General features: G+C 40.1%; 1 protein-coding gene across 1 annotated transcript; it reads right to left on the reverse strand.

The window, feature by feature from the left end:
* Positions 1 to 15,999: 15,999 nt before the first annotated feature.
* prdm5 (PR domain containing 5) lies at positions 16,000 to 58,397 on the reverse strand. Its single transcript, XM_063467277.1, has 16 exons — positions 58,212 to 58,397; positions 57,416 to 57,499; positions 54,820 to 54,942; positions 53,316 to 53,481; positions 53,011 to 53,188; positions 52,390 to 52,482; positions 52,146 to 52,267; positions 51,371 to 51,450; positions 47,840 to 47,924; positions 47,586 to 47,743; positions 47,001 to 47,094; positions 44,315 to 44,475; positions 39,647 to 39,740; positions 29,373 to 29,458; positions 20,909 to 21,013; positions 16,000 to 16,308 (listed from the first exon to the last, which is right to left on the reverse strand). The coding sequence occupies exons 1-16, from the start codon at positions 58,308 to 58,310 to the stop codon at positions 16,144 to 16,146; spliced, it is 1,893 nt and encodes a 630-aa protein (XP_063323347.1). The 5' UTR covers positions 58,311 to 58,397; the 3' UTR covers positions 16,000 to 16,143.
* Positions 58,398 to 65,779: the final 7,382 nt, after the last annotated feature.

Raw genomic sequence — 65,779 nt, forward strand, 5'->3', positions numbered from 1 at the left:
GAGGAGTAAACACATAAATTATCCACGGATATATTTAAGCGCTTGCATGGGGAGTAGGTTTCAATTTAGCTGAGATTTTTCTTGTCGCACACTTCTACATACAGTTTTTAAAGCTTAGATATAAAGATAGATATATATTTTTTAAACACACACACACATCTCATGTCCCGTGACTTTTTTAACCTTGGTGATATTCCGTGTGTGAGAGAGAGACAGTAACATGTCACTTACCTACTGGGACTACTGGGACTTGAAAGCCTGACAAGTACATATATAGCAGCTTCCTTCATCACACTCTTCATCTGGGAGTCAAAATGCATCATCTTCACATCTCCACCATGTGCTGCATGCGCGTGTCTCTTTAAGATCGACCGCACTGTGATTTTTCAGCAGACCTTGATGATGTCGTGCAGAGGAGGCAGAGAGAAATGACTTTAAAGGTCTTCATCTTTCACCTCGGCTTACGCGCCATTTTTTTCTGTCGCTCCATGCATTGCCCTCCAGGATGCTATAAACATCCCAATGACAGCTCACACTCGCAGACAGTTTGAGTTTGATCTGAGTTTCCAGTTGTGGTCTGACAAACACTTGACATCAGAATCTCATTGTATCCTCAGTCCCTCTTCGTGTTCTCAACCTTTCAAACCTGATTATTCGTGATTGTTCTCTTATCCTCGGAACATGCTGGAGCCACCTGTCATCCTTTTTACCACTTAACTAAATGTGGTTTTCATCTTTCTAACATGGTTTGGATTTCTCCTCCGAGGTGAGCTGCTTTCTCCTCTTTCCACCGCTGTGAACTGGATTATCATGTTCAGATGCCCGCTCGGTTGCAGGGGGGACTGTTTATTTGTAGAACTCGCTCTCTCACACTGTCTCAACAACCTCCCAGTCAAGTGCACTACGAGCTTTAATGACAGGAGTTTGAAATGAGGCTCCATTAAAATGAATGACCTTCATTACAGCGGTATTAAGGGACAGATGCCTTTGTTCGTAGGCTAAACATGCAGTGAGAAGGAGGGAGCGAGAGCACTTGTCCAGACGTTCAAGTGCCTGAATAAACAGAGCGGCAGGTTTTTCTTTCTTTCACCCTCTGCGGGTGAAGCCCACTGCAACTACCATTGAGATTACAACCACCTGGCTGTGCGTCCTTCTCGCCCCTTACCCCAAACATTTTAATCATGGATGAAATTCATTTATATGTTGCGATAATTGTGTCTAATTGTTTCTTTGAAGGGGAGTGAGGCCAAAAGCATCTGGCTGACATATGGCTCGATGCTTGTGAGAGCAACATTGTGCCCAGCAGGAAACTGCGGCCCTGATCAGCGCTCCACTGCCCATTTGGCCAAATCGCTGTGGTCTAAGTCATGCTTCTTAGGTAATGAAGCGGACCTGGTGGCTGAATTAGATTAGGTCCCTTCCTGCACATGTTTGGGCCTAACTGAATCTCTGCTCTTTTCAGCTGCACCGGCTTCTTGAGCTGGCCTTTCACTTTCTTGTTGTACAGTATGTTGCATATGGCCTACAGGCCCAGTAATGGTAAGCACAAACAGACCTACAACACTTAAGTATTTGTGTAGTGTGCAGTAATGAACAAACCAAGATGAATACTTCCACCAGACAAACCTATCAGATCTTATGGACGATTCCGCACCTCACCATTTATTTCCAGTGCCAACTAAAAGTGCCATTCCAAGAAGCAAAGAGCTTTTTATGTAGGCCAAGCAGCAACCTCCAGGGCTGAAAAAGTCACCAAAGTCATGTGCCAAATAGTGTATTTCACTTGAGGCTGGCTCCAAAAGTGACTCAGTCCCCGTAGATTCTCGTCACCATGACAATAACATGTTTTCATCCTGATACGGGAGGAACAGGTTTGACTGATCAGGGCTACACTTTCTTATTATTCACACAGTTGGGTTTTACTGGGGCTTAAAATTACAGGTGTAGTAGCTGTGATTGACAGATAAGTCAGCATAGGAAGCTGTAGCCAATAGATGCTGTCTGAGCATTTTAATGTGATAAAGTCAAAAAATAGCCATAAGGTACACCCCATAAAAGAATTGTGTGCTCCCATTTTCAATTTCAATTCAATTAAATTTATACAGCACCAAGTCACAACAACAGTCACCTCAAGGTGCTTTATATTGTAAGGTAGACCCTACAATAATACATACAGAGAAAAACCCAACAATCATATGACCCTCTATGAGCAAGCACTTTGGCGACAGTGGAAAGGAAAAACTCCCTTTGAACAGGAAGAAACCTATGGCAGAACCAGGCTCATGGAGAGGCAGCCATCTGCTGCGACCGGTTGGGGTGAGAGAAGGAAAACAGGATAAAAGACATGCTGTAGAAAAGAACCAGAGATGAGTTCTCCTGAGTTCAATTCCACCATCAGGCCGGGGTCTTTCTGTGTGGAGTTTCCATGTTCCGTGTTTGCATGGATTCTCCGGCTTCCTCCCACTCTCCAAAGACGTGCACTTAGTGGGCATAGGTTAGTTGATCAGTCTAAATTGCCCATAGCTGTGAATGTGAGTGCGAATTGTTGTCTGTCTCTGTGTGTTAGCCCTGCGACAGACTGGTGAACTGTCCAGGGTGTACCCCGCCTCTTGCCCTATGACAGCTCCAGCGCCCCTGCGACCCTGAAAAGGATAAGGGGAAGCGGATGGATGGACTGGACTTGTACAGTTTATGCAGCTCACTGATAACTTCACCCTCTGTTCTATAAAAACAATTCCAATATCATCGCTTCAAAAATGCTAAGACCAGAAACTAATGGCTGGGGTTCAGGGGTTATATGCATCTTTTATATGATGTAGAGACTAATGGTTTACTTGCTACAGTCCTTGAGTTTTCAGCATCATTTCCCAGAAATATAACAGAACAGCCGTTTTTGTTTACAGGGCAGCCAAACACGCTTTTGTTTTGACATTAACAATCAGATTTTATGCTGAACACAGTTTCAGTAGATTTCCACACATTAGCAGAACAAAGTAAAGTTATTTAGCTCCAATTCATCAGTAAACAATCCACTGTGGCTTTTAATTATTTTATTCATTACACCATTTGCAAAAATGAGCCTGTGTTTACTTCTAACAATAACATACATTTGCAACCTGCTAAATACTGAAATACATGCACACATCATTTGAAGGTAATTTACGAATGGAAATGAAAGTGAGATACAATAAGTCAGAGCCACAAGGTTTTGGTTAACTGATGTTATATTGCTTTTCTGATATTCATGTTTGGCATTTTATCCATCTTCAGTTGTAGAAAAGTAAAGGTCTCTAGAGAGATTATGATTTCTACATAAAAGACTTTGGCACCTTTATTTCATTTTCTTATAACTCGGTAAACCAACAGAGGATATTACATTGCCAATGAGATTTAACAGCTTCATCTATTTTGAACTCTCAAGATTCAGTTCTTTGGAACATAAATACAGATTTAAGTTGCCTGCTCCAGCGTCAACACTATCAAAAAGATACGTGATTGAGAAGTGATTTTGATACTAAACTGTATCTATATATTGAATATACTATGTAATGCATTCCCTCGACCTAACCATTTATATTGTGTATACATAGGATATAAAAAACCGTGTGATGGTGATTCTGTTGCTGTGTCATGTTTTCACTCACATGTTCTGATGTCATTTTCACATCACATGATGTCCACAAAACATGGATATAATCTCAAATGTAATCATTCAAATGTTAGCAGACATAAACACAGTTTCTCTCTTCTGGAGGGATATTTTCGATCGCGCCAAGAGCCCGTCAGTCACTCAACCCCCTACCCCCTCAACATCCTCACCTCGTCATTGAGTGTCGTTAATGCTGACATGTTACATCTGGAAGCTCTTCCCTACATGTGATGCATAGACATTTCTCTGCTCACTTTCCCCTTCCCAGGAGGCCTGATTGTGAAGCTTCTGTAATGATGTAGAAAAATGAGACTTGAGATTTGTACTTAACAGTTCTGGGCTAATGAATGCATTCAGGACACATTCCTCCCTCGATCTTACGGGATCAGTTTCCTCAGTAGGTGAAAAGCATCCACTGTAAGCAAAGCATGAAATGTTCTGGACACTTGCAGCAAGAGAGCCTCTTCAAGTCTCTGTTTCCTGTGGAAAATGTTTGCATGGGCTGTACTGTTACAGAAAAGGGAGTTTCCTTGGCAAGAGGAGAGAATGAAATAATCATTAATATGTCTTAAGGGTAAATGATGTCATGCACAGTGAATATACAACTTGTTGTGGTAAAGCTGTGGGAGACATTTGTAGAGAGACTGATACTTTGGAATATAGTTTTTCACAGGCACGCTGAAATATATAAGTTCAAAATATACGCACACAGACAACATAGGTGCAAACCCACACGCCACACACACTCAAAGATATTTAACATGTGCAGCCTGGTCCGCTGATGAAGGTTAGGATGATCTGCTTCCAGTTAGGTTGCACACTGTTCCTGTTCGCTGGGTGTACAAAGAAACGGATCCAATTTCAGGACATGCTTTTAATGAAACTCAAACTGAAGCGCGTTTCTGATTGGAGAACAAAGAGGGGGGAATCGAAAACTGTTGCAGAGGTGACCCGGGCCGAGGCATGCTCGCAGCTTTAAACACCAGCTCTTCACAAAAGGCCAACTCCAAACAAGGCCCCACTGAAGAATCCTGTTCCCAAACTGCAAAGCAGCAAATGTAGCCAGACTTTGTGCCTTTGCTATCTAGAATTACAGTTTGTTTTGAAAAGTCTCTGACATATGGATAAACTACAGTTTAGTTTGCTTATTGCCTCCAGAGATGTAAGAACCAAAAACTGAGGCTACTGAAACCTTGAAACACTTTGAAGACAAGAAACAGCTTAAATATCAGTTGAATGGACTGCATCTTACTTTTGAATCAAAAGCTCTTTTTCTCATAAGAACAAGTTAACCAGATGTACAAAAAAACCCATTTTAACTTGTAGAATTTTTCTTTTAAAAATGGCTGTAAGAGAGGAAGTTAATATCACGATCAGACACGTAGCTCAGAATTTCTTGTTTGCTTAGTTTGTACAAAAACTGTTTAAAAAATGTGGGCATATAATCCTCAAAATGTCCAAATATTTCACCGTCATATTTGTTTTCACTCCTCATTGCCAGTACTTGAAACACCCTATGTAGTAAAAACATCTGAAACAACAGATATTTAAAGCAAGATCAAAATTAGATAGCAAACACACACCCAACTTTTGACACTGGATTTTAAGTATCATTCAAGCCAGAGTTTTCAATCACTGTTTAAACTTATGGATCAGGGTCGGAGGAAGGATAAGGCTTTGTCCAAAGGTCTATTTTAACCGAAACAAAAACTATATTTTCTAGTTTAAACCTAGAGCAGATTCTACATGCTTCTATTCACACAGTACAGGAAGCAGCTTCAGTTTAAAACAACTATGGATCATTAAAACTGCTTCAGCAAATTACTTCTGGGGGCTCTTTTGTGCTTGGGGTACTCACAAAGTGTCTTAACCCTATAATGCCCTTTGTATCATATTTGATACAGGAGTTTCTGAGACATCAACGTGATCAATATGTGCCATAATTTCAAAATGTTATGGACAAAACTCTTCTTTTTTGTCTAAAATTAACATTGTTGTTAACAAAAAGTTGCCAGAAATTCCCAATGTTTCAAATGTGATATAAAAAATGAATAAATACATAATAGAAATATATCATACAAAACGTGATATAGCAAAAAAAAATGTGTATTTTGTTATAAGGGTTAATAAACATCGCAGTTCCAAAAAATCTGGCTATTTTGTGATGGGTTGGGTCTCACAGGGTTAAAATCTTCTGCTTTATGTACAAGACTTGGCAGACTAATTAGTGTCGATATGATACGATATGATATGACATTAAAGATAAGGTTTTTCACACATCTAACATGATTTAAAAATAGTTATGTTTCTAATTCTCAAAATGGTTCATTTTAGTTAAACATATCTGTATATTTTAAACTACATCAAGTTGTGTCGTACCACTGGAAGTGTTCAAGAAACCCACCAAACTAGGTCTCATCAAACAGAATCCTTCGGTTCTTACACTTAAAATGAGACAAAATAAGACATTATGATGAGTGTGATGAAGACTTGTTAGGAGACACATCTGGTTACCCTTTAAAAATCCTTATGCCCATGCACTTTATGCTAAGGGAAGTCAACCTGCTGGTTTCTATATACCAGTTTCTTCTTCTTCTTATCAAAGTTTTGACATGAAAGCCTATAAGTATTTTTTTTCCCTTAAAATAATTGGTTAATCCCAAGGTACCATTCCTTTGGACATTAAAGCTCTTTCAGGTGAAAAGGGCATCATCCTTTCTACGTCAACATGGCACACAATTCTTTAGAGAGCAAAAATCAAGTTCAAATGATCCGTATCTCAGCCGCGTCCTCCCAGTCAGACAAACAGGAAGGTTTATTACTTTCCCCTCAGAGACTACTGTGTTTGGTGGTCCACTGCCTCGAGGTCTCAGAGCTCAGCCTGCACCTGTGGCCGGTCCCGTACACAGCTCTGGAAAAGAAAACAAATACAGTAAATAACTCCTCCTCTGCTTAATGGAGCTTAAGATGGCCTCGCTCATTTGCCACAAGCAGAGGTTTTGAAAGGACTTGGAGCACAATGACTCCCAGATAGCCCTTCATAGTGTGGGCAGCTCTCCGCTTCTGGTGTGCGTACATAGCCTTGTGATAGTATCAGCTTAACGGGTAAGGGGGATGTGAGACCAGTGGCTGTAAAGATTTGATGCAGAGGTTAAATATACGGGTTGCCCACATTTGCCAGGAGAAACAAGCGGAAAGTCCTACACAAACATCATTGTGTGCTACTGAGCCACAAAGACTAGAGGTTATATCATCAAAGGCTCATTCAAGGACATGGAGGTAAACTGTCTCAGACCTAACACAAACTCTGAAACTTGAGAAAGAAAGTGAGGTCTTTCTTGAGTCACTATCTCGATATTTTTATTTCAGAGAAAGAAAAGCTTTTTGTCCCTTTGGTGCAGGTATTGTCTCAAAAAGTCAATACTACCATGGTGTATCTGTAGACAAAAGCACTATTCTCTGTCTTGTGTTATGCCTTGCTTTTCATTGTAGATGCCAGATTTCACTGCTTCTCCCAGTTTCGCTGTGCACGGGGGATTTTATTTATAACAAGGATGTAATTTATGAGAATCTGAAGGCCCTGACTACTTCATAACCCAGGTCAGACTCACTCATTCTTCAGCTTGACAGGGCTGGGCTCCTGGAGTTATGGGATCAAGGCTGATGTCTTACAGAGCACCGCTCGGGGGAACAGGTATCTGCACTTCCTTATTTTATCAGCTCTCCAACAAGTGAACATGAACAAGGGCCACTATAAATCATTTGCTCCTGATGACAGCCGAGAGGCAGGAAGGCACAGCATCGTCTGATGTTCTACATGTGTGCCGTCATTTTTTTGCCTTTAAGAAATGAAGCATGACAGGCTGAGCCTCTCTTAGGCCTCTGTGTGGGTGTACACCTGCATAGAGTGGGCAATAATTGACTTCTTAATTGGTTGATAGTTGCTTTATTATTTCAGCAATCGTCTTCTGGTAAGTTATACTAGTGGAAATGTTTAAAGTTCAAGTCTGGTACCTCTGGTCTGTGAACTGAAGTCAAGTTAGCAAGTTCATCAAAGTCAGTTCCTTTGGGATCTCTTGAGCTGCACTTTTTTGGTGACAGTCTTTTTATTTTTGTTGTTTTTATTAAAGTTTGGGGGGGGGGGGGGGATCAGTTGTTTCTCTTGTTTAGATTTCTGTCAGTGTAGCAATAAAAAGATACTTAAATATTCCACATTGTCTTTAAGGCTGCCATTATAGTAGGTGTGAAAGAAATAGTGGTGTTCTGTCAGGGCAAGCAAGGCAAGAAAGGCAGACAACAGACATCAATCAACACATATTACAGTTAAAAAGAAAAATCTCTTTCCTTTTACCTCAAACAGTTTTCTTTCATAAAGAGTCTTACCTGTCTGCATTCATCCTTTAGATTACTGCCTTCTGTGACCACAGTTGGCAGTTGTCTCTGGAAGCAAGCATTAACTCTGCTTGACTGGGAGCCATAGGAATCTTGTAGCATCTGCCATTTATCATGTGCCTGTCCTGTTAATAAAGGTTTGAGCTGGTCTAGCTGTGAGGCCTGCAGCTTTTTCTGTTTGTTTGCAGATGCACGTTGTGGATAAACCTCTAGTCTTTCACAGGAAATTGATAGGAGACTAGTGTACTAGACAAGCTGCCACTTTCACTGTACTAAAATCTATATATAATATATAGATACATAAAATATATAATTGATTCTTTTTTTTAAGTCTAAAATCTTGACTTTTACACATTTTTACACCTTACAACATTGTAATCCCAGTGACATCCGACATGACCTTACTTACTTTTTCATTACACTAAAACCAAGACTTCATTCTCTCTTAATAATACTTTGTTCTTACTTTATATATATGATTTATTATTATTATTTATATATGACAAAGTGTTACATTAAAAAGATCAATTTTTATTGCCTTCACATCATAAAAGTTCCAGAACCGTGTTTTAATTGAACAACTTAATAAGTATTTGTTAAGGCTGTAATTCTGTACTCTAAAAACAGAAATTACTAATGTTGATCAATAATTCAGATTTTAAGTAAAACTGCTACACCTTAAAAGTTCAAATCCATCTTGACCTTGTTGGATTTTTATGTAAAGTTCAGTAGTTGTACTTGAACTCTTATACTTCTGCGACAGAAAAGGGAGCAACACATGTGCAGCCTACTTTCTTCCTACTGGACCACTGACTAGGTGACACCATATGTATATTAGGACCTGTTACAACTAATAAACCATCTTATAACACTGTCTATATGTGCATATTGCATGTTTATACAAACTACTGATACAGCGTTTGTTGACTCGGTGCTGAAACTGAATGAGTTTGGAAGTGAGCCAGCCATCTTTTATTCAAGAGACCCTGACGATCTGTCCACACCACTATGTCTTTTAAAGTGGCGAGAGAAAGAGGAAGAGAGAGTGAAAATACAAACATGCACTTTTTTTTTTTTGTTTGTTCTGTTTTGTTTTTTTGTTTTTTTGAGCGCACATATATTGTACGATTGGGCCATGTGTGTGAGGGGGAGACAGACACGGTCACGGTCAACAAGACAAGATCAACAGATTCATTACGTTTGTTTGATCAATAACTTCCTGTGGGAGATAGATGGTCTTTTGGCTTGAGCAGCTGTTGGCTCTGACAATAGTTATTCCCCTCACATGATATTCCTGTGTGGTGAGGGAATTGTCATTCAGTGCATGTTTGTGCGTCATTCAGTGTTTGTGTGTGTGGTCTGGGTGGGTAATTCACAGGGCCCAGACAGAAACCCCCAATTCCACCTCACACTTTTCAGAAGGGTCACCCACACTAGATGCCCTCGCTCCATAAAGCAGGAACACAGTGCACGTTTGCCTGTGTATGCATGTGTGTGTGCGCACGTGTGATTGTGCAATGGACTGAAACTTAAATCAGCACATGAAAGGTGTGTATCTCAGTGTTGCTTCTCCTGCTGCTCTGACAGGAAACAGACCCTGGCTGCGGTGTATGGTTTCTCCAAGCTCCCACACAGGACTCGGTTTCAAACATGGTGCAAAATTTAAAACAGAAATGCAGCATGAGTGGGAACAATAAGGCCAATGTTATGTCACTAGTTAAATTTAATGCCACAGATGTTCCAAATGTTTCAATTTTGCATTATGAAAAAAAAAACTGAGATAGTTTGCATATATCAGAGCGTCAAAGGTTTTAAGAGTTGTTTAATTGTTTATTTTCCCTGTGTTTTGTACAAATTCAAACTAAATCCTCTTTACAGTCTATACACCAGATTATTCACCTCAGCAGGAGATTGGTATTATTTGTGTGTGTAACGCAGGTCTCCCTAAACATCAAGGATCATGAGGGCTGAGACAACAACAGCACAGGGGAGGATGAGCAGCAATCAGAACAAAGAGAAAGAGAGGAATTACGGCATATCTCTCAACACATTTGCACAAATGTTTTGGCTAGACTAGTTGAGTCTTCTCTGTCATCACTAATCAGCTAACAATAAATCCCCGAGCAGCTCTTGGTAGTGAAGTAAAGATCTGGAGAGATGACTCTGTCTGCAAGAGAAGGGTGCTTTTCACACAGCATTTTCAAATATCCACTGAATAATGAAAAGAATGGGTTGAATTTGGTTTTCTGGCAGTCCATCATAGAGTTTTTCTCCTCTGCGGTTCACAATGAACCATAGAACAGGTCAACATCTTATTGGATTTTCTGTTTTGTTGAACATTTTCTGCCAAGTTGAATTTCTACTTCGACAGCCGAGCTAGCGTGCAGAATTTGTGCCGGAGAGTTTTCTGAGCTTTTGCATTTACTCTGTTGCTACAGTGCAATGCATGGCCACGTAATGGACACAAGACGCTGCTCAGCATGTCTGAAGTGAAGACAGCGCTGTAGTTCCTAATGAGGCCGAGGAGTGATCGCTCACAGCAACAATGTGCTGACAGAACTGACCAACGCTGAAGCTCCAGAGGTGGACCAGCACGCTGACTGATCTCTTTAACTCTCAAGCTTTTCAAAATGAGCCTCTATGCTCAGCAACATACTGCAGGGCTTTCTTCACAATGAGGAAAAGTCAGCAAATTCCAATAAACATTCTTGTTTACTGGAATCATCAGCTTGGTTTAGGCTGAGCCATTCTTACAGGGTTTTCCTTCCCAAAGAGGACAAAAAAAATGTGAAAATGAGTTAATTCTCTATCATTCTTATGGAGCATTTCCTGGCCAGCTTTTTGCTTTAGTATTCGGTTAAGTTCTCGTCTTTCTCACGACTCGGTGTCCAAGGCACCATTGTGCTCCAGAGCTTTAAATGTGGTTACATTTCCTGAAGGCTGTTAAAACATAAACAACCAGGGCATGCCGCTTCCCATACTTCTGGTTTTTGAATAAGATTTTCATGCATGGGAAACACAATCAGATGCAAAATGACAGAACAATAGATCAATATTCAAGCCAGTATGGAGTGATGTGTTTGGCCACTTTGGTGCAGTAGAAATAGGCTGTAAACCAAAACTGACCTATTAACACATTTACTAACAGAGTATTTCTAGTCGGGAAGAAAGGACTCTCTCTGAGGATGCCGATGTTCACGTTTTGTACAGAGAAGACAGATAGTGTTAGAGAGGAGTAAAGGAGGCCATCTATATCCACTGAGAATGACCATCGTTGAACTGAGGTGGTGGCTTACGACACCAGCCGACTTCAGTGCAATCCTGAGATCCCTTCCCAGGTGTCTCAATCTCCTTTCACACCTTGCTTCAATTGACCTCAATAGCTCACCTGATGGCGGGCTGAGCAATGTCTCAGAGGTTTCACCTGTCGGCCCCAGTGATGGTAATGACCCATGCCTTTTTGATCAATAGTGGGTTAATGACCCTGAGGACTACCTGTTACGGGACAGCCCCCATTAGGGGTTAATTACCTGCGTCTCTCCACCAGTTGTTCTAGAACTGAAGAATCTTCTTGGATGAGAAGTGATTGTCTTCAAAAACCTAAAGAAGTCCAGATGTCTTCTTTTCAAGCTCTCAAGGTTGTTTTGTATTCTAGCATGTGACAGACTGCTGCATCCTAGATGCATGAAGGAGCGTTTCTGCAGGTCCTTCCTCCTTGCGGCTGTCAGACTGTACAATCAAAACTGCTCCCAACAAACATAGAACAAACATCAGCGCTGTAATTTGCACTAATCAACCAAACAACTATTACTGTTATAATTTGCACATTATTTTTCTCAGTTCATTTAAAAAAAACTCTGTAACTATTCTCCATGATGTAAATATTTTTTCTGTAAAAATTGTGTGTTTCTGTTCTGTATCCTGTTCTGTTTGTATATGTACTTTTCTTCTGCTGCTGTTACAACCAAATTTGTCATTTGTGGGACAATTAAAGGATTATTCTATTCTATTCTATGTTCTTAGTCTGTTCCTTGGCATTAGGTAAATGTGTCTTTGCTTTACACCTATAAGTTTATTAATGAAGCTTGCTAACCAAGCTTAACACTCCATCTTTTTGCTGATAAAAGGCAACTTCTGGCTTCAACCATGGTGGCAGCCAAAACACTGACATCAAAACTTTAAAAAGTTGAGTCCTTGATCTCATAGTATCTACTTCCATGTTTTTTACTGTCTTTTTACCTATCGAACATTTTAATGTTTACAGTTGGCTAGTTGTCCATTCAAGACATTTAGAGTTGATTGAAAAAAGTAATTTCATGATGAAAGCTTTACCAGCCCTCATGACATTACATGCCCTCTTCTCACTGTTATACTTGGACTTTCTGTTAAGCGGAAGTTTGTCTACAACATTTTTTAAAGTCACCTTTATGGCAATGTTTGGTGGGTAGTCTTGTTGGCTGGTTTATAAAACCAAGCAATAGTTTTAGTGTTATAAAGTAAACAATTCACAGGAAAAAAAGAAGGAAGAACTCATGTTTAAGTGCTGGGTTATCTTGAGTATGGTGGCGGTGGAGGGTATGCTGTTTAATGATGGTCCCCTTCCTAATTTCGTCCTAATGAAATATCTACCTGTAGTGATACACCACTTTTTTTGCCTGGAGTGGTGTCTGGAGATTAAATTAGAACCATCTTGTAAATCCCAGAGCGAGACAGAATATTATGAGAATGGTGAATGTGGGTTGTTTTTGTTTTTTTTCCTCAGACAGGCAGGTTTTCATCTGAAGCTCTTGTGTCAAGCATTTGACCTCTTTGCTGGTTTTTTAGTGTCAAGGATTTTTAGGTACTCAAGAGCCACAGTCTGCTTCCATGGAAATATGGCTTGAGGGCATGTCCATCACTGCCGAAAGGGTGACCCAGAATACCCAAACACACCCTGCCCAATCGTATTAAAATTCCTCTGCATGGCACACACATTCCACTTTATTCTAGTCTATAGACGGGAAGGGTACCTGTTGCTATGAAACACCAGCCAAACACAGGGGTCAGACAAGCGTGTCCGTGTCATTCCTAACATGACAGTGGTTTGCCATAAATCTGTACCGGCGCGGTAATAATACTCCTGCGCAGTGGGCGTGGCTGGTGTTTGGCTATGTGATCGCTGGTTGGAGCCCAGTCTGGCCCACACTCACAAATGGGGAGGCAACACAGGAAACTGGGGCTTCCAGTAAAAACATGTAATTAGAAACACATTGACTGGGAGCTCTGGCATGATACACCCATCAGGAAGGGAGAGACACATGCAGGCAGGGATGCACGTAGGTTTTTTTTTTTTTTTTAAGTGATTGAAGTGGAGGACAAGATCACTGGGTCACTGGGAAAGTCCCATGAGAAAATCCAGTGTTGTAAGACTAAAATGGAAAAGCAGAGACATGGACTGTGACATGTTGTTACAGACACAAGCTTAAGAGAGCAGAGCGATAATCAAAAGCAGGGACATCTCAACACCCAGTCTGACCTGTCAGCCACTTTAGTTTGATATGTGGCAGACAATAATATTCCACTGCTGCAAATCCCTACTATTACTACTGTTTACAAGATGCAATATAAATGCCACCGTATTTAAGATTGCGTCAGTATGGCCTGGAGGCCTCACCACTAAAGAGCAGACGGTGCACAGCACGAGCTTCGCGGAGAGCGTGGGCCTCAGCGTGGCCGGGCGGCTCAGGCCATGCCCTGCATGCCCATGTGGTGAACCAAACTCCAGAGGGAAAGCCAGTTAACCCGGCCACATGTGATCTGAGAATCCTCACTAACCATGCTCCCCTTGAAGCATGTCAGGAGCTCAGAGACATCCTGCAAGTTTATATTTATGTGCAGTGGAGCTAAAAAGTAACTCAACACGAATACCAGGAATTAGTTAATAGTTAAAAACAAAAAAACGCACATGATCTAAAATGTGAAGTTTACTGCAGCATACTGCAACATTTGTATGATTTCAGGAAGCCAAAGGCACATGTGGCAAGATTTACCAAGTTTGAATAACACACACAGCTCTCCCACTTCAGTACGATTCTCACAGTCATATCCTGGGATACCAGATAGCCTCTGCACAGGGACAGATGTGAGAAAGAGTCCCTACATCCACAGAGAGAAACCATCAGAGGCACTCTTTAGTGTGTGGTTTTACAGATCAGGCAAGTGGTGACTGTGGCTTCAGAAAGGGAAAAAAAAGCCTTAATTAGCCTTCACTCCCAGCAGACTGCCAACCTAAGAATAGGGGATAGATTAACAACGAGAACTGAACACTTTTAATCAACTCTCAGCCTCTTTTTCCTTGTACCCGCCCCCACCTTAATGTCAACAATCTACAAACACATAATTACAAAGAGTAGAGGAAATGGATGTTTCATAGGTGATGAGGTTTTATACATTTTAAAATACAAAGGTGTGAAGTGACAATTCACAGTCTCAGAATAAACTGCTGGAAAATGGGCATTAATCAAACGGAGAGTAATTGAAGGAGCAAATGGAAGTAGATGGAAAAAACAGAAAAGAAGTGCACTTTTATTGAAATGCATGAAGTTCTGGTTTGAACAATGATTTAAAAAGGAACAATGTAAACACATATTTTAAGGCACAAGACCCTTGGGACATTTATATGAAACCATACTCAACAAATCATTACCAGAATCAACAGAAACAGTACTTTGCATTTTCTATTTGCCCCAGATTTGAGAAACATTTGTCCAGAAATCTGTGACACAGGTATGCTAACAGGCTTTAAGCACCACTGCTTTTCATACAACAAGGTGTGGGAAAAGAAGGAACTGCTCAACCCATTCCTTAAGGTAAAGATGAAGGTCACACCCAACAAATCCATCCAAAAACAGATTTCAAGAAAGATGCAATAGCAATATGTTTACACTCTTCAGCTATCGTGTAAAAACTATTTAGGACCTATTTCAGATTTTCTAGGTATTTTCAGAACTCATAATGCTATAGCATGCTTCTAAAAAAGTACAGTACATCTGAACATGTTTGGACCTGTGCCTTGTATTTTCATCTTTACATATAATCTTCCATTTAAATCAGTAAAACATGAAGTGGGTTTTTTGTATTTATTACTTTAAATAAGACTTCTGGCCTGTGCTCTGTGTTGCTATAGGAACCATAAAGCTCAATAGAAAGACTGCATAAAAAACAACTGACATGGACATCTTGATGCCAATCATTGTCCTGTTTTAAGGCCTGTAATTCACCATTATGGCTACTAGAGTTTGTTATTTTTTGGAGCCAAAAATGACAATATTTGGGTGAAAGACTAGAGTGTTAAGTTGACATTCAAATCCATAGATTATGGATATCGATAAATTAATAAACTACTAGATTTTACTCAGCAAAAGTGAAATACACTTCTCTGCCACAGACCAGGCTGTGAAATTTGTCAGATAAATGCATTCAAATACTCAAAACAGCACCAACACCACAAATATGGTCAGAATCTAGTTTAGTGGCTCCATTTAGCTAAACAATTTTAGCTGAGGCCTGCAGTTTTTGTCACTTCGCTGGCTTTATTTTTCTGCCCTTGAGACTCATGCTTTGTTTTGCCTCCTGAACAAAACGGTTTAGCCTCCAACAGGAAAATATGTAGAAAGTGTACGGTTAAAACTAAAGTGCACAGAAAGGTTTTTGGTCACAACTTTTCTTCATCATTTGACAACTGGCCACAACTGTACAGTAAGGTATTCAGATAACAGTGGAATGGGTCATGTTGTGGCAGTATGTACAGTAACACTGGTTAGAGTTCAGAAAGACCGGAGCAGACACAGAGGCTCCGGAGGCAGATCAAACATATCTGGGATTCTGTTTGTTCAGATCTCCAAAAACAATATGGAAACAGTATGACCGAAAGAAAGTACAAATACACAGTCAATGTTTCAATTTTGAAATACTCGCCTTAATCTTTTCCATGTCCTACATGCATGTATCATTATTAGCAACATTTCTGCTATCTTTCTATCTGCATATCATCTTAGAGCACAAGACTGAAGTTTATCTGAAGAATAAGATCTCGTTTTTAGCCAGTGCTTCCTTAATTGGCTCTAACTCTCCGTTTCCCCGTGGACATTCTCCATATGGACTTTGAGGTAGTCGTTCCTGGTGAACTTCTTGTGGCACAGCTGGCACTCTGCCATCGGTCGGTTGGGGTTGTGCGTCAGCTTGTGCCTGCTGAGCATCTTCTTCAAGCTGAATGAAAGGTCGCAGACCTACAGAAAACAACAAATAGAGGATTATAGGAGTCATAATTACAGTATTTAAACACACTTTATTTAAATCTGGCTCATTGTAGAGCCTCAGTGCAACAAAAATGGGACACGCACTTGGCAACAGAAATGTCTCTTTTCTCCACACTGGTAGCAGGGGGAGGGGGGATGCACGCAACTTAACATCCATCTTAAATGAGGCATTTTACACTGTACAAATGACTTCAGGGCCCTCTATCAATCAGGATAATCCGCCAATGGCTGGCGTTCAGCTGCAGTTTAACATACAGCTTGGAGAATCGCAGCATGTGTCCTCCTCGCTCCATCTGCGAAGAACGTCAGCGCTATGAATTACATTCAGAAAATCTCCCAGACAGCTTACATCTGTGGGTGAACGGCAAATATAGAAGCTATGAATGAAAACAGCAGAACCATCACATGATACCATTCCAATAGTTTATCAGGTGGACTTCCACATTTTCATTGATGCGCTATCATGTTGTCGTTTATGTTGCTCCGGCAATCAATAAATCTGCTGCTGTGTCAGGAAAAATATTTTCAATTTTGCAAAGTGAAAGAAGGACAGCAGCTGATGAGAGCGAGAGAGAGAGGGGGGCCTCCACTTCTCATGGTATCCCAGATGTTGCTTGATGCTTCGACAACATTTTAATGCTGGTTTGACAGACGCTGCATTCAGAACCCCTCCAGCTCGTCTGGAAAATGTTCCTGGGACTGTGTGATCTCTTTGTCTGACTCAAAATCCACCCCAAAATAAAATCCACATGTTATTTCTATTATTTCTAATAGTTTATATGTTGAATTATTTACACGAACATGTCTCTTCCAAAGCTGGGAAAAAGAATCCAGATGAACGCTTGATGTTGCCGAGAGACACGTTCCAGTGATGCTTCACCGGAGATGAATGGGATACTGATTGTGTGTCCTCAAACGACAACTGTAGATGATTCTCAGTGAATATGGGCGCATATGTTGTTTTAGAATTCAATGATGTTGTGGATAGAGGATTAGTGGCGTGTTAAAGCTCAAATGATAATTTAAGAATCCAGACTGGGGCTTTAAGCTTTGTTTGAATAAGACATGCTTGGAATCTACAGTTACGAGCTTAAAGTACTCTGCGTGACTTCAGCGTCCACATCAAAAGTCAACAAAAACGGGATAACAGAAGTTGCATCAGTTTGAAATCTTCTGAGCTTTTGCCTTGAAGACTTTCAGCACAGGGAAAATCCATGTGAGTCGTATTATTATCATAGTTTTGGTTTTGTAGCAGTTTTAGTCAGTGTCTCTTTTTAGTTAGATCACTCACCTTATTTCTTAGTGTTGAGCTTTTTCCTGTATTTCTTGTGATTGTGTTGTTTTATTTTCTTTGTACATAGCATAAGTTTGCTCTATATTTGCTTCAACTTGAGCCCAGTGGTAGCATTTTTAGGGTCTACTGTAACAGGCCATGTTTTTGTTGAACTTTAGGCTAAAATAAATTTGCACAAGAAATAAACATTCATATTTCACAAGACTAGAATGATTTAAATATGCATTATCAACTCCACATGGCAAACTGGTGTAAGCAACATGAAAACATGCCATGGTTTATCTTTATTATATAATGCAGGTTACTAATTCTTACTGTTTCTCATTTCATATCCCTGTAGCCATTTTTGGCAGGTGGGGATCAGACAGGCCTCTGCCGCTGACCACCACCAAATTCACCCAGCCCTTACAGCAGGTGGTGGGCCTGCAGGAGGGGAGTGTGTTTTGGACATTTTGTACCATAAGAAGACTTCTGGGCAGACTCCAGACACACCCGAGAGATTATGTCTCTCAGCTGGTTTGGAAATGCCTCGGTGCTCTACCAGAAGAGCTGGAGGAGGATGCAGGGGAGTAGGAGATCTAGGAATCTCTGCTTAGACTGCCCGGATAAGTTGCAGAAACTGCATCTGTGATCTGAAGTTTACAGACACGCCAAGCCCTTTTAACTTCTTGATAGTACCAACACTTGGAACCATGGGATAGTCTCACGTTTAAGGAGAACTGTCTCTTGGAGCCATTTCTAAACAACTGCAGATTCCAAGATCAAGAGTTCAAATAAATGTATTTAAATACAAGTTGTTCAAATGTGTCACCTCTTTTTCAAGGTCTGGAAGGAGACTGAAAGTGTCACCCTCAGATGAGAGGAAACTGGTTAGGATGTTCAGGAACAATACAGGAACTACCAAGGCTCAAGTATGCTGGAAACTGCTGGAACAGCAGCAACACTATCCACAGTAAAATAAGTTTAAATCTCCATGGACTGAGCAAGTGCCCACCAAGACTTCAAGCTCAACTGAAATTTGCAGCTGCCCACATGGGCATGCCTTCTGGAGAAAATATGGTCAGACAACACAAAGATTGAGCTATTTGCCAACAATGATAAGAGGTATGCTTGGAGGAGTAAAGTTAAGCTTTCAAACATAAGATTACTGTACCAACGTTCAAGCATGGTGGTGGTAGCATCATGCTCCCAATCTGTTTGGCAACCAGTGGTCCTGGGACATTGTGCAAAGTGAACGGAATAATGAAGAAGAGGAACTAGCTCAAAATTCTACAACTTCACCTCGACTAGACTTGGAAAACTTGGAAACAGCTGAGCGTTCCAACAGGACAACGATCCCAAACAGACATCAAAACTCTATAAAGCAGGCTAACTTTAAGCCTCAATCTCAACCCAACTAAAAATTGGCGTGTTATGCTTAAAAGCAGAGTCTATGCCAGGATACAGCCAGTTTAAATGACTTAGTGGTCAAATATCCAGCCAAAATTCTGCCAGAAGTTTGTTAATGGCTAACAAAACTGTCTTGCTAAAGGGCATTTAACCAAATATTAGGGGGGATGTATGTATACATTGCAGTCTGCATCTATACTTTTGACCCTGTGTGGATTAATTAAAATCCCCAATAAATTCAAATTTGTTTTTTAGTCATTAAAAATATATGCTGTATAATCATTCCACCCTGGAGAAAGCACAGTTCAAAGAAGTCATTAAAAGCCCCAAATTAACATGACATTCAGGCTCGTGATGAGTGTATGGAAACTTCAGACCACAACTGTGGATGGATGGATGAATGATTTGCTGACGCTTGCTAAAGCAGTGACGCAACCCCTTTGTTTCTCTGCCGTGGCTGTCACATGATCCTACCGATATGTCTCTGTCACCTAATCCTCTTACTGTTGTATGTTTATATTTGTGTACCAAGTTGTTGCACTTTTTTAATACATCAATGTCATATTGATGGCTCCATTGTGAAGGTAATGTGAAGGTAATGAAAGCAAAGAAAATAGGGAGTTAAGGGAGTTGTCACATGGGAAAATGGACCTGCTTGATGAGCCCGTGAAGATTTGTGTCATGATTTCTGTTTAGAAAAGAGTTACATTCCTAATTTTGAAAAAAGGCATTTTCAGCTCCTGTTTGTTATGTACTGACGAATAAACAAGAAACAGTAACTGCTTTTCATACTCAAATCCCTTGAAAACCTCACAATTATTAGGAAAGTTTTAAATAACATCTCTTTTTCTGTGATTTCAAAGAGACTTATGTATATTTATTCACGATAGACATGAGAGATAATGATGTTCTTGGAAAGTGTTAGTCACACTAAACCAAAAAAATATGTGTAGCATCTGTGTGTACAGATTGGACTGTTATGACTAGCAGAAGCGGCTTACATGAATGAGTGTCTCTGTGACCAGGTCAAATCAACAGAAAAAGCTCCAACAAAATAACTTTCTTTTCAAAGTCTGTAAACTGTTGCTTGGGAATAAAAAAGCAATCGCAATGTTAATAATGTTTAAAGGTGTCCTGCAACCCACACCCCTGTATTGTTTAGCCAGCACCATAGTTCAGCGAGTTCAACTTCCAGGACAGTTGTGGCTTTATAAATGAAAAACAGAAAACACAAAATTGGACAAAAACAAAAGCAGGGAGAAAATTTTTCCAAACACTAAAAACAAATTCTGTCGCGTGTTCTCTCCTCAATCTCTGAGAATAATTATTACTCCTGCAGCATTATAAGCAGAGAGTAATTTCTCCCTCTGATCCTCTAAATGTGTTTATGTGAATCAGCCCACTGGGCCCCTCTAAAGAAGAAAGATCGCTATCTGCCTCTAAGTGAGCCCCAACTCTTCCACACATCTGGCCCTCTGCCAGCAAAACAAGAAAGAACAGACAGTGGTTGATGGTACGGAGGACCAAAACCGCCAAAATTGTATAAAATGCAATTAAATTAAAAATTAGATATGACATAAATTGATATTTCTGATTTAACTTGTTTTTTGGGAAAATAAATGTTAATGTAATAACTCTCCCATTTATTTTCTTTTTGAGTAAATTTCCTTTGTATTTATTTTTATTAATTTTCCATTTCTGTTGTGATGCTCGCATCAGGCAACCAATAGACACAAAGTTGAAATAAATGATAAATAATTAGTTGAATTTATTTTTTTTTTAATTCTTTAGACGCATTTATAGCTATAATTAATCTACTGAGTCAATTTATTGAGTCAATTTGTATATTTTAGGCAGTTGCAGTGTTCCACAGAGCTGCGCACTCACATCACATTGAAAAGGCTTCTCTCCTGTGTGAGTCCTCATGTGCTCGTCCAGTCCTCGTTTCTGACTGAAGGCCTTGTTGCACTCACTGCATTTATACGGCTTCTCCTGCAGTGAAAAACACACAAAGGCACAAATTTAAAGAGGGCACTTTGTCTGTCAGTGTACAGCAGAAAAATACATTAAACAATAATTCACCAGCTTTGGTCGCATATGGACAAAATCTGGAGGGAAAAGTGTAATGACAGACATATGTACAAACAGGCATGCACAACACAGTGGAAAGCACAATAAGATGTGGAAACACATACATTCACCTTCACGCACTGATGTTTTCTCACTTCACACCACAGCGGTCTCCCTGTGCGTTTATGAAGATATGAAATGAAAGATTGTACAGTGCCTGCAGTAGAGAGGAAATGAGCACCATAGAGGCCATCAAAAACACATGGATTCCTCAAAAGAGTAAGGAAAACAAAGGAGAGAAAATCTCTTTGAACGCGTATCAGTGCACTGGCACTCTGGGGCTGTAGAATATCACTCCTGCGTCTCCACACCTCATCGGTTTACCGAAGAACATTTCCTCTACGCCTTTCGGAGGCCTGTCTCACTGTCAGTCAAAGCAGCTATCTCACAGTGGGTGTGTTGACAAAAATCTCCCAAGTATGCCTGTGTGTGTATGTACAGTCGAACGGTAGGCGTGTGCTCCCCACTTCGAGGGGAAATGGCGGTGACACCTAAAAGACTTGAAGAGAAATAAGACGCATGTAGATAGCGAGGAGCTGTTTCCCAGTGTCACTCTTTGGAAAGCTGTTTTTGACGAGTCTGGCTGATAGCAGCGACTCTACCCATTTAAAGCTTAGTTGTCATGGGAACAGGGTGAATGCAGGAAGTTAGGGTCCTGGGAAAGGCACTATCATGTGGGCGGGGCAAGGAGCGCCCAATGACACAGGACACAAAAGGAGGTAAAGATCAGGTCCACTGCATGAGCGGCTTTAAGTATGCAACAGTTTGTGTGAATGTGACTGAATAAAAGGGACGATAAAGCTGGGTCTGTGTGTGTGTGTGTGTGTGTGTGTGTGTGTGTGTGTGTGTGTGTGTGTGTGTGTGTGTGTGTGTGTGTGTGTGTGTGTGTGAGAGAGAGAGACCGCCGTCTCAAGGAAACAAACTCTGTCTTGATCAGTGTGATGCAAATTTCCACTTAAACCTGCAACCATAACAAGTTCACTTCTTTTTCCATCAGGGGAGGAGGGTTCATCTATGAAAGACTGAAAAGTATGAAAGGTCAGTGTTCAAAGGTCCCGAAACACATGGATGGACTTAGGTGATGTGGTGTACCCAGAATGCATCACTACGACCCCGGTAACATCGAACATCTGTACCTGGTGGCCTTCACTGTTCAGCAGCTGTTCCCCCTTTGACATCTGACCTGGCCATTCTTCTGGATCTGACCACTCTCCAAAAAAGTGCACATCTATACATGCAAGGATGGAGTCTCGTTTAATTACTCCAACAGAGCACATCTTCTCGTATGACATTTTAAAAGCTGGTATTTGTAAAGCAGCATGCCAACGGCACGTTGTTGTACTCTATTAGGCTTCAGGCTCCAACCAGATATCAACAAACAGCCCATTGTAGGTTTGAATGGTTTTCAGACATGCTAGCAGCACGGCTCCAGGCTGTGTCAGTCTGCCAGTCTGTCTGCTTGGTTGTTTTTTTCCTCTCCTTTGATCGAGAACGGAATATCTTAACAAATACTGGATGGAGTGCCGTGTTCTTTTGTGCAAACATGCGCTGTCCTTTTTTGTCTAGAACCACAACAAGATTGTATCATAAAGGCCTGAGTGAAATGCCAAAAATAAGATATTTCACTCAGGCCTTTATGATATTATGGCTTTAATCAATATTAGTCGGTCCAAAAAATTTGCAAAGGTGCAATGTCAGCTTTGAGTTAATGTGCAAAAACTGAATTGATTAAGATGTTGCCCTGAAAACAAGGAGAAACTGCATGTATTCAACATCGTTCATTTTGTGGTTTAACGTAAAATTGTTTTAATTATAAAGGTGGTGACATTATCAAAATGACAAGCATAATAATAAAAGTGTGTTTACCAGACATATCCCAACAGGTCTCTTATTAACACAACCTGAAAGCTACAAATGTAATGTTATTTTCTATCTACACACTTTTTTCTTGTGTCTGTTTTTATGTTAATTGTCTTAACTTAATACTTTTATTAGAAATTACAGTCTTGGGCTAAAACATTTAAAAACTTCCTTTCTTGGAAAAAAAACTTGAGAAGAACATCCCACTTTATTTAAAGAGGACCAATAATGCAGCTCTAGCTTTTTCTTGATCTCTCCTAGAGTCGCTTTGCATGATTAATTATTAAAGTTATTCTTTATTTATCTTTTGAATGGAAGATGAATCCGAAAGATAAATAATTCAGAACCAGGACACGCTGGAGAAATTATATCTCTTAGCTGGCTTGAGAGTGCCTGAGTGTAGCTCCTGGATGAGCTGGAGGAGATGTCCAAGGAGAGAAAGGTTGAGACCTGCACTGTTAGTGGATGGATGAATGCGTGTATGAATGAATGACTAATTGAGCTTGATGCACCCACTCAGGTCATCCGCTATCTTAAACAAACAGTTTTAACTCAACTCCATTTAATTTTATATATTTTTAATTCTATCGATTTTTTAAATTTACCGTATTTTTCAGACCATAAGGCACACCGGATTATAAGGCGTACTGTTGATGAACGTGTCTGTTTTCATACACCGGATTATAAGGCACATTAAGCGAAACAAAACAGTCAGATAAGTCAAACTTTACTCAACTCATTCTTCTTGCTTCCTCCACTTCTGTACCATTGATTCATTAATGTTGAATTCTCTCGCAGCTGCTCTATTCCCATGTCGTTGCAGTATACTAACCCTCTGGGGTCCAGGGTATAATTGGCCGTTTTTGACTACTTTTTATTTGACCTCTACATTTCACCTTTAAAAACTGTTTATCTTGCCTTGTTTGGTATCATTATTTTCAGCACAACCTCAAATATCTGAAGTTATTTTTTCATTTTGACATACTATATTAGCACAATTGATCTAAATTCAGGCAAAAAATTCAAAATCCGAGTAGAAAAAAGTTATATTTTTTACTGTAAAACCCACAAACATGTTTAACGAATCATTTTCATAACTTGAAATGCAAATACAAATTGTACATTTCTAAAAATTATGCACAAGTTTTGCAAACAACAAAGTCATATGGTACTATTTACCTCAAAATGCAGCCAAGGCCTGAGGCGTTTTTTTATATAACCATTTAAATCTATTTACAGAACAATCAGGTGTTCTGCATCAAATAAGAAGGCACACAAGTTATTTGTGCCAGTCCCAAAAAATAGTTTGTGTTCAGTATAAGACAGAGGACAACACTACAGGCCTAAACCCTGCAGGTCTGACAGCAGGTGTATCAGTCCTGTTTTACATGTGGAGACAGCGTTTACACTGGAATCTGCCTTTGATGGCTTTTTTGGAGCAAATGTGACATTCAGCAGTATAACTGACACACAAAACAAAACACACAACACACTAACTATAGCCTCCAAACACGCTAAACGTCACTAATCTCTCACATGTGAAAACTCGCTCTCTCTCTTTCTTTCGCTTGCCTGCTTTCCGTCGCGGGAGTCACTCCTAAAACTTCCCCCTCTCCCTAAATAACCAAGTGCCACATGTTGCCATATCATTTTTTTGATTGGCTGACATGGTAAACTTTAACACCAATAGGGAAGAGGTGTTTTTTCTTTTTCTTTTTTCACTCGCAAGCGGAGAGTGTTTGCTAGCGCTGTCCGTATAAAACGCCGTTTTACCGTTCTTCCCGCTGATGTTTTTTGGTTCAGAAAAAACATCGCGTGTATTTTTTTATCATAACTCTGGTTCTACGTGACCCATCGACACAATTCAAAAACTGGTATATAGTTTGAAGTCCACACTTTCGACCCAAGTTGAAATGGAGTCTCTGAGTCGCTGCATCTTGTAGCTGTGTCGTCTTAAATTGGTCATGTGATTTTGACGCGCCGGCGCGGCCGTCGACCCCAGAGGGTTAATGACTAACCTCGTATTGTGGATGGATGATCTCAGTTGTTGTCCTTAGTGAAGTTTAGTCCGTTTACAGCATCCTGCCATGCAATTGCATTTGTCCCTAACCATCGGGAACCCTCGCGTTAACTTTTTTCGAGTGGAAAAAAGTTAGCGTTCATCCTCCAGCTTCACTGTGTTTATGTTATGCTAACATAGCTGTGTCGCTAGCGATCACATAGCATATATGCCAGCTAGCCCAACTTCAGTAACCCTACAAATGTTACTGCTGTTTAGTTTTCAGTCTTCATTTATGTTGGAAGTGATTGCAGAGCTGTATGTTTTAATTTTTTCAGAAATCTCTCAGTCAGAACATGCTATATCATGTTTAGGTGGAAACTAGCGAGCTAACTTTCTGCTAACTTCTAACTCCATTAAATTGAATAAATTCTGTTTTCATGGATGCCTGGATGTTAAACTTAATTGTTACACCTGGTAAAGCAGCAATGCTGATCATTTTATTAAAGATGGAAGAATTTAGACACTTTTTAACTCTCAGTGATGCCGCAGTGTTCGTTTGACTTTGGGACCTGAAGCGGAGTTTGGACCCGGATTACTCCGTGAGGCTCCTGACTACGGTAGCCGTAATGCTCCGACAATCCATCAAGCGGTGCAGCTTCGTAGCTTACCAAAGTCATAATAAAACATTTTTTGACAGATTTTTGAGCGCCGTGTACCACATAAAATTGGTTCAAGGTCAGTAAGCGCAACCAGAATTCAAACATAAGGCGCACCGGATTATAAGGCGCACTGTCGATTTTTGAGAAAATGAAAGGATTTTAAGTGCGCCTTATAGTGCGGAAAATACGGTATATAACGCCTAATCACAACAGCAGTTGCTTCGAGGCACTTTATATTGTAAGGTGAAGAGCCTACAATAATGTTAGTTGAATTATTATTTAATATGTATTTATTATTAAGTAATAATAAATTAATTAGAGCTGTCCTTTTTCCTTTGACATCATATAGAGCCAGAAAAAGCCGTCTAAAACCGAGAGCTTGTCTCACATTAATTAACTGTACATTTACAGACCTCACTTTTTGAAACTTGGCCATGTTTAGGATGAGCATCCACACTGGCACAATACATATTAACAGAAACTAAAGAAAGGCATAATAGATCACCTCTGAGACTCACGCATGAATCAAGTAGAGCTTTTGCCTTTTGGGAAAAAGTGAAAGGGGCTAATTTCATGAGTAAACTTTAGTGTGACACATTAGTCTTATTAAACTTACATATAAAGCATTAGCATTTAGAAAATAGGAAACTGGGGAATTGGAAATTCTATTCCATATGGCTGAAAGATGACCAGCTAGTGTTTCTGTAACCACAGAACAAACAGCCATATCAGTTTTCATTGAAGATCAAAATTATTTTAAAAATACTTTAACTTCCAAAATATCGTCATCAGACGTGTTCCATCTTGGTTTGCAGATGATGTGGTTTGCGGTATAAACACAAAGCACACAATCTCCAGTCACATCCATCTCACATCATCTGTACATTAACAGTGAGCTGCAGCTCTTTCAGCCAAATGACATTAATTTTTCTCAACAGTGACTTCATCTGCCTCTGCTGTGTGTAACTGTTCAGCCCATTTCTCAGAGCGCTGTGAGCGAAGGCAGATCTGGGAACACTGGGAACAAAACATCAGTCAGTTTAATCAGCTGCACGCTACAAAATCATACCTGCATGTTCTTACGGAGTCACAGCAACCTGGGCAGGTTACCTTCATTATCGGCACAGTGTAACAGAGCGATGTGCTCTGGACAGCATTAAAGAAGAACAAATCTTTGAAATTAACTATGCTGACAGGCTTCGATTGTCACAGTCAGAGTTGTATAAACTGATGATGGAAGTCTATGATGAAATGCATATTAGGTCTCATTCGTCAAAAGTGACACTAACGCACACATCCAGATGGTTACAAAGAGCGCATGGAAAGTGTCGCTTTGGCAGAGAACTTTAGTGGGTTGAGAAATGACGCAGGAAAATGAGCCGTGTCCCAGCACAGGAAATGACCTCATGACATTTAGAGGGAAGCCTACCTTTTCTTTTCCCCACCCCAAACATGGCCTCATTTTGCAATTACATGTTCACACCATAAAACAAATGCTTGTTATGAATTTTCTACATCCTCAAACAGCTGTGTCTGTTATAATGAAGTAAAAAAAAAATCTCTGAATGTGTTCAAAGCAAAGTGCAAGCAATTTTTTTCCAATTCTCTCCCCTGTCTGTCACTACACCACTGCTGCCTTTTTATCCATAGGCCTTACTGGACAAATTATGAAACTGGTGGTTATTGCCTTATAATTAAATTTACTGGGAAAGTCACATATGTTAGACACAGAGTTCTCACACTATCTTGCATTAGGCAAGGTGTGTGAGAGTTAATTCATTCCTCATGCAAACGCTGCACTTTACACAGTGGTACACAAAAGAAAAACCCAAAGTGTGCGCTCAAGGTACACGTGGAACGGAGCCGGCATCCCATTCACTCTTTCTGTGTCTGCACCTATTCACTGTCTTATCATCCTTTATCTAATCCGTCTGAATTATGCATGGCAGGTCAAATGTCTACTAAGCAGACATCACATATGCTGATCTATTTACTTTTTGAGGTCAAAAAGAATAGTACCAGCCACCTGGTTGGCTTGTTAATAATATCAGTGAACCTAAAAAAAACTCACAGACAGACAAGCAAAGACTGTCTCTAGACTCATTATGTCTTCTGGAGAATGGCGAACCACTGACGGAGGTGTAATTTTGCGTTAACTGGCAGCAGACAATGGCCTGACAAAATCTAGCAAAGAAAAGAATGTTAAGGTGTGTGATGGCCGGACGTGCAGCCACACAACTCTGAAGTTGGGCAAAAGATTTGCTCTGGGATGCAGCACTAAAATATACAGCAAGTGCTAATTGGGCCAACCAAGTGCAGCTTTTTCATGGAAATTTCTCTCTGGCCAACTTTGAGACAAACAACCACTGTTTCAAAACTATCACTAAATGTAGACGTATAAAAGGTAGGCATAGAGATGGTGGCTTCTCAGAATTAACATTCGGTTGCTGCCATGTTGGTTTTATTTTGTTTTGGACTTAAGTTACCTTATTGGCTAGAATGCTAATTTATCATTTACCGCTAGCTAACTTGGTTAGCAAGCTGCATTCATCAACTGTGCAGGTACAACTCACACCCACACATATCAGCTAATTGATAACACTGCACAGTCTAGGGTGACCAGATCCTACAAGCTAAAATGTTCGCCAAACACTGTTTGTGTGGGACAGTGTTGGACACGTCAACAAGGCTGAAAGAGTCTGAAATGTTCATATCTAACCTAAAAAAAACCAAAAACAATAAATTGTCCATTTTACCAGAGAGTCCAAATACATTATTGCTGTTTTTCTGTTTAATAACACTTTTGGGTTTCAGTTTGAAAGTATCCATAGACTGACGCACCTTTTTTTAGCCATATCTAAGAATTTTAGCGGTTTTTATCCAATTATGACACACATATGCCGAGTCTCCTCACACAGTGCTTTCCCTTGTGTAAAACTGAAAAATAACTTGTTGTTTCCATGATATTCAACAAAATCTGCACAGCTTTTTTGGTTATTTGGACATTTCCTTGGTGGCATTAGACTAACTTTCTATGACTATAATAAAAGTACTGGCAGTCTGTAGTACCCCTCAGCCTCCTAGTAGACACACCTATAGTATAAATTTCCAAATTCAAGGTCACTTCCTTCTCGAGATGCTGCATTCACCAGATTTTGAGAAAACTTTGTATCTGACTTTAAAGTTGAGTTCATTAAGATTCAAATGTGTCCAACATTTTTAGCTGATACACCTAAGGTATCAATTTAAAACTTCTATGTTGCTTTTTTGCCCAACAGGGTGACAGCTGAGGGGTAAAAAGCTTTCCCTTTATAGGTAAAAGCCAGACTTTAGAAAAGTGCATGTGCTGTAGAATGTCCCACATTTGAGAAAATTGGGGGGGATTGTCTCAAATTGTGGGATGGGAGACTAGGAATAAAGATGCTGTGTGATCCCATATAAAGTAGGACATCTTTTGTTTGTGCCAGCCAGATATTAGTCATAAAAATACTACAAAAGGCAAAGCAATACACGCAAACAAGGTAAAGGTCTGGAAACCACTCTTTGGGCATCGCTATAATTCATCCACAACAGTCAGCTTTCGTCTGGGACAGCCAAGAGTATAACAGCTTCATTTCGTGTACAATGGTTAGTATCAACGAACAATACAAAACTAGGAAAGACAGGAAAGAAAAATTCAGTAAGAAATGGAAAAACTTACACGAGTGTGTGTGCGGATGTGCATCTTCAGGCCATCGTTCTTGCTAAATGCTTTGTCACAGTAAGGACACTGATATGGGCGCTCACCTAGGAAAGGAACACCATAATACATCATATATGTATATGAATTTGATACTGTATCACAGAGGAGTAAACAGTTTTTGAAACTCGTACGTATATCAGTAAGGCATCACTTGTAAAGAACCCCACAAAGAAAATATGAAAGAACATGTATGCTGCTCACTTTAAGGCTAGCGCTAGCAGCACAGAGGTCGGGAGATACGGCTACTATCAGTGCAAGAACTAGTGCAGTTAGTTGTCGCACATGCAAATAAATGGAATGAAAGTAACTACTTTGTGTACAGCCTCTAATTGGGACCATCAAACATGTGACTAATCTGGCCCACTGGATGGCTTTGGAAACTGTGAAAACTACAGTGGAGTCATCACAGATATCGACAGGTTCATTTGCCTAACTTGTGATTGATTTTAGCTGACAGGAGTAGAGTAGCACCAGGTGTTGTCTTCTCATGCTGTAGCCCATGTGCTTCTAGGTTAAATATGCTGTTTATTTGAAGCTCTTCTGCATACCTTGATTGTAACATGTGGTTATTTCAGTTGCTGTTGCCTGGTTATTAGCTAAAAGCAGTCTAACCATTCTTCCTCTGACATAAAGAAGGCATTTTCACCCAGAGATTTAGTCTTTTTTAGTCTATTCTCTGTAAACCCTAAAGATGGTTTGCGGTAAATATCGTAGTAGATCAGCAGGTTCTGAAATACTCAGACACCAAACAGCCATGTCATGTTTAAAGTCATTTAAATCACTTTTTCCCATTCTGACTATTTCTCGACGCTGGGTTTGATGTCTAAAACTACCCCTGCTCATTCATATATTCTGCTGCCTTTGCCCTATTCAGTAAACTGTGTTTTTGTCCTGCCCCAATACAAATTTGACCTGGTTACTGGTGAAGAACTTCTCATTCATTGTGATGCACACTGTCTTTCCACTGCAGAGCTAAAGCCTGTGTTGGCTCGCTATCTTAGCTTCAACTGACCAACCGTTTAGGAGCACATCACAGGCAATGTGGCTTCTCTTGGTTGGATCAAAAACATTCAAGCCAACCTCCTGCAGATCCTATCTAAGCGCACACCGCTGATGACAAAGAGAAAGTGACAAGCTGTCAGTCAAACGGTTCACTGACACATGGATCTGTTTACCTTGCACTGATCGACGGGCCAGATAAGAGCCACAGAACGGATTTCTAATCTATAGAAGGGATATGAGGTAACCTATAGGACTGTGCTGAAATTAAAGATTCTGACAGGATAATACAGTACAAAAACTGACAAAAAATGCGGGTTCCATTATTGCCTAATTTAATTCATACTCTGCAAACTAAACATTAAATTCACCCTATGTCTAGAAAACTGATACATCAGGAAATCACAGTGATCTAGATTTTTTTTTTCTCCATGTGAAACTTAACGAATCTTGGCTGAATTTATATATATATATATATATATTTCTGCCTGCAAGTGCTCACAGTACTATTTAATGAAACGCTATCAAAACAGATACCTAAAGCTACACATTTGTTGTTCATTTCTTCACTACAAGCATCTAATTTCTTATCAGCTTCACAGTAATCTCTCTTTAGTGAATAATTGTTGAACAGGCAAGCAAGGAATTTTATTGATGGGGGAGATGTTTTACCCCTTTAAGTAATAAGGTTAATTAGCTGTGTTTCCGTGGGATTCAAAATGCAGAGATGCTTATTAAATCAGAAAATCCATCTCGGGAATAGAAGAGTAATATTATCCTACCGCTATAAACAGGACTGTGTTGGGGTGATTTTGTGCTTCTGTTTCTAGCATTAGGTCCATCTCTGTTTCAACAACCACGATATGAAAGCTTGGGCAAGGTACAGCATTTTTTTTATATTATTTTCTAAAGACTAAGTTACAAAAACAAAAGGTCGAGGGCTTTATTCTTAACACATCCTACAAAGCCTGCATCTTTCAACATTAAAGCTACAGCAGCTGTCATGTGCCAAACATACAAATTGGGCTCTAAACACACCATAACCCCCCCCCCATAACCCCCCCTAACCTCAGGTTGGTGTGCAAAGGATTTACGTGACATATGTGAACTGATTACACGTACTGAAACATGTGCATGAGGGCAGCTCAGCATTCTGTCCCAAAATCCCCTTCTGAGCAATTTCAGCCTCTAGGAGGCCTTTTGTTGACAAACAGGAAAATCTGAATCCCAGATGTGTTTTCAGACAAACCCTATGTCTTATGTAGCATGTGTGGTATCAGGTTAAGGCCCAGCGCTAGCCTTGGGGAGTCCTGGGGAAGGCATTAGTGTGCTAATAGCACCAGAGCACAGAGTGCTAGTGTACTCTGCAGCTTGGATCACATCCCTCCCAGGAGCTGGCTATTGTCAGCAAATATACAGCACAGACAACCACACCCTGCTAACACTGAGCGTTGCTACAAGTGCATACCAATTCACCTACTTAACCTATACACTCTTTGGTTCTGAACATGTGTGTTTCATCAAGAAACTACAAACAGATTAATTGATGGTATCCAATATTGTAAAAAGAGGTCAGTAATAAATATGGTCTCTTCAAACACCCTACTCAAAATCAGTTCTGTTCAACGGTCAAGGCTTTTCCAGGGTTTCAGTCTGATTGGACTAAAACAAGAACCCCTCAATCTCTTAGCGGAACAGGAAATAAACAAATGCTACTTGGAAACCAAAGCAGTAACTTCGGAACATTGGTCTCTATTATTCAGCGTCTGTTCTGCCGAGTGTTACTGTAACTAGAAACCCTCCACTTATTCTCCAGATTGAGCCAGATTGTTTGGGGATTATGAGGGGTGGCTGCAGCACTGAGCCAGGGCTTTATGTGTGTGGAGATGGTAACTGATTTAGCATGTGCTGAAACAGTACACCATCTCTTTGACCCTGGGTGTCTCCCCCAGCCCCCTGCTGTGGCCCTCACACTCCTTGTCTGCTAATCGATCCGTTTGGCACCCCTCGTGCGTTGTATATGTGTGCGCATACGGCCGTGTATCTGGTTAGCAGATGGTCGGCTTTGTCGTTTTGCCTGCCGCACGGCGTTCGTGTTATGGAGAATGCTTTGTAGCTTCGGGGCTCCAGTCTGAAAGACATTAGCGCTGTCCATCAGAAATTAATTCCTGGCTTCCTCCAGTTTGGGGGAGACAGTGGCCCTCCGCTGTCCTTCTCTCCGCTCTGTGCCACATGCCGACAGGGGCCAGGGAGGTAACGTGATATCAGTGTGTTAAAGATGATAAGAGATTGCCTTTGATGAGCCATAGGAACGTCCAACAACTTTTACACTTGACCTTTCCATTATAGCAAAGGGCTCAGAAGTTTTCACCACTTCCTCAAACAATTCGCTCAAAGTACCATACCAAGGTACCTCTATCGAGACGAGTCTGTGCCCGAGCCTCGCCACACATGTTGCAGATCTGATCCAGACGTACCTCAAAACCAAGCCCTCAATCCAAATTAACCATCTCAACACCCATGCAACAGTGACGTACTATTCATCATCGAGACAAACAATAATTCACTACATGGTGATTTTGCTTTACAAGATTGTAACCATGACCACAGTCAAGACAAACAAAGTCATCTGTACGTAAATAGGTTCAGTGATTCCAGAGTTCTGCCAGATGTCAGTTCAGGGGCAGCTGTTCTGGCGTGAGACCGCTACAAGCTGAAATGTGTAACTTTAAAAACATCAAAATACGGGCTGCATATAATTACTATAAAAAATGATACCATGATCAAGACAATTAGTAACCTCCAAGCTGTGCCAGCAGTATGGATAGTATAAGTTAAAACATTATAGTATTACTATGTGTATTGCTTCTAATATAATTTGTGGTCTCGCTGAGAAACTTATTTGTACAAAGAACAGAGCCTTTCTTATCTTGTGCCAGGGGGCAATCTCTATTACAGCAACCCAGTGTTTAAAAAAAAGCACATTGAATATTAGTTTTCTGGCACGGCCATCTGTGTAATTATACAAATGTTACAAAACTCAGGTGGCAATGATTTACCAACGTTATACAGAGCACACAACTGCAGCACACGCCTCTGAGTAAATGCTAGCATTTACTGGCCCTTGCTCTACATCTGTGGAAACCATATACAGAGAGCTGTATTTACATTATCTACTGTATACAACCTGTTAATATTAGAATGCAGGGTTTGGCACTAATGATTATCTGGTGGCCTGCATGGCTGAGATCTCGGTCTTTTCAAATTGGCGGCGTGGCAGGGTTCATCAAGCTGTTAAACATGATGACATTAACAGGTTATTTGTATGTAAATGTGCTTAATGAAAAGAGTAATCTCCATAAACAGATACACGCCTGTGAATACAAAGTATCTATTTGTAGCCTGTAGTGTGAGTTCTACTGACCAATCACGATTAAGTTGCATGGAGACACACAATATGTGCGGTGACCAAAAGAGGGACTGTGATTGTCGAAATGTAACCTCACACTGATTGGTTATTATCTGGCAATGATTTAAATATAACAATACAGCGCCATTTATAACAACAGGTCAAACAGGAAGCTTTGACCACTGATATCAAAAACCTAAAAGTTGTCCCCAGAGACTAAGTTAGCAGACTAGATTACTGGCTCCCAGATTGTAGAAATAGATATAAGTTATACAGTAGAAAAGCTACAGTAAGCTGAAAAAATTTAATGGTTATTGATGTTTTGCCACTTAAGCCTTAATTAATATCTATTATCAGCATGAGGGGCTAAAGTCAAGCTTCTGTCTAGCGAATCATTTTCATATTTTTAATTTGGATTATTAAAACATACACAAATGCATATACCCAGACGGTGCGCACACAAAACCTGGCAGTGATTTAATCTATTTAGATCTAATTTATCCAACCAGATGACACATATTAAAGCTAAAACTATAAAGATGAAGACAGCTATGGTTGTGTGATGCTTTTCTTAGTTCTCTGAACCGAGCTGCACCACAACCAGAAAATATATTTTTTAGAAGAGGAGCTCTAAGAAAGATCCCTTTCTTAAAAATTAGTAAAGGAACAACCTGACTATTTGTTTCTTTAAGCCATACAAGATGATGCTTAAATTAGAAATCTGATTAGAGTAATCTTCTCTCCAATGTCTCTCTGTGTGCTTAACCTTGTTCTGTTCCAGTACTTGATTAATCTAAGGGTATTTAGTGCTAATGTGTTCCTTTTAACCCAATCGTGCTAGGTGACACATAGTGGTGTTGATGCATCCCATCTCACAGCAATTTAAACAGGACTTATTGTGTTCACTTATTCAACTAGAGTAGTTTTGCATGATTCACAGTTCAAATTAATCCTTATTTATCTTCTGCTGTGCCCTGGTGAGCTGCATCCACCACCTGAAACAAGCCATTTTGTCTCCTCTCTGTTTAAATCCTTGTTTGTGGTCACCACATTAGTTGTTGCATGTGAAAACTATAATGTCTGTAACTAAGATAAAGATCTCTGCAACAGCAGTGGTATAGGAAAAGAGGGAAATGAAACAGGAAGCAAGGTGATTCCATGTTTGTTCCAAGTTTTTTTTTCCTCCTCACATTCTCAGGATGTTTCCAACTATGTAATCTGGGAATCTCTAGGCACCTGCACTGATAGATATTGAAACTGCGATAAATAACAACGCATTAATGTCTCCAAACTGGCTGCAGCATTTGTAAGGGTGACAACAGCAACCATAAACGTTCCTAAACGCCAACCTCCCTTTAAGGCCATGTCCACACTAATACGTTTTCGTTTGAAAACACATCTTGTTCTCTCCGTTTTGGCCTTCCACACTGAGACGGCGTTTTTGGTCAAGGAAAACGGAGCTTTTTGAAAACGCTCCCAAAAGTGGATAAATTTGAAAGCTGTTTTCGTGTTGCAGTGTGGATTGTGAAAAACGGAGGCTTTCAAAAACGATGACGCATTTTAGTCATATGATGCAGTCATGTGACCAATTCAACTAAGATGGCGGACGGCATTGTACAGCAGTTGTTTTGTTTTTTCCCATTTTTCTCAGCCCTATTAAAGATTAATATCAGTTTGTACATGCTCCTCATAGCTTTTCTTCAAACAAGACGGAATGTTAATTTCGGTGTATTTGGTACGTCTCCTAGTCTATATTCTAACTCGCTTTTGCAACATTGTACTCTTGTGTTACTCGAAGCAACAACTCCACCTCATTGTCAGTCCATTTAAAAAACTCGGTGCTTTTCCTCGACATTTTGCCGTGACGTTTCAAAGAGCCGGAAAGTAAATAAACGGCAGACCGAAATGAGGCAGGTCGAATCGTCATACTTTTCACGCATGCGCTGGGAAAGTAAGCGTTTTCAGTCGTTTCAGTGTGGATGAAAAACTCTTCGAAAACGACTGAAAACGATAGTGTGGACGTGGAGCATTTTTAGACGAAAACACCGTTTTCAAATTTATCCGGATTAGTGTAGGCGTAGCCTAGGCCAACTTTCTTTGGATGGGCTACCTCTATCGCATGGCTTCTGCAAGCAGAACATCATTCCTCACTTTTAATTGGGAATGGAAACTTCTGAAATCTTGTACATATTCAAGCCAAAATCTTACGCAGAACCTTGAGCACAGGGGCACTGTTTAAAATGTACCCAAAAATCCCACTAATTGACATCAAATAGAGCAAAACGCCAAACATTTAGAGCACCTGAAGGCTCATGTTTTAGCTCACAGGGGATCTTTTGCACATAAGCTGACATCACTATTTAAAACTGGCCATTTTTACTGAGCACACACTATGTATGACAGAAAATATGGAAAAGTCAAGTCAGCTTTAAAGCTCTTGTTTTTTTGTTTGTCTTCTTTCTTCTTGTTAAATTTAATTAAAAAATTTGCTTGTAATTAGTTGGTTATGTGGGTGATTATGAACTTTTACAACACAATTTCCTTTATGATCAAAAAGGAATGGTACACTGGAGACCAGTGCACGTGTCAAAAGTCTGACTGTTGGCGTGTCATTTTTAAAGGGTTAAAAATTACACTCCAATTAGTTGTTACGCAGCTCATGGGCTTACACTGCTCGTTGCCAACGTGAAATGTCCTATGATGTCAGTATAACAGCAAGTCACTGGGCTCTGTCAACATTTTCCCTTGGCACAAATAATTTTCATGACCCCACTACGGTTATTCACCACTTCATGGCACACATGGTGGGAAAATCTGCTCTCACTGAGCTGTGATGTGGATTAGAACATATTCGCTCCATCACAGGGCCAAACAGAATAATTTAGAAAATGATAGAAACATCCATCATGACTACAGACTTCTACCACGTCCTCATCCAGCTTTTTGACAGCTCACATTTTATGGGTGATCTCATAAAGGGTGCTCTGTGAGAAGATGCCTGTCTTTGTGGCACTAAAACTAATTTGCCCAACATGATGTTCTAACAAAATTAAACTGAAACTAAATCCAAGTCACATATGCACTACATCTCTTCCAAAACATTTTATGCTCTCAGGTTGATTTTCTTTCAATTTTCCCTTTAATCCATTTCACACTTTTTGTATCCTCGTTATTCGCCTGTTTCTCTCATAATGCTCCGTAGTGTTTGATGGTAAAGTGATACAGGAAGGAAATCTCCAAGGAATCCTTACAAAGTCCTCTGTGTTTAGCAGGTAAATAATCAATGCCGACTTGTTCCTGTGAAGCAGGAAGACAAACAAGATCAAGCTTTCCCGCCTTCCATCCAGGGGAACTGCTGATTTACAGGCATCTAACTCAGCTAGTGGCCTTCTTAGGAGATCACCCATGGAAAAGAAAGCGGTTGTGGAGATTTGTACTTACACTAACAGGCTCATTTTATCTACATATTCACAGATGAGCTACATGAGCTGTGTGAAATCACTCTTCACTGTGTGAGAACAAGATGATTCTTGTTAGGGTTGTCGCTCAGGGAACGACTCACGCTGTTCACCAGAGCTTATTTTTTTCCCTTTTGCCCAAAAACACAACAAATAACAACAACAACGACAAAAAACCCAGCCTATAGAATGAGGGGACAGATTTACAGCTAGTCGGGGTCAAGGGTCATCCGGCTAGATGCTTTCTTGGAGTGGTCTTTTCTCTCTTTCCTCCTTTCTTTCTTTTAGGTGTCCCCTAGGCTCCCACCCCTCCCCCAGCATTCCTCTCTTTGTTTATTCTATATAAATACGATCAGACTGGGCTGCAGACCACACTGGTATACATTCACCCTTTCTGTTGGTTTGTCCTTCGCACATACACATGTACGCAAACACACAAACACAGCGCACGCACACACAGATACAAAGGGGGCTGTTGACAAAGCGTGGTACGCTTGTCTGTGGATGGCAATTCAAACATACATCAGGTGGACAGAAGGTCTAACAGGCTTCCACAAATATTCCTGAAATTATTTTTAATTTGAGGAGCTAATGCTACAAGGAAGATGAAGCTTTAATGGGTTTAAACATTGATTACATTAGGTAGGCTTCATAAAAAACTGCATTTACTGAGTTTAAGAGGCTTACTACAGGTAAGGATCAAATAGGCAGACAACAATAAGAGGACACGGCTGAGAAAAAATAGCAGTGGATGAAGTTTAAGTTGGAGTGAGGAAAAGAAGATTTCCAGAGACAGACAGAAAGAAGAAGAGGGAGTGAGGCCAAGAAGTGTGTGTGTGGCCGTGCCAGGTCTCTGCACCAGTCTGTTGGTAAGGAAACGCACAGGAATGTGTAGCTTTCCAGTTTAAGGCAGTTTAATGAACATGCAGGGCTTTATTTTTGTGGTGGTGCAAAGGATAGTGCAACCAGCGCTCCAACACGTTGCCATTTTCTAACATTAAAATGCACTCCGTCTCACTGCTTAGATGTAACATGTGCAGAGTGAAGGTGGGAGGACAGGAGCGTTTGGATCTACAGGATCTACGGATACTACGAAGAACAAACGAGGAACGGGTCTGTTTGTGAGACAACATCTATCTCATGTGGGTGCATTCAATATAAAGCCACAGCAAGCAGATTATAAGACATGTCGTTTGTTAATTGTGCACAAAAATAACTACAAGTAGTGGTTTTATGAGAATTTATGTGCTAGACTAATTCTTGGCTGTGAACATGGATAACATAAACAAAACATGTTCAGTTGGTGAACTTTGCAGGTGCTTATTGTTGGATTTTGTTACCATGAGACGGTGCCAGGCTGTTTCTCCTTAACTCCAGGGTTTATGTATGCTCAGCTTAGCTAACCAGCTGTTGGTTGTAGCTTCACGTTTAACTACAAACACGAGAGTGGTTTTGATCTTCTCATCTAACTTTGCGCTCAGAAAGTAAAACCATAAAATATGTGCATGATGTAATGCTTTTTTACTATTTTCTGCTTTTTTCAATTACTTTACATACGAGTGACCTGGATGATGGATTCATTTGCAGAAATCCTGACACCAAGTCATGCATGTGAAGATAATAAACAGCTACAGTGTGAACTCTGAACAATTTGTGATCTCTATTTTGTTTTCACAATCTGACTTTAAAGCACATTTATATGATCTCCCAGGACATGCGACTCTATGGAGCACGTTCTGCAAGGTTACATTTCCCACCTTCTTCCCAAATGGTATCACGTATGCCCAGTAATCAAAACTCTATGGACTCTCCTGCTTGCATTTGCTCCCTACCAGACTGCCTTTGTACTTCACAGGAATTTGCTTGTGGTTTCCTTCCTCTCTTGATTTTTATTCTAGTTTTTTCCTTGTGTATTTTTCCTACAGAGTTCCCTGTTTCATCTCATTCTGCATGTGTATGACTTTCACCTGATTTCTGGATTTAACCTTTTGCCTGCTCTTCGCTTGGATTCCTTGCTATGCTAGCTGTCAACCTGTGTATGACTTCAGCCTGTTGATTAAGCATTTGAGTTCTGAACAAGCACACACTTGCCTCTGATGTCCTGCTTTAAGGCGCTCGCCTCTTCTTCCAACCAATTCAGGAATAACGTTGGTAACAAATTTCCAACCAAACACTTTAAATCAACACTAACCTTTTTAATATAATCATAAATAAAGTAAATGAAACAAAGTTCAGTGAAATGAAAGCACTGCAAATTAATCAGTTTGTACTAATCTGAACTGATATGTTATTCTGCAACTTTCAATGCAGGTGCAGCAGCTGTAAAGTCGATTTAACAAAGCACTGAACCACGGAGGGCCGCTGACCTGTATGGCTGCGGATGTGGACCCTTAGCGTGCCGTTGCTGGCGAACTTTTGCCCGCAGTATGGGCAGATCTTCTCCTTCTCCCCCGTGTGTGTCTGGCAGAGAAATGATAAAAGAGACATATGGTGGATGTTAAGGAAAAAATGTAGAAAATTCACATTTTAAGATCTTTGCTACATTACAAAGTAAAATGTGATCAATGGTAATAACTGGATTTCAAAGTCAGAACATATACCCTAACCAAGTTATCAAAAAAGATAATTAAGGGGCTTTTTTTCATACTCGGATCTTAAAATACATCTGTTCACCCAAACATTCTCAGATTTAGTGCTTTTTTTCATTTTGTAAAAGCAACTCCAGAACTATATGACTGTGTCCAGAATAAACAAGTTCTCATAATGCAAGTAAATGGAGATGCACATGTTCACATGACAGTTGATTCTGCAAGCTTGCTGGATCAAAGAATTCAGACAATACACATTTGCCAGGGTCCAAAACCCAAGAGACCTTTTCTTCTCCCTCTTCTTCCTCTCCCTTCACCTCCCAGCTGTCCAGAGTGGTGAGTTCCATGGACCCATAAGGGCCGCACATGCAAACAGAGAAGAAGAACATGTGGCAAGAGTGCACTAGCTCCTCTACCTTTCCCCACCCTACCCCCCTCACTCCGCTCCTTGCTGAAAAGTACACTCTAAATTCCTCCTGCTGGCCTGTTGTAAATTCCCGAGAATAATCGTGAGTATGAAAGGCTCAAACTCAGAGCGACAGTTTCAACAGCAGTACAACAATGCAGGAACACCTCCTCTCTGGCCCCCATCCTTTCCTCCGTCACCCCACTGTGTCCCTCTGACACCTCTGGTGTTTCGTTACAAAGACTCCATCCACACTCAAAACACACACACGCACTCAGTCTCGCACAAACACGCACAAACAAATCCATTTATATGAACACGTGCATCCCAGATGGAGCAATGTTGCATTATTTAATACAAACAGAGAAAATACAATTCATATTCTACCTTTATAAACAGACAGCCAGCAGTGACGTCTGCGATTTCACATGGGAACATCACGTCTCAAATCACAAACGTGCAATTGGCTGGGGATTTCTTTTATGACAATGATTTTTATGTCTGTATCTATTCAGAGTAATACGGCAACTTTCATTCATCTGTACATTCCTCCAGCATGCCACTAAAAGAGATAAGACTTGCACAAGAAGCAAAACACACATTGCGTGCACATACATGCTTTCACACACACACACAAGCACACACCCCCTATGTAGAACCTAAATTCAGGCTCACTGAGGATAAAGTATTTACTGTAATACAAGAGAGCTCAGTGAATACCGCTGTCCTGTTCTGCCAGATATCTACATTACTGTTCATTTACATAAGCTACCATTACACGCACACAGTAGTGCTCGAGTCACCCTTCATTTCTTTATATTCTGCTCGGAAAATGGGAAATAGGGGCAGCAATTTATTGAAACATATAAAAACATCAAAGGAAATAAGGCAAAAATTCTAATGAGCTTCAAAATCAATCTTTCTGTGACCACTTTCATTCTTTAACGCAGCCCAAACTCTCTTAGGCAAGCCTTTAAGTAGTCTTCAGGAATAGTTTTCCAGGTTTCCCGGAGGAAATTCAAAGCTTTCTTTAGATTTTGGGTGCATTTTATTCAATTTTCTGTCCCTGCTTCAGTAATGTTGAGGTCCAGGTTCTGGGGAGGCCAGTCCATACTGATAATGTTCCATTGTGTGTTCCAAGGTATGTTTTTACTGCACTGGCACATTGTTTGGGATCGTTGTCATACTGATAAATGAAGCTGTTGCCAAACAGATGCTTTCCTCATGGATAAAAATCTGATTTTGGCAAGATTCCCAAACCACTGGCTTAAAAGCAGCCCCAAAACTATTTCTCTATTTCTTAAGAACCTAAACATACCGTTTATCTGCTGCAAATAGCTTTTTAGGCCTGCCGCTTCCACTTCGTACGTTTCCTTGGATTTTTAAGCAAAGCTTGGAGAACTATGGCTCAAGACCACTTTAGAATATGATAAGAAAGTCTTACTGCTTGGAAGCACAATATGAAGAAAGAAGAGTTTGCTCGAGACATTTGCACTGTACTATATAAAATGAAGCTCAAGTTCATGCCATCCATTCAGTTTTGCTTGAACAAGCAAAGAGGAAAAGAAAGCAAAAACTGTTTGTTTCAGCAAATCAGTCAGTGTCACTTTCAACCTTGAAATATTTGATTTTTCCTCCTTCTTGTAACATAAAATCTTGGTTCAGGTGAGATGACAGCATTTGTCAAACGAAATGATTCCATAACGACTGCGCCTGCTAAATAAACTTACACTGATTAACCCTCGAGGGTCAAGCACTCAACTCATACTTTCCCTTGTTTCCTGTGGTTTTTGGCTACACGTGTTAAAGAAACCAAACACACAAATTTCTTGTGCTTATATAACTATTTCTGATACTAAGTAGAACTACAGCAATGCTGAATTCACTGAATTTAAAAAACTACTCACTGAATCTAGTGAGTAGGGATGCACTGATTTAGAAATTAACAGAAACTTTCAACATGGGCAGCACGGTGGCATGGTGGTTAGCACTGTCGCTTCACAGCAAGAAGATCCTGAGTTCTGTGTGGAGTTTACATGTTCTCCCCCTGTCATCCGGCTTCCTCCCAAAGACATGCACTTATTGGGCGTCCTGTCCAGGGTTTACCTTGCCTCTTGAAATAAGTGGTTATATTCTTCCTCATCTTTGAATATTTAGCACAACTAATGTGTCACAACAGATAAACACTGTAAAAACATGACTTTATTTGGCATTATAACCTGATATATCAGTTTATATCTAATAGAAAGAACTGAAGCAACTACCAAATGACAACAGAGTTCAGGGTGTGGTGTTTGCTGTTTATGGCAAATTCTGGCCCTGCTGTCCAAATATTGCATCAGAAATTGAGACTCATTATATGTGTGGACTGTAGCCTCAGTTTCATATTCTTCACCTGAAGGATAGACAACAGGTGTGGTCTCCTGCTGCTGTGGCCCATCTCCTTTAAGGTCTGACGTGTTGTGCGTTCATAGCCTGTCATCTGCACACCTTAATTGTAACCAGTGGTTATTTAAGTTATAGTTACTTTGCAGTCAGCTTTAAGATGATAGGGAAGCCAGTCGCCTCTGACCTCTGACATCAACAAGGCATTTTCACGCAGAAAACTGCCTCTCGAGGGATATTTTCACGTCTGCATGCCTAAATGCATCGAGTTGCTGCCATGCTGATTAGATGTTTGTGTTAACGAGCAGCTGATCGTGGGTACCTAATGACACGGACGATGAGTGCAACTGATTCATTCACTTGATGAACTAAATCAAATTATTCAAGTTCAATGGCTGCTTCTGTTTCTGTTCTAAAAGACGTCAGATGGCGGCCAGCCTACAAAAACATAACCGGCAACTAGTTTTAATAAACAAGCGATTATTTTTGTGTGTGTGTGTTTTTAAGTTTAACAGTTTCTTTTTTTCAAAAACTCCAACTGAACGACAGTAATTGAAAAATATCTGTTCTAATCAACCTGCAGCTGCAGCCCTGCATAAACGCCTCATGACTTTGGTAGTTAAAAAAGGGAAGTAAGCTCTTACTGTGATCATAAGAAGTCTGACTCACACGTTTCCTGAGGTTAAGAAAGATTCGTATCCTTCACCATATATTTTAGATTCTCGTCATATGTTCCGAATTGTGAGTGGAGTTCCAGTTAGAACGTGGGTGTGATAATTATTTGTGATCATTTGTGAAGCCAGGTTTGCAGAGACAAACAGTTGCATAGTATCAAAGTGCATATTAAAAACAACTTCAACAATAACGCGGCCAAAAGTGGGGTTGCTCCACACGTGTAAACACAGTCGGCAAGTTGTCATCTCCTCAACAACCTGACTTTGATCAACGCCAGATTTCTCAGCAGCCTCCAGACACCCCGAGCACTGAGACAGTTCAACATGCCTGTCTTCAGCCCTACTGTTCTGAGACAACCTCCAAGACATTTTCTTTTGCCGTGTGCCAAGAAACTGTTTGGTTTCAATCTTGATCCATAACTGCACCGGACGTTGTCAGATTTAGGGCTCACAATCTGCAGCGAGATCTGTTCGGGGCTCTGAAAGCCTGCGGAGCTAATGGACTAACTGCCATTTCTAATCAACATATGAACTGATTTCCAAGCTGGATGGATGTTTCCAGCAGATTCAATAGTCTGAAATATTAGTATAGTTAGAGAAATCAGTGTCGTGAGGCAAGGACAAGACTGAATGTGAAACAATGGAAATATTTTGTTAGAATAGATGTTCACCATGCCGCTGATTTTATTGCAATTTAGTTTGATAGCAGAGTGATGATGATGGAAAATCAGCTTTAAACTGCAATTTAGCAAAGTTCTTCCATTACTTCAACTTTTATCTCAAAATGGCATATAATCTTAGTAACTGTCTAAATATTACTTTGCAAAGTTTCACAACTTATTTTCTAACTGTTATGTCTGTGCGCATTTCAAATAAATGCAACTACAATTGTGTTTGAACTCAATTTCAGGACAAAGCCCCAGCAGACGTGCAATCACCGCGTATGATTGAGGTCGTCTGGCTCCAGCTCTTTTCACCCACCTTCTTGTGGCTCTTGAGGACAGAAGGAGTGACAAAAGCCTTCTCGCACAGGTCGCACTTGTACTTCTTGTGGCCGTCGTGCACCACCTGGATGTGGACGTTGAGCGTGTCCTTCCTCTTGAAGGTGGCGTCACACTGGTCACACTTGAATGTTCTCTCACCTGCAGCAAGGAAAAGATGAACATTTGCAAGAGCCATTTCAACTCAGCTATTGTTAAACGTCTGAACACCGAGTCATCACGCACAACAAGAGGGCACCCAATTTCACCAGGGCTATTGTGTGGACAGATAACTACAAAGAAAACCCAGACAACTGTCTTTTAAAAAGCTCTGGTTGCCTTTTATTGTGTATCTGTAGCTGAACACACGCCAAAGTAAACAGTAAAATAAAATACTCTGCCATATGTTTGGCCTGTACGTCAAAAAGTTAAAAAACATGCCCTATTTTATTAATCATTTCCCTGAACAGGCCTAAAACTCCAGACAGACAGCTTTTAGACAGTTATGTCAGCTGCTGGGATAGCGAAGCCTGATGTTTTCCTTCACGCCTCGGCTCTCTGCCTCCACACAACAGCTTCTATTGTTCAAGAAAAAATGTTTCAATTATATGGAGATCATTCAATTTCCACAGAGTAGTTTAGATGGAGGGAGCAAGTGGTTACAAGCTTGCACTCATTCTCCTATTACCAAGGCAGATGATGGTCAGCTCAGTGAAAAGGAACACCAGCGAAAGCTGAGGCTCGCTTTGTTTTTTAATTTAGATGGAAACACTCTCGTGATGGTAATTAACGTCAACGGCACGCTCGCAAAGCGATTCCATTAAAACACCGAGCAAGGCTTTAGTCTGATAATAAGGTACTCACGCTCCTACATAAGCATGCACAAACTTTAATTTAGATGCAAACACACACACACACACACGCAGGGGTTATGCCAAAGGTCTACAAATGGGGTCTAAACACATAAATGTGCCCTACCAAAGCAAGAACTACATACTGATTTGTCACGTTGTTACAAATACACTGCAACTTTAAAGTCATGTACAGAAAAGGGCTAAAGAATGTGGGATTTAAGAATTATGATGACATAATATGAAAGAACCAAAGGTTTAAATAGAGCGAAGCCTGTGAGCCAGTTCAGGCAGGTAGCTTCAGCTGCACTGCTTCACACACACTCTCCTCACGTCATATGCCAGACACACCCTCCCAATTTGATGGTCTACATATGCTGCAAAATGTATATGTATACATTTATAAATATGCTGCCCTGTACTGCTGCTTTCTCTCTAACCCTTTTACCACACCAACATCTACCTATAATCTCTGGAGTTGCATTTTTAAGATCTAATAAATAATTTCATATCTATAAAACGACTGAAAAATACTGAAACACATTTTGTTATTCTATCACAATAATAACCCCAAAATATGGCCTTTTTTGTTTCTTTTGGCACATTTACACAATAGTTCTGCAGTTTTGAGCAAAATGTGAGAAATGGGTGGTTTTTACACTTGGTTTTAAAGTGCACATGTACATGTCTTTTGTTATGTTAAATTTTACATCCTGGTGAATCTTCAGCTAGAAAAGCAGGAAAATATGCCATCAATGCAGGACTTACAAAGTCAAGTCCAAAAATGGGCAAAGTCCCCGAAACGTTTTCTCCTCTTTGCTCAACAAAAATCTGCCACTTCACTGGTGAACACAGAGACCTCGAGGAAAGACTTTTGACCTTCTTATGGAAGTGATACTGATAGTAACACATATCAGATTCAGGTGTAAACACTTGAGTGGCTTGGCTCTCTGTCTGTGATCCAACTGACCAAGAAGCACTTAAAAAGTCTTTGAAAATTACTCATTGGCCAATTACTGGATTGCTTTACTGGTACATTTATTCAATATTATTTCTGTTTTCTCGCCTAGAGCACAATGAAATCACACATCCAATCCTCAAGCCCCATATCCCATTGATACATAATAAAAGTCCTGATATTATATTGCTTCTTGCCGCCTGAGACAGCAGCAGGAAATGCCTTGAGCTTTACAATCCTTTTGTTATCTGGCACAGTTTGAGGACAACTAATGCATCCTGCCAAGACTCATCCGCAGCTCAACTGTCCAGGGAGAAAGTTTCTGTCAAAGCAGAGCATTCAGGGAGGACCAGACAATCAGACAACTGATGTCTTAACAGGGAGACTTTTGATGGGGTTACAGCGTCTGGAAATATCCACAGTGGTAGGGATGAGACAGCAATAAAAACAGTAAAAATACAGGACTATAGCCTGTAAAACTTAGTAGGCTGGTTTTAACGGGGCAATTTTACTTTAAAATGTTGTGAAAGAATGCGGCGAACTCGCCACTTTAAGATCAAAGATGTCTATGTTTTGTAAGGAGATATCAACTTACAGCTTCTGAGGCATTATAAGGAGAACACATGGAGCTCAAAGAATCCTGAACAGAAACCTGTGGGAGTAACTGTAAATATGGTGGTTCCACTGCAGCTGATCACAATCAGCCAGGAAATGTATGAGCTGGTCATATTGCTGTACTCATGTATGTGCACAGTAGCAGTTTTCAGCAGTTTCAACTGGATAGTGGCAGATTTATCTACTACTATCATCCCAGATAGGGGGTTTCTATGTTAACAGTGTTTGAGGAGTCTGATGGACATATCAATGGTAATACTTACTATTGTGGATGAGAAGATGACGCTGTAAAGAGAAGGGGGTGCGGAACAGCGCTTTGCATTCCTCACACTGGAAAGGCCTTTCCTCAGAGTGCGTCTGCAAAGAGAATCGAGCAGCATGTTTATGAAGTGTAACGCAAGCCGCCTCCCGCCTCGACGTGGACGTCGGGGAGGCTTCTTAAATTGATGCAAGAGGATTTTACTTAAGGCTCCGTAGCCAATTTAGTTTGTTGACTTGATGAAGACAAGCAGCTTGAGGGGCTTTAGATTCAAAGTGCTTCTGTTTTTGCGACACCCGTCTGTCCCCCCCACATATCTGTCTGAGTGACAGCTCAATCCCAAAAGTAAACACAGGGAACCTCAAGGGTGGAAATGCCCAGAGACCCCACAGATAACAGCAACCAACGAGATCCTGATTGATCACAGCTTCACTAATAATTCTAGCTTTGAAGTGACACTGACTTTTAAGGAGTATCTCCTCTTTGAAAGCACCAATCATCTGGATACAGTGGTATAGTTAACATAATTTACCTAATTATAGAACATAAAAATCTAAAGTGGATCTTCACATCTTATACACTTGCTCACCTTCTTGTGATTCTTGTAGACATTGCGGTGTGCAAACTCCTTCCCACACAGCTTACATTTGTACGGTTTGTCCTCGCTGTGGATGATCTTATGAGCCGTCACCTGGTCCAAACGCTTGAATGACCGACTGCAGATCTCACAGGTGTACGGTCGCTTCTCTGATCAGTGACAGATTAACAGAGATTATCTCAGAGAAGCAGAGAGAACGCATGAAGCAAAAAGGTCAGCTCATCGTTGCAGCATCATCGTCTTACCTGAGTGTGTTATCATGTGGCGTTTCAGCTGATTTGTAGAGATGAACTTTTTGTCACATGCGTGGCATTCAAATATTTCGTGTATCTACAGTACAGGAGCAAAAAAACAGAGCGAGAGCATTTGAAGTTTTGTTCTTGCTGACCACTGAAAAAATTCAGGGGAAATGAGCTGCGAAAGTTCAAGGATCTCAGTGTGCGATGGTCAACTGAAACTAAATCTTGTCCGCTTTCATTAGACTGATGTCTACAGACGGAAAAGCAATTAAAGTGATGAAAACTTTCAATCCCTTTTCTGCTTCACAGCACAGTTCCAGTAATTGCATATTCAATAGCTCCCTGGCGTACAGCTACAATAGCATATGCTAATGTAACGCAGCTCCTCTTGTCAGCTGCTTCTGCAAAACCTTGTTCAGCTAAATGATGATAAAGGCAGTTTTTAAGCTGCTTTGGAGCCAAATTATCAGTAAGGAAAGTTTGATTGCTCTTCTGTAAGAATAATACTAAATGCCCATTGGCTTTGATTGAAGCTATAAGAACATGTCAGATTTTTGTCAGAAATGTGACATATAACACTTTTAATGGGAATCAACTCTGCATTATACTCGATTCTTGCTGTAAAAAAAAATAGGTAATTTATATAAACCCCATGTGGTTGTGGCCTAAATTTTTAGAAACATCTTTACTTTACTTTCAGAGAATAGTGTGCGATTAGAAAACACTTTTACTATAATAGAAGATGTAAAACTGGTACACAGACAGATCCGGAGGCCACACAGGAATATCACACACTCCTATTTTAAAACCCCTTGGAGATCTGAAACTGGAGAATACCGATGCATAGACAGGTGAAGTAGGTTAAATGATTCTCTGCAGAACTGTGTCACTTCCAGGTGACTTTACAACAGTTGCACAGTTTGGAAGAAGCTTGCTGATGAATGAGTGGACAGGGATGGAACAATGTCAGCTGATTAATCTGGATGATAGATGTTGACAGCAGAAAATTACATTTCACAATCACCAACTGGGATAATTAATGAATGACTTCTAATAAGACAAATTATTTGAGACAACTTGCAAACTAATCTATTAACCAACATCACTGAAAAGAGCTGTACAAAATAGGTTCTCAAGCCTAAAATGAAGGGATAATTAGCACAGAAAAGAGACTAAGATATTATAGTTTTTCCTTAACACCTTTGAATTACTATTATATATAAAATGCGTACAACTGGACAGAGAGCAGTTTGCATAGTCATACAACATGACCCTTACACAAAAAAGCACATGATCTTCAACTGAAAATATTAAAGCAGCTTTATATTGCTGACAGTAGCAGGCTTATTTTATGCCTCAGAGTTTTCTCTGCAAATCAAGATCTGGCTTGACCCACGTGTAAAGAATGAAAAAAAGGCATCTTTTTCTTCAATTGAATATGATTGAGCTCAGCAAAGATCCTTAAACAGGCTCAACTTATGCTGGCGTACAAGACCATCTGGTAAGAGATTGTTTTGAGCAGTTGAGATTGTTTTTAAGTGCATTTAAGCAGACCTTTCTTGCAGTCCGAGGCTGGTTCACATTATGCTAATGCAGAAGTGACACAAACTATAACGGTCATAGGTTTCCCATGTTAACATGGCCAGCATGCCTATAGCCTGATACAAAAACTTTTTTGGTCTCAATTGATAGTTTCCCCAAATTGATATTTGCATATATGCATATTAATCTGCTATGATACATCATAGCAGATCTCACTATCATCTTGTAAACAAAGGGGTGATGTAACAAATCACCCCTGGCACTCATTTCCACCTGCTGCACCTTGGCTGGACACTCTTCTCCCCCGTCTGCTGACCATTGCTGTGGATGGTTGACCCCAGGTATTTGACTCATCCACATTCACTATGTCTACTCCTTGCAACTTCACCATTCAAACTGTCTGTCTCTCATTCACACACATTTATTCTGTCTCACTTCTACTGACTTTCCTTCTTCTTTTCTCCAGTGCATACCACCACCTCAATTCAATTCAATTCAATTTTTTTCAGTTTTATTTTTATAGTGCTAAATCACAACAACAGTCACCTCAAGGCACTTTATATTGTAAGGTAGACATACAGAGAAAAATCCAACAATCATGCAACCCCCTATGAGCAAGCACTTTGGCGACAGTGGGAAGGAAAAACTCCTTTTAAACAGGAAGAAACCTCCGGCAGAACCAGGCTTAGGGAGGGGCGGCCATCTGCCGCGACCGTTGGGGTACGCCTCTCCAGGCTCTCTTCCACATGGTCCATACTCTCACTACAGATCACTATGTCGTCAGCAACCATCACAAACTATGTGACTATGTGTCCTGAACGCGTTTGTCTAATTATACTAACTACCAGGGATCACTTTAATAACCAGACATGCTAGCATTAGCTAATAATTTAACACATCACCATCTGGTTAAAATATGTTCACAAAAAACAAGAACAGCATAGAAGAACCCAAAGTGCCAAAATCAAAGTTTCAAAACAGAGCTTCACAGCTAATGGGTAATGTCACAGTGGCTGTGTCCATTTTTTATATACAGTCTATAGTTTGACGATAAAAATGTTTAAAAATGTAGCAAAACAGGCTGGAATAAAAAATAAAATGATAATATCTAATGTCTTTACAAATATTGTGCACCATGTTTTACATGCCTTAAAGCCCATCTGGCAAATCAAGACATTCAGCCACATCTGCTCTTACTGCAGCATTTACACATAAATAGAAGAGAATATAAGCTAAAGCCAAATAGCTGTAGTGTGACCACGCATTTACTTTTTTTTTACATAAATACCATTCTCTAGTGTTTATCTTGGCATTGTCATAGCAAACGTTAACCCCTCAATCATGTCAGCAACATTATTAATAACTAGTTAATGCAATTAATTTAATAGAATGTAATTGCAAAGAAAATACATCTTTGGATGACCCATTAGCCTACTCAACAGAGGAATGTAGCTTGGAAAAACTTGCCTAATCGCACGTGTTAGACATAGAAAAATCATGTACTGAAAAAGGGTTTATATACACAGCAATAAAATTAATTTTGTCTGTATAAAAATGTTTTAAAGAACTATTTAAACAGCTAAATTCAAATCTGTAATCCATCAGTAAGAAAGGGGACCCTGTTAAAACCTTGTGCTCGGCAAACAGAGCCTCGTCAATTTCAACAGACCTGTGGGATGAGCTAGTGAAAAAGAAACCGCCATCCTCTCTCTGCTCTTTTATCCCAAATAAGTTCAAACCTGATCGTAAAGAGGGAATAAATGAACCCAAAAGCATGTGAAGCAGAGGCAGACGCAAGATTAAGAGGTTAGACTGGGTTACAGAAACAGTGGAGATTGATGGATACCACTGTAGAGCGAGAAACTGCACCAAAGAGACATCGCTGTAAAAATGGATCATGCAAAACTGCGTAAGCTGAGCAAATCCTCTCAGATCCAATGCAAAGTATCCGCCTGGGATAAACTGAGCTGTAGAGAAGATGTTAGAGAAGTTCACCTTCCTGTGTTCTTGTAAATTCAGGGAAGAGGAGCATTTTCTGTTGCATATGGTGCATGTGAGTTTCCGTCGTGCACTCCCTATAAAGAAACAAACAAAGTGCATTACAAAACTCCACGTACAGAGCTGTTAGCAATGAACAACAATTTTGGTACACTGACACATCATTACGTGGTTAAAGAAAAACACCAAATGTTTTATTTGTCATTGAACTCCCTTACTCATAGCCCCAGTGATCCCACCATTTTGGGACCAGTGACACCCTCCCTTTATCCCCGTCTGAATTACATGACCCACATCTGTTGCGTCTGATCCACTTCCCCCTTCGCCCACACATTCACACACACACGCACACACACACACCAGTTAGTTCTGACTGCACTGGGAAAAAACATAAAGGCACAGATCTCAGCTCCATCAACCTCTCAGATTAATGTCTTAATCTCGGGCTGATATGTAAGGCTGCACAGATTCCCACTGCCCTACATCCCATCATAAATAGCTATGGAAGTCCAATTATCTGAAAAAGTGAGCCGCCCCAGCACACACAGGTCAGCAATTATGGAACGCAAGTAATTAGAGATGTGTCTTAACATCGCAGAGATTTTAACTGATCGAGGTCACGCACTCTAACTGCAGTTCCTTGAGTGCTGAGGCTGCTAATGGACGATTATCTTCATTGCATGAAAGTGCTACGCATGTGTACAACAGAGAGAACGAGGCAGTGAACATCACAGAGAAACACTGCGAAACAGAGAGAGACAGAGGCGCCAACCTGTGTGAACATTTCCTTTATGCTTCTTCAGAGCGTCTTTGCTCTTAAATCTTTTGCCGCAGCTCTCGGCTTTACATATAAACCTGGCATCTCCTTTACAGGCTTCCTTATGTTGTTCAAAACTGCACACACAGAGATATCAAAGAAGAAAGAAGAAGAGGAAGAGTTATGAGTTACAGAGTAACAGTGGTACAACTGCATGCTTTACACTGTCCTGTACTATGGTTTGGATAATAGATGTTACCTGGACTCTGAGCTGAATGTGTAATGACACAGGGAGCACTGGTGGGCTTTGGAGTCAGCTGATGGGTCTAGTGACTCAGAACAATGCAAAACACTGTGGGAGGATTGAAAATAAAAACAAGTCTAGGATGACTACCACAAATAATCAAGAGCAGAAAAACATCAGCGTAACATTATTAAAAGATTTTCCACTGAAAAAAGTCGAATTATTTTCTTCTTTTAAGTAAATTTTAAAAAAACTGAATTTAAACATTTTTTGAAACAGACACTTCATTCAAATACTGAAAATAAAGCTAAAGCTAGCACCCAGTTAGCTTAAATTAGCATTAAGAGTTAAAAGAAGGGAGAGCAGTTAGCATATCTATGTCGAAAGGTAAAACTAGAATGAATGCCTCTACTAACCACTCACGTTCAAGCCTCTAGGTCTCTATGCTTGCCCAGACTAATATTAAATATTTTGTAAAGACTTGTAATAGCCAGGCACCAAAGACTGTTGCTAATTCAGTTTTGGGCCAAAGATGAAATATGACATTAATTTTACCTGATTATGGCTTTAAATAGATCAGAGAAACGTTGAGCATGAAATAAAACTACACTACAAGTAATGAAACAGTAAACCCACTGGCGCTGCAGAGCCTGTTTGATGGGAAACTTTTTGCCACAGTTCCTGCATTTGAACTCCTTCTCCTCTGTGCTGGGCCTCTGGTGCAGACTCTGGAGGTGGGCAGCCAGGATCTCTTCACTCGGAAAACTGCTCTCACACAGCAAGCAGGGGTGGTCCTCCTTCTTTATTACTAGTTCTATTAAGGTTAATGAACACAGTACGTCATATTGTAGGGCAAGTTTTGTTTTTTTATGTGTGTGCTATAAACCGATCACCTGTAAATGTGTACACATAAGAAGGCAAACTAAAACATTTCACTGTACCCATTTCTACAAGGTGCTTGGCCTCTTTACTGTTCTCATCTTCATCTTTAATATCCTCTTCCTCTTCTTCTTCCTCCTCTTCCATATCACTGTCCAGGTAGCCTATCAGGAGCTCCGTGTCTGTCTCTATGTCATCCACAGCCAGGTAGAAGATGTTCTCCCCGTCCTAAAAAAACAAACACAGCCTGAACATTGGCTGAACGTGACTCGATATATTTAACAATGTAAAAATTAAAAATTAAAGTCAGTTGCTAACAGTTTTAACCTTCTGCGGTAAGGCTAGCTGAACTCATTACACCCTGACAGCAGTCTGTTAATGCTTGATTGAGGCCACAGGTCAAACGGTGAAACTCTTAAAAATATTGTCATTCACTTCCCTGCCTTAAAGGTCATGTTAATAAAATCAAACTGTCATTTGGTTTTTAACTGTGGGACCCTAAATATACATAAATAATGATTAAGAGGATGAAAGCTACACAATAAATGTCACCGTTGATGAAACACAGAGATTTAACTCACATGTGTGACCTTTAAAAGACCGATCACTCTGTGTATTCAACTATTAACGGCAGCAACTTGGCCCTCAGACCTCAAATGTTCATCTGCTCTTCCTTGGACTTTCATTTCATCTTTCATCTTTCCCAAGATGAGCGGATAACCTCTTTTTATCTTTCACACAGAAGCGCAGAAGCTGAACTTTCCCATATCCACTGTACTGTATTCACAAGACTGTGAAAATCTACATTGTGCGTTTGGAAAATTCAGCATATTTTCCGATTCTCATTTCCCGCATAACTGTTGTTAACACATTATTTGTCAATATAATAACTTTATAAAAGCTCGTCTTGGAAATAAATTAAGAAAAGGAATTTTGCAGCTGCAAAATATTCCCTCAACAAAATCCAGAAAAATGTATAAATCCTAAGGACACCAAGGATAAAAACAGAGAAAAGAAACAAATACACTTCTCTCTTTCTCCAACTTAATGTCCTTTTTACGTTAATAACAGCCTTTAACAGTTTAAACATCTGGCAACAAAGAGACTTCGAGCCAAAGTAATTTGTTTTGCAATATAAATGAACTCTGAATTTTTTTGGCAGAAATTTCCCTTTTTGCCTTAAACCTTTAATCATTATAAAAACAATCAATTTTCAAGCAGTATTCCATTTCAGTTCAGTTTGTAGGTCTCCAGACTTTTTTCTTACCCGTGCTTTTTCTACTAACGTCGCTCTTTTGCAACTGCTTTATCTCGCATGCACATCTGTGATTTTTCACACAACAAAAACAATAAATAGCTGCTGAAAAAAGCCTGTCATTTCCATCTTGATTTCAAGGTTTTTTCCAGAAGAAAATAAGATTTCCGTATTTGCTGAGATCAAATTTGAAATAATTTACATAATTTCTAACTTCGGGTTTGGAGGTTTGACAGATGTCTGTAATATTTATCATTTTCTTTCTTTCAGGAAGGTCTGAGGGATTCATTGTCTGCAGAGTGGAAATGTACCTGAATGGCTGCCAAGTTCTTCTGCTCCTGCGAAGGCGCCTGATGGACAAACCGCAGCCAGTTGGCATAGCGGGGATTGCTCGCATCCAGAATATACAGAACATCTCCTTTACTGCCACGGACCTAGAGGGGGGAAAAAAAGAAACAGCAACGACATGAGCTGTCAGATGAGAACAACTGATTCTTTTTCTTCTTCTTCTCTCATTGCCTTCTTTGAAGGTTCGTCTTCTGTACATCAAAGTGTGCTGGCCTTACATATGAACACCAGTGTGGCAGCTACAGATAACTACATCACAGCGTTTCTACACAAGACGAGATAAGACTCACTTTCAGTCAGGCATTATGGTTAATTTGTCTGCAGTGTAATTAAATGTTTCCTTTATCACAGAAAAAACAAGAATGTACTCAGACAGACCCACAAGCAGCTGCATCATGTGATAAAGGACTGATCTGGGGGTTTTTTTGCATTGAATTGTCATACAGATTTTTATAAGAATATTTACTGTGTTTAGTTGTATTAATGATACACAAAAACATGTTTCTTAAAGTTGTTATGTGCCTGTTTTCTCCGCTGCAGCTGTTTATGGTTAAATTGGTCTTAATACAGTTCACAAGCTGCTTTCACCAGAGAGGTTATTTGATTGGTTCAGTTTGTCTCCTTTTTTATACAGTACTGTGCAAAAGTCTTGAGTCACCTTTATGTAAATTTAGCTTCCAATGAGCCAGACTTTCTTGTAATTTTTTTAAAGTGGTCTTGAGAAATAGTTCTCCAGACTTTCTGAACTTTTTATCTGAACATTGGCTGCTTTTTCACTCATTTTCAGTCCAGTCCTTGTATGTGACCATTTTTAAAGGAATGTCTTGGGTGGTTTTTTTGGTTTAGTTTGGTTTGGTCAGCATTAAAACACTGACCTATGACTCATTCAAGCATAAACAGGCACCTAGCTTACAACATAACTATAGAAGCAAAGAACCAAGTTTAAATGATATCTTTAGGTGCTTTAGTTGAATCTACGCGGGAAAAGCCAAATATAACACAGTTTGACAGACATAAAATTGTTTTTATGGACCAAATAATAGCTCTCAAAGAGCTATTAGCTGAAAACTTGGCATGGGTTGCAGTGTTTCCTTAAAAATATGTGGAAATAGGACAAGTGGAGAATAAAAGAAGACATGTTAGGCATCAGACAAGCAGTATCTGAAAGTAATGTCCTTAAGAAATAGAAAAAAATCCAGCAAAGACCTGACAAAGGACCTGAGAGGTGCCTCACTGAAGCATCACCAGAAATGGTCACAGTGGAACCGTGGCTGTCAGGAAGCCATTCTTAGTAAAGGGAACCAGGGAGAAAAAACTGAGGTATGCCAAGCTACACAAGAACTGGACTGAAAATCAGTGGTGACAGGTCTGATGAAGTGATGCATCCAAACCTGTAATTTTTGGTTCAAATCATCATCGGTATTTATGGAGGTCAGTAGAGAGGAACAACACTGAGCGTCTGCATCCATCTGTAAAGCAGGATGGAGGCTGTCATGGTTTGGAGCTGCATTTCACCCAGCGGCATTGGGAATCTTGTCAAAATTGATGGATTTTGACACCATCAGTACCATCTGTTAAGTGTGATTGGCAACAGCTTGATTTTTTCATGTGACAATGATCCCAAACACACTTTCAATACAGTAAAAGCATACCTGGATTAAAAAGAAAAAAGATGTGCAACACTATCAGTCATGAATCAGAGAGTGCTGACTGTGATGATGAATAAGGGCAGTCATAACAAATATTGACTTACAAAATGTATATATGCAATATATACTGTTATTTATACTGTATTTCCATGTATGTTTGCACATGTTTCAATAAACTGTTACACCCATTTCCAAATTTCCTAGCAAAAGATAAGGAAATGATGGCTGGCTATAGATGTTTGCACAGTACTGCAAGATTACTCATCCAGTTAGAAATGGATTTGAATGAAATTTTCACCAAAGACTGGTCTTGGCCCAACGTGGTTAACACTTGGAGTTGATCCCAATCCAGTGAAAGATTTTTTGGAATGATGCTTTGACATTGTGAGACTGCAGGATTGGGTACTATTTATTGTTAGGGGTGGTGACATTTTTGACAAATGTATCTCTTTGGACTTTGAATAGAAATTTAAATGAAACCATGTGACAAGACCAACACTCACTTCTTGCAGACATTTTAAACATGGCAACAAGACACCACAACACCCTGATTATTATGGTTAGAAATCACAGGCCAAAATGCAGAGAAATACCGGATTAACCTTGAACAGGGTATTGGATTGCGGTATCTGTTAAATTCTTATTAAACATAAGATTTTATTCTGAAATATAGCTTGTAGCTTTAGCTGTCGTGTTATGCAGCATCACAGAAATAACACTGTTGTACATTAATTGGAAAGATTCAGGTACGTTACAGCATTTTACATATTTGGTTTTTGCTTTCAGAAGTGCAGTCGTGGGAACTCTGGAGTTAAAACTACTTGGTCTGAAGGATGTCTGTCAAACTGGCTGAAGATTCAGTATTTCCATTCCCTGAGGTTTTAAATTTTAAAAAAAGAAGCGCATTCACCTCCCACATCAGCCTGGTGTCCGAGCTTTCATCCAACTCACTGGGCAGCTTTTTCTCACCAGCAAAGGGGCCAAACTTTTCTCCCTTTAACACAAACAGAGGGATTACTTGTCAAACACGATGCTTTTAAAGAACACAGTGACAGCCAAAAGTGAATGACATTAAACCATAATAACACACCCCAGAGGACATGATTTCTGCACTGATGAGTGTTGGGTGGCTGGTGGGCCCGCCTACTGTTTAATGTGACATGTAAATGTATCCCTCAGTACTGGACATTTTTCCTTTTGACTTTCCAGGGGGCGTGGTCAAATTGTGCCGCTCTTCTTGTTGTATTCATGTTCACACTCTGCAACTTTTACCACACATTTAAATGACCAAACATCCCCAGTACAGACACTTCAACCCACTCATCCTCCGCAACATTCCCACCTCCTTTTCTGCATATATGGCAACAAAGGGTGGGGGGACATGAATGTGAATGTATAAGTTAATTGGCGTTAAGTTAAAATCTTTACGTTGGATTTAACATGGATGTCTATCCGCGGAACGACCCTTCTTTGTAGGCAGGAATACGTGAAGTGAACCCGGAGAAACAGCCGGAGTTACTGTAGCTACGTGGCACTTCACGTCACAGACGCCTTGGCTTCTGGCTGAGATTTTGACAGCGACTATCAGTGGGAAAAGGCGAACAGAAAAAAGTATCTACACCTCTAGGAGTCTCTTAAAAAGCAACACGAAACGTTTCCCGCGTGTAAACCTGGTTACAAATTTGCCCGAGTCAGAAACTACAAACCTTTTTGACTCGCCTCGCCGTGTATAGACCGATTCCATCCTGGACCTTTGACGACTTCAGAGAAAATCTGTCTGGCACATACATGCCCAACATTGTCATCGCTCGGAAATGTTTCCTTCAGTGACAATTAGTTGGCTATCAGATATGTCAGCGGAAGTGAAAAGGCATTGTCAGTATGAATTTAGAGCAGATAGTTTCTTCGTGAAGGGGTCCAGGTTGAACTTCTGTTGCTCCTGCTGCAGGAAAGCGAAGCAGCGCCCTGATTGGTCCAAAGTTTGTAACCAGAAGCTACCTTTTCTGTCGAGCAACACGCTGCTGCCTGTTTCATTCAGCCTGCACTCCCAGCTTACCCAGTCTGACGATGGTTGTGCAGGAGTATCAGAGGAGCTACAGAAATGAAAGTAATGACATTATTTAATAAAGACAGCTCACTTAATGAAAGGCTCCATTAAGAGCTCATAGATTAGTTTAATGATACTTTTAGCTTTAGGATTAGATAAAAGTTTCCATACTTTTATCTAATGTTCTGCAAATTTTTAACTCTAAGTGGACATCTTATGCTCATTTCCACATTTATATGTTTATTCTTATACACTACAACAGTAGTTTTTCATGATTCCCAGGTTAAAGTAATCGGTGGTTATCTGACACCAATACTTGGTGCAGTCCCTCAGATCGTGCAAGCTGTTTTACCTTTGAGCCAACTTTGTTGATTGGCTATTACTAGCAAGCAGAAGGTTTGAAAAGCTGGTGGGTAGGACTCATGCGCCTAAATAATTTGAGTGATATCTACTCTCTTTGAGATCATCAGAGCCAAGACCAGAACAACTGCTGAAAGAGCAGTCTGAAGCTTGAGCTTTGTGCTCTCAGGGATTACTTATACATACACTGACCTCATTATTTGAATCTTTGGCCATGACTAAATATGAGGTTGCAGCACTATCACTGTATTATATGGCAAAAATAAAGTAAAAAACAGATGTTACTGTTCGGTGGGAAATAATTCCCACCAAAAAAAAAGAAGTAATATAAAACAGAAGTACTTCAGAGTACTTTTTTTGTAGTTGAGTAAATGTACTTAGTTGTATTCTAGCGCTGAGTATTCTCTATATACAAATGCTGGATCTTAGTAACAATGTAACTACCATAAAGGGTAACTAGATGGATATGTTATTGAGCATCTGTTTGCCCATTTAAGTAAGACTGAAATGAATTCATACATACAATCCAATGAGAAAATATATTACACTAATGCAGTTGTTGTGTAGACTGTAGGAGCTTCATGTGCCAGTTTGATGATCACTAAAACTACTTACCGTTAGCTCGCAGAGATTAGTTATTACATAGAAAAATGTTGCAGTACACTTCAATCCTGCACTTCACATAGCACAGAAATACAGCCCCCCTCAATTACTCCATTCTCCATTAACCCCAGAAACCTCACAATATTGTGATGTTCTGTGTGTTTTGGCTTGAACATATCTGTTCTGTAATTCAGAAACCACACTGTACCAACAAGCAGAAGACCAGAGGCCTGACAGACCCTTTCAGTCTAAAACAGTCCTAACAGCAGGCCAGAAACCACAGTTTACCAACAAACTGAGGCTGCTGGGTCAGATTTCTAGATGTCTGTTATAGACTCAACCACAATGCTCAACAACCATGAGAACCAAACCTTTATTTCAAAGTAGACAATGTCCTGCAAGTGAGGATGAATTCTACCTTGATGACTGGTTTGATGATGGTTTTCCATTGTTGGTAAATGATGTCCAACATTTCATAATCTCAACGCCTTTGAACCTTTGTTTTATACTAATAAAAGAAAACAAAATAATGGTACATATGTGTTTGGCCTGTTTAATTCACATCTTTCTGTTATATATAAATTAAAAATCAAACTGATTATATTTCTTTTGATATGTTTTTCATTCACCGGCCCGTTTTTAAATGCTCATTAATGCAAATATCTCATTAGCCAATTACATGGCAGCAGTTGTGTGCATTTATGAATGTAGACATAGTCAAAACAACCCACTTAAGTTTAAACTGAGCATCAGAATTGAGAAGACGGGTTATTTAAGTGACGTTGAACGTCCTGTGGTTGGATGCACAACATGTCGAACCTTGAAGCAGATGTGGCTACAGCAGCAAAGACAAAGAAACTGAGGCTACAGTTCACATGGGCTCAGCAAAATTGGACAATAGAAAGAGGAAAAACATTGCCTTGTCTGCTGAGTGCCAATATCTGCTGTGACCTTCAGATGTTAGGGCCAGAATTTCATGTGAACCACATGAAAGCATGGATCCATCCTCCTTTGTATCAACAGTTTAGGCTGGTGGTGGTGTAATGGTGTGGGGAATCTTTTCTTGGCAAACTTTGGTTCCCTTAGTGTCGACTGAGCAGCTACATCTACAGCCCGTCTGTGTATTGTTGATGACCATGTCCGTCCGTTTATGACCACAGTGTACCAACTCCAGCAGCTCAAATCACCTAAAAATGGTTTCTTGTGCTTGACAATAAATTCAGTGTACTCAAATGGCTTCTAGTCACCAGATTTCAATCCAAAAACGGTACCTCTGTGATGTGGTGGAACGAGAGAGTCCTATTATGGATGTGCAACCCACAAATCTGCAGCAACTGTGTGATACTGTCACGTCAATTTGGATCAAAATGAATGTTTGCAGTAGTTCCAGGGTACAACCATATACTATCAGTGTGTACCTAATAAAGTGGCCGGTGAGTCATTATTCCTCAAAGGGAACATTGGAGTATTATCTTATTAGTTCTGTTTTCCAGTAAAAGCAGCATTACTGTCCTATTAAAGTGCTGGTTTAACTATGTAATTGTAAAAATGCTCATTTAAAATGGACTGCGAGTCAAAACTTTACTTCTCAAAAAAGAAAACAATGTTGAATAGCATCACTATTATTTGAGGAGGCTGAGAAAATGGACTTCAGACTGGATCAGTGTAAAGCGAATACATGACATTTGAAATTAAAGCTCTTTAAAGTGATGCCAGATGACTTTTCTTTTGTTCTTTATCTCACAAACAGTTCAAGCAGCCAACACTGGATGTGGTTTCACAACAACCATAACTCTTGAATATGGTACTGTGGAAACGCTGAAAGTAACAGACCTCACATTATCTTCATTATGTTCTTTTTTATCTCCCCTCACCTTGATTTGTTGACTTTCGCCCTGCAGAGAGAGATTAGTATCATCTCTAATCACCAACTGTTTGTGTACATTCTTTTTCTGAACACCTCTTCAGCAAACGTCTCACCCTTTTAATCAGCAGCATGTCAGTGCTCTGTTGGTTTTGTTTACTGTGTTTATAGCCCATGTTTATGCCACTTGCTTCCTGTTATGTTGTGGCTCTATGCCCAACTGCTCCATGATTGGTCCATATGACAAGCGTTGGTAGACAGCTACGAAGAAGACTGAATCATGATGTACACGTTTACATCAGAGTCAATGAGCTGGTGCGCTTGAATGTCTCGACTGCTGTTTTTACAGGATTTGCGCTTCAAAACGGGGATAAACATGTCCTTCAATAGGGATTTTTTTCCTCCCAGGTCACTTTTGTATTCGAAATGTTTTCATCAGTGGCTTGGAGTCATATTCCCAGTGTATTCCGGAGAGTTAAGCCATAGGAGAGGGTTACACTTGGGTGACAAGCCTGATCACTGCACTGAGAGGGTCTTTGTGTGTGCCTGCCCCACCCATGTGCTTCTTGGTACATTTCTGCTCCCCCTCCAACCCCGACCTCTCTGTCAGTGCCTTGGCCTGTCAGGGCAGGACGATCAAATGTCATGACCCCTTTTTCCCTCTGTGCCCTCTGAGGACCCTCAAACCCATTAACTTTCACTCGGCTTTCACTAAGATCCCTTGGTTATCCCCAACACCTGCATTGAAGACACAAAGAGGCTCGCAGAGGAGTCTTCCCTGAAAGCAGGGACACCATTACGTTATTTTAGGATCAGTGAGAGTCTGTGGTGGTCTGTACAGATAATTCAATATTTTTGGTGTTAGCGTATCTTGAGCTAAGTTTAGGCATACTGGAATCATCCAAAAATCCCATGGTCTAAGCAAGAATCTCAAAACATTTACTACTAAATGTGAGAAAATGGAATTTTTTCATGTTAGATTGAAAGTTATCCTCGTTTAATAAAAATAGTCATGGAGTTGCACAGGGTTCAGTGCCTAGATGTCATGCAGATGACACGAAGTTGTAGTCATCTATGAAGCAAGATGACATAAATCAGCTAGATTAAGTACAGATAGTTCTTCAAGGCATAAACCTGCAATGCTCTACTAAATTCTGACCTGAGTTTCAATCAGAAAGTTGGAGAAGCTCCACCAACACCAACTTCACAATTCAAGATGGCAGCAGTTTGCATGAATAGTAGTAAAACTGTCTAACTTGTTATCTATACTAGTTTTTGATATATTTGTGACTTGCTAAATAAGTCATATAAAAAATACTGGCCAGGTTCCATCCGTAAATGTGCTCCATCAGTGTTTTTAACAACAAAAACGAAAGCCAGCATTGTATTGCTAGCCTACTACTACTACAATGAGAAGGCCAATATGACACATGCACTACACCTCTAAACCTTTCTACCCATATGGAAAAGAAATAGTAAAAACTTATATGATTTACTCATGAAAGTGGCCACTTTCATGAGTAAATCATATAAGGCTTACATGATTTACTCATGAAAGTGGCCACTTTCTCATTATTTTCATATATTGTTTTAGTAAGTATCCAAAACATACAAGTTTCATTTATATAATTTTTCTAGGGATCTTATATCTGTTTTCACTCTTGTATGCTTTTCATACAAGTTTCACACAAGACAGATACAAACTTTATACGATTTATATATATCTTTTCCATATGGGTAGACTTTACCTAGAAGCGCTGCATGGGTAAATACAAAAGTCTAATCCACTCTTGGACTCATTTGAGAAGAGTTCAGGTAAGTGTTCAGTGGATGCACAATGTGCTTGAGGCTGTTAACTTTCGAACCTTCTGCACTCTATTTAACAATCAACCCTTCCCTAAACCAAAAACAGTATTTCAGTGAGAACACATCCTGTTAGAGCCAATCTATAGAGAAATAGTTTGTGTGATACCGGAAGTGTTAACGTTATTTGGCTCTTTTGTAAGTGTTCACTAATTGTCAGTCTTCACGCCCTCCAATTAGGGGGCTGGAAATGTTAGAGCCAATCTACAGAGAAATATTTTTGATACTGTTTCAGTTATTATGTTACATGTATGATTTTGTATAATATGTTGTTAGAGAATATATGCTGCGTGTTTAATTTGTGTCGGGTAAGAAAACATTACAGTGCATGTGTGGTAGCAGGTTAGAATGAGCCAGGACGGCAATGGAAATGTGCGCTGTAGCAGCAAATAGTTTATTGACCGTGATATCGTTTGTTTGTATGTACGAATTAGAAATAAATCTGGACAGCTCACATTAAGAAGTGAAAGAATTATTTTTTCAAAGCTTGGGACAGAAATTCGGCACCTCACATCCAGTCCAGATCTATTGTTGTATGCTTCATATAAGAAATATTAACAATATCCTGACCTGATTCAACACAAACACCACCTTTAGTTCATATGGGAAAATTGCTCAGGACTCCACAGACATGCTAGCAGCTCAGTAAGGCATCACAGCAGAGCTTCAAGTTAAACAGTAGCACGCACACAAGAAATTTCTCTGCTGAAGTAGGCTGCAGATGTGTAGAAACTGTGGGTTACCGAGATTAGCTGATCTGCTGGGATTATGGCTGAGCTTGACTCAGTTATAGCTGGGGGTTTTTTGTTTTTCTAACAAAAAATGATTTTTGTGAAAAGGCATAGTTTAATCCAAACAATGGTCAGGTCCTAATCTTAACCAGTTAATTTCAACTAAAAGCTGAAACAAAAGATGAAAAATAAATAAAAAAATCCAACTAAATTACAAAAAAGTCAAACAAAAAGTGTCTTCCAAGTGAAATAGATCAATTCATCCACCACAGCCTGTTCCTCAGGATGACTTTGTTCCTTCATTCTGCCAGACCTAACTTAACACCAAACTTCCTTGCCTATATTTCCTCTACCTGTTTCTTTAAAATTGCAAAGTTGTGCCATTACAGCAACAGGACAGGTCAGTTATGAAAATGCTGGAGGAAAATCACCAACACACGATAAATGGTGGACCAACCCGTTTAACCAACATGCCTTGCAAGATTAAAGCGACACTATGAGAAAACAATGCAAAATGGGGGGGACTTAAAAAAAATACTGCCAAAAGAGATGTGTGGATGATCATCCCCATAGGACCTTCACTTTGAACGTGAACGTACCCAGCCCTGGAACTGAGCCACTCATTGCTGTGCTGCTGGTTGAGACTCTGAAGGCCAAAAACTACAGAAACCACATTTAGGGCACAGTGAAGGAAAGCACTGCATTGAAATAAATACTCTCAGCATTCCTTTTTTTCTAAGTAAATATTTTCACTGGGGAAAAAGCCTCAGTTTGGCAAACATACAAATGGTTCCACACAAGATTTTCCAAATGGATGGGTGCATTTTTCTGAAATCTCTCAAACCTGATACTGTAGATTTAGGGGCCAGACCACCTTTTGTTTCATGTTTCACAAACCCCCGCAGTTCCTTACCACAGCTCCCTATTTCAAGGCTGTCGCTGAATAGCCAGCAAACCATTTCCTGAAGCTCCGAGGTCACTGGATAAATGATGTTTTCATTTGACAACCCCAGGTCGCCGCTAAAGGAGGGTCTTCGGAGGGAGCCTTTTGAAATTACAGTACTGATGAAGCGTGAGAAATTACAGGCACTTAGAAGTGATTTCATGAGCACAAGAGAGCTTAGGGACCACCCCCATGCAGGCAAGAGGGACCGAAGGCAGTGAGTACACAAACACACACGGCCTTGCATGTGCACAATGTTAATATATAAACACATCCGCACACACACACGCCCCCACACACACACATAGCTCCCTCGATCAGCACCATAACAGTTTCCTCATCCTCAAATGCGTATCATGTGTTGAGGATTGTTTTTCTGTGTATGATAATAAAATTGACCTTACAGTTAAGTACATGGTGGAGTTAAATGAAAGTCATATTCAGGAGCCAGTCATTGTTTTTTTTCACTGCTTGAGTTATCCTAATGGAGATCGGCTGAGACGAGTAATGCCCGAGGGCCACTGGTCCCTCTCCACCCTTCCTGGGAATGGGCTCTCGGTCAGGATGGGTTTGGAAGGAAGCCTCCGATTTTTTTGCCTGGCCCTCTGCTAAATCAGAGCTATGTAGAGCTGGTTTGGACCTGAGCCTCGGTAATGATCTATCCCTGGAACTGCTGAAGTGGAATCATTTTCATCATGGTCTATGCCTCTTTAGTCCCTAGAAGGGTTTCCCTCTGTGTGCATGTGTCAAGTTTTCAAGCATTATAATTTCATTTCACACTGTTTACTTTGGTGATTTGCAGCACATTGCACCAGTGTGGAACTGAATCATTTAATTTAACCACCCACAAGTATAGTACCAAC

Source organism: Pelmatolapia mariae, linkage group LG23 (assembly GCF_036321145.2).
Source record: "Pelmatolapia mariae isolate MD_Pm_ZW linkage group LG23, Pm_UMD_F_2, whole genome shotgun sequence".
In the NCBI taxonomy this organism is placed as follows: Eukaryota; Metazoa; Chordata; class Actinopteri; order Cichliformes; family Cichlidae; genus Pelmatolapia; species Pelmatolapia mariae.

What these genes read in the sequence shown, in the direction of transcription:
- prdm5 (XM_063467277.1), bottom strand. Translation starts at nt 58,310, where the DNA reads ATGACAATGTTGGGCATGTATGTGCCAGACAGATTTTCTCTGAAGTCG. An exon ending in CGGCGAGGCGAGTCAAAAAG is followed by an intron (nt 57,500 to 58,211) that starts GTTTGTAGTTTC and finishes TTTGTGTTAAAG; the next exon opens with GGAGAAAAGTTTGGCCCCTT. An exon ending in ACATCCGCACACACACTCGT is followed by an intron (nt 21,014 to 29,372) that starts GTAAGTTTTTCC and finishes TTTTCACTGCAG; the next exon opens with GAGAAGCCGTATAAATGCAG.